Raw genomic sequence first — 72,089 nt, 5'->3', positions numbered from 1 at the left:
TGTGCTCTAACTTGAGCAACCCAAACTTATAAAACCTGATTATGAACTCCTATTTAAATCTAGGAGAAAATATTAGAACAATCGTATTTACAAAAATTATATATTTACCTTCTTCTGGTACAATATCTTCGACAATATTTTCAGAATCGTTATCTGCAAAAAAATTAAATAAAAATATATAAGTTTTCAAAATATTTTCTGAGATGTTTGTTTGTCTTATTAATATTAAATATAAATATTAATATTAAAAAAACTCTATTGAAACGTACCTTCAGCATTTTCCTTTGTGGCATCTACCGTTTCCTCATCTCTTACTGTTTCTTTTAAGGTCTCGCTAGTTGAAGCCTCCATCTGCTCTTTACTGGATGCCTCTGAATCCACCCGGCTGGCAATATTATTATTTTCATTTGATTGATTAATTGTTTGTTCAACTAAACTATCTGGTTCAGATATTTCTTTGTCCTTGGTGGATATTGGTAAAGAAGAATCTTCCACAGTAATCTCAGGAGGCTCAATTGCTGATTCAGATTTTTCTGCAGCAATTTCTTCTGATACAGTCGCTGGAATGTCTTTGATTTTATCGAATTCATTTTTCGTGGATTTATTGACACTTTGTTCGTCTTCTCCTTCCTCTTCCTCTTCAATTATGGCACCCATATCTTCATGTATTGTCTTTTCGGCAATTGGTGGTTCTGTTGTCTTCTCCGAAGAAGTTGTTGATGTAGGCTGCTGCTGTTCTTCTTCTGGCACCACCACAGATATTACTTCTTCGGTATCCAATGATATGGAAGATCTGCGACGTGTTATACGTTTTGGTGTTAACGGAGTTTCACTAACCGCGGATAATGAAGCTCTTCTTGTCTTCTTTGCAGTTGGTGTTTGTGTCGTGGTGGTGCTTTCCGCTGACATAGATGCACGTCTGGCACTACGCCGTGGTGTAAAGGTGGGTAAAGGTTTTACTTCATTGTTACTTTCACCATCCAAAGATGTGGTGGACTTTCGACGTGAACTACGTCTTGGTGTTAGGGGACCTAGCGACGTTTCTTTTTGTCCTTCAGCCAATTTTTTGGCAACATTTTGTAGTGTAACCTCTTGATTTTCTTTACCATCATTTTCGGCAATTGTTTCAATCAGCATTGAGCCACGACGACTACGTCGTTTGGGTGTACGTGTACCAATGCCTTGATTTTCAATTAATTTATTACTAATAATATCTTTAGAGGATGATTTATCAACTTCATCGGCTTTGGCGGTTACATCGTTTGATGTGGAATCAAGTTTTTGATCTTCTTTGTTATCGGATTTTTCAGTCTTTTGTTCGTTTATCTCCACTTCTCCATCGTTCGTTGAATCCATCTTTTGGTTATTATCCTTTTCAGGAACATCTGTTTTTAGTTGTTCGGTAGTATCTTCGTTTAATAATTCAGACTTTTGATTTTCATCTTCTTTGTTAGGAACATCAGTGTTGGATTCTTCGATTTCATTTTGCTCGCACGAGTTAGAAACATCATTGGAAGCACTTCCGTCATTTTCCTCCACGTTTTCTGCCAAAGCTTTAGCTTCCGAAACTTCTTCTGCTTGGGGAGTAACTACTGTTTCTGATAAAGAAGGCATCTCATCTTTGGCTGGTATAGATTTTTCTACTAAATCATCATTCGTTGATGTTTCAATGCCCTGTACATCCTCTTGAGTTTTGGAATTATCCTTCTTATCATCACACGTGACATTTCCGCTGTCTTTGGGTACAGAATTCGAAGTTGTTTCACCGTCAATATCATGCTCATCTGCCGTAACATTATCTGCATCACTTTCCTGATAATCCGATGATGAAACAATATCCTGTGTTAGCTTGACGCTTTCATTTTCCTCTGTCAGCGTCTTTATGCTCTCCAAATCATCTTGGTGTTCTAAATGTTTTAATTTTATTTCATCGGATTTGTTGAGAACATCTTCTATTTCTTCTAACAGCCTGTCGGTACTGTGTAAATCTATAGTTTCAGCTTCCTCGGCTACATCCTCGGGAACATGTTCAGTTGCCTCTGCAACATTCTCAGAATGTTTATATGGTTCAACAACATTTTCTGTCGCCTCGGGAATTTGTTTAGTTGTCTCAGCAACATTCTCGGCATTTTCGGATACGTCGGTGACATTTTCTGTGGCTTGACCAACATTCTCCGAATTTTTAGATGATGCGCAGGCATTTTCAGCGAGTTCGGCCACATCTTCAGTTTCTTCAGCATCTTTTTCGATTGTCTCAGCAACATTTTGAACATGTTCGGGCGTCTCAGCATCTTTCTCCGATTTTTTAGATGATGCGGAGACATCTTCATCGAGTTCGGAAACACCTTCAGTTTCTTCAGATTCATTTTCGACTGTCTGAGCAACATTCTGAACTTTCTCAGGAACATGTTCGGGTGTCTCAGCATCATTCTCCGAATTTTCAGGGATGTGACCTGTGGCTTCAGTAACATTCTCAGCATTTTCTGATGTGTCAGCAGCAGCTTTTGCAGCTAACTCCACAACATTTTCAATTTTCTCGGTAACATTTCCAGGATCTACACTTTCAATCTCTTCCTTTTCGGAAGCATTTTGTTGCACCTTTGACACATCCAAGGAAACCTCTATCGAATCGGCATTTTCATTAGTAACTTCAGCAGGGTTTTCGGCAACATCCTGAGTGCTTGAAACTTGCAAAGAATTATCTTCGATTTCTTGAGTTGCATCACCGACGAATGCTGATACTTCTTCAGTTCCTTCCAACACTTCTTCATCAGCCAAATTTTCAATATCTTCTTGCATGGTTTCTTCTTTTGTTTCCTTAGGTAAAACTTGATTCCCTTGAGACAGGTCTTCAGATTCCTTAGACACATCTTCAATATCATCGGAAACTTCATATCCAGTTTCCTTAGGTGCCTCTTGTTCCTCCTTTGAAATATCTTCAGGTTCATTGGGAACGATTTCATTGTCCTTAGAAATATCTTCAGCTTCTGTAGACGAAACATTTTCAGTTTCTTTAATGGCATCTTCAGTTTCTTTGGAGCGATCCTCAGTTTTAGGTTCCTTGGTTAGATCTACAGTTTCTTCAGAAACTTCCTCACCCTCCTTGGAAAATACTGCAGTTTCCACCAGGGAAACTTCATCTTCATTTTCCTCGAAAATATTCACAGATTCCCTAGGCAAGTCTACTACTTCAGTTTCCTTAGGAACTTCTTCGGGTTCTTTAAAAATATCCGCATTTTCATTGGAAAAATCTTGTTTAGGGTCTTTTAAAAGTTCTTCAGATTCCTTTCCAGTTTCCTCGGAAACAACTTCGACTACCTTCGACAGATTTTTAGATTCATTCTCGGAACCGACATTTCCATTTTGATTATCTTTATCAGTCTTTGAGATATGTTTTTCTTCGTTTTCCATGATGATGGTGACAGCAGCGGCGGTCTTATCTACTACAGAATCATTTGTTTGATTCTGTTCGATTAATGAACCTTCAAGGGTAATATCTTCACAAATTGGTTTATAAATTGTCTTGGTTTGCGAAGATGGTGACGATGATGATGATTCGGCAACAGTATCAGGCATTTGTGTAGCTTTAACTTCCTCCTCGCCAACATTATTGATTGATTCATTTAGGGAATCAGCCGTGGAATCAAGTTCAATAACATCACTGCATATTCTACGAACTGCTTGAGGTTGTAGCTCTTCCTCCTCCTCCTCCGCCTCCTCCTTATCCTGCTCCTCTTGCACTACTACCTCAATGACATCACTGGACTTTCGGCGCACAGGTGTAGTTGTTGTGGAAGTTGGTTCTACAATTTCCACAACATCACTGGATATTCTCCGAACCTTTACAGCTTGAGGTTCGCACTCCTCATCATCAGCGGCATCCTTATTTGGGTTTGATTCCATCAAAGACTCTTCACCGAAACCCGTTTCAATTTCTTCTGCGATCTTTGAGGAATCGTTTTCGACAGTTTTCAAAATTTTCGTTGAGTTTTCAATATTTGGCGATATGTTTTCTTCTTGGGAATCACCACCAACAATTTCCGCAAAACTTTCTTCAGAGGCACATACAGTTGCAGCTGCTGTTGTTGGCCTTGTCGCTTCCTCCCCCTCCTTCACCTCAGTTATGATTTCCTCCTGGGAATTGAATTTATCAACAGCCGCTACTTCCTGGACATCAATTGGTGTCTCGAGAGCTTTAATTTCGGTTTCCTTTTCAGGTGAAAATGTGACATTCAGAGTTGTTTCCTTTCTGCCGATTCTTTCCGATTCTTTCGATTTCTGCCGATTCTTTTCCTTATCGCCACTATCATCTTCATCCGAATCGACAATAAATGTCAGACTTCGATCGGGCATTTCATTTAGCGCTGACTTTTGCTTATCTGCAAATAGTACAGAACGTGAGGGTATGGCTGCAGCCATGGATTTCCGCCCGGCCATTGGTGTTTTCTTCAGAATGCTGCTCGGTGTTCGATTTCCTGCCATATTAATGGCCCTCGACATACTGGGCGTAACACACAATGACTTACGCGCCCTTGTTACTAACCGGTCACTCAGCATCTGCTGTGGTGATTTCTCTTTAATCGACGTATATTTAGCAGCTGGAGATGAGGCAATTATGGATCTTCTTGCTTTGGAGATATGTGATGATAGGGGAACCCCTCCCACAGATTTACGCACCTTGTTGAGGGGTGATGTTTTGCAGGTGGACCTTCTATTTGAATAACTGAGTGGGGTTGATGTTTGAGCACGACTTGCCGATACGGGTATCAGCGATGAACGTCTGGTGGAACGGGTGGATGGTGTTGTTGCAGTCGAAGAAACCCCGCCACCAGCCGTCGTCTTTGCACTCGATTCCGGTGTACTCTCAAATCTCTTGGCCGGCATACTCTTCCGGGAAGGTGTCGACATACTTACCCTCCGTGAGTGCGGCAGTTGTGCTGTTTCTGTGGCAGGTGTTTTTGGTGTAACAGGTGACCTTAAGGCTCCTATGCTTGAACGCAAAGGTATTCGATTAATGGGTTCTCTGCGAGGCGTTGTTGGCTCCGCCCTTTGTGGTGTATTCATATGTTTTTTTGTACTTGTTAGTATCGCTCTTTTCATAAGCGATTGCGGTGTTCTCATCGGTGTGGTGGCTTGAGCCTTTCCAGCACCGTCCGTTTTGCTTGGTGTTTTCAATACAATATTTGCATTAATACCGGGAGTAGAATCATCACTTAATACTTCTATGACACTTGATGTATCTGTGGAATCTACACTAATGACAGATTGTACCGAACTAGGAGTTTCTAACCTGTTTTGATCTGCATCACTCACAACCGGAGTGGTGAGTAGTGTACCCAAATTCTCTTCCATTGCGGTTTTGTTTTTGCCTGCCCTAGTAGTTGGTGTTGTAGGAAGTTTTTTAGCCGAGGCCTTCAAGGCTGATTTCAAATACGGACTTGATACCGTTGGTGCCAATTTTGTCGGTGTGGTAAAGTCGACCAAATGCATGGAGGTATTCTTCCCCATTGCCGTGGTGGTCGCTGCTGTTGTGCCGACGGCTTTACGTGATGTTGAGGGTGTATGGAAATTAAGTACTTCTTTACTTTTATTCATGTCATCATCATCATCGTCGTCGATTAGTACACTTTTTGGTGTACTATAGACACTTTTCGGTGTATTGGGAGCCTTAGTGACCAGCACCTTTGGCTTTAGTATAGCCGTAAAGGATTTCTCAATTTTAACTCCCGCTTCGCGTGGTGAAAAGGATGTTATGACCACATCCGATTGATGGCACAATGATAAATGTAAATTCTTCTTTTTCTGTGTACTCGAAGCGTTCTCTTTGTTGTTGGTGCAGTTGATTAAATTCATTTTGGGAGTTTCGTGAACTGCTGCTTCAGCAGCAGTGGTTGTTGATCTAATTTCAGGTTCTGGTGTTACCTCACGACCTGTTTCTTCGGTTGTTGGCAGCAGTACAACAGTTTCGGCGGCGGTGGAGGTTGCGGAAGTAGTTTCCAATTCTCCTCCTTCTGTTTCTCGATTTTCTGCGGCAGTTGGTTTTGTGGATTCTCCATCGTCCTTAGCATCATGTTTTGAATCCAATTCTTTTTCTGGTGATTCGACAGTGGATTTATCATTAGATTCAATGGATGTGTTACCCTCCTCATCTGATTGTATACAATAAGCAAAACTTGATTTTTTTGTGAGAGAGAAACAAAACCAAAAACAAAGAAAATATTAAAATGTTAGGACATGTTGAAATAGGTATTTTGAGAGAGGACAATTTTATGTGTTTTACTTACTTGTGAACGGTAAACCTTGGGGCAGGTTTTTGGGTATTCTAGAAGAAAAATAAATAAACATTAAATAATTTCTGAAAGGGAACATTTTAAGGGCGACATAAAGGAGATGGAGGAATTCTTTATAGACGAGGTAAAGGGAGTTTTATAGACGAACTGAAGGTCGAAATCTTTAGAGACGAATTGAAGGTCGGAGACTTTGGAGACGAAGGTCTAGGTCTTTATAGACGTGTGAAAGGGAGTTCTTATAGACCAGCGAAAATTACCCTTTGTAGATGACGTAAAGGAGTCTTTATGGACAAGCAGAAGGGAGTATTTGTAGACGAGCTGATCTCAGAAGCCTTTATAGACGAACTCAAATTCTTTCTTTTAGACGAGCTGGAGGGAATCTGACAACCGTTTGTTTTTTGACAAAAGACCTTGAAATACCCAAGAGCCATTCAAGGAAATTCGCATGCCGATCACTCACAAACTGTTGAATATTGCCCTCAATAATGAGGACTGGTTGTTGCTCGGGATTGTTTACTCCCCATTAATCTGTATTTTGACCGAATTAGGTCTATTTCAATATAATGAGATCTAATTGGGTGACAATTCTTCCTACCAAAAAATATCGATATCGGTCCCAATTTTGCTATAGCCTCCATATAAGGGTATGCCGATTTTGTGGTATTTTTGAGAATTTCAGACACGTTTTTCATGATGCTCCAAAATTCCAAAAATATTCCCACTTTTTGACTTTGACTTTTTACTGCAGATAGTTCTTTTGGTGCTAATTACAATGACATTTTTTTAGGTGAACTTCATACTTTTGGAAATTGTTTAATATTGGTTTAAGTTTACTCCCCATTAATCTGTAATTTGACCGAATTAGCTCTATTTCAATATAATGAGATCTAATTGGGTGACAATTCTTCCTACCAAAAAATATTTTTTGCTATAGCCTCCATATAAGGGTATGCCGATTTTGTGGTATTTTTGAGAATTTCAGACACGTTTTTCATGATGCTCCAAAATTCTAAAAATATTCCCACTTTTTGACTTTGACTTGACTTTTTACTGCAGATAGTTCTTTTGGTGCTAATTACAATGACATTTTTTTAGGTGAACTTCATACTTTCGGAAATACGAGGAAACCAAATTTAAATTGTTACCGGTGGTTTAAGACTTTCTCTTATGGATAGATTACGCGAGCAGAATTTTCTTTTAATTTGAAATTTTTTCTGATAAGCCGATCTCTGTCCGCCGATTTAACACTTTATCCTATGGACAGATGGAAAATTAGGCTACGCGACAGCAGGATTTCCTTTTGTCATTAATCTTTCGTTGATATTTTCCATAACTTTAAGCCCCTTTTCAGAAACCTTTTCTCTAATAAATGCCTATTGTTGATATAATTTATACGTTTGTAATACTCAGGATTGTGCCTAACGTACTGTAGCAGAATTATCAAAACATAACACTGGAGTGGAATTTAGTTCTAGCAAATTCAGAATATAAACGTTTTAGCCAAATTACTTCTTTGTTGATTCAGAAGCTGCAAAAATGTCTTTATCTTTTGGAGATGTTACTGTATGGGAATTGAGAATTATTCACATTGTCTTTCCCCGATTCATCTAGGCAATGAATCTGCCCTACAATCAGTAACTCTGATTCTTCTCAACCCTTCCAAAAATAGTTCGATTTCTTTTCAAACCCCTTTTATCAAGAAGTATGGACTTCTTATAATGGTAAAATCTTTATGTAATCAAAGATATGATATTTAACTATAATTGTATTTTTTTTTTTTTTTTGACACACTTAAACTCTTTGTTACGCTATTTATTTAAAATTGGATGAAAATATAAATAGATTTAAACCGATTTCAATAAAACTTGACACATGTTCGGCTGTACCAACGTTAGTACGTTGTGTAAAATTTTGTGCCAATAGGGGTAGATTTAACACTTTGATGCACAATTTACTAAAAATTCGACGAAAATATATATTCGAGCTATATTTAAATCCGAACCGATTTTAATAAAACTTAGCACACGTTAGTTTATCCTAATTTCGCTACGTTGTGCAAAATTTCGTGCAAATCCGCTTAAATTTGACACCTTGAGGCACCATTAGGTTAAAATCGGACGAAAATATATAAGTGGGAGCTATATCTAAATCAGGGCCGATTTCAATAAAAATTGGCACACCTTAGTCTATCCTGACTTTAGTATGTTGTGCAAATCCGCTTAAATTTGACTCTTTGGTGCACCATTTACCTTAAATCGGACGAAAATATATATGTTAGCTATATCTAAATCTGAACCGATTTCAATAAGACTTGATACACGTTATATATATGTTAGCTATATCTAAATCTGAACCCATATTTTTCCAGTTTCAATAGGGTTCGTCCCTGGGCCAAATTTCATCTCATTCGGATAATAAACACGACCTGCATTTTGTTTACAATTTAACATAGACAGACAGCCGGACAGGCATAAATACATAAATAATAATAATTCTCAAAAGTAACCATGGGTCTATCTCGTTTCCTTTTGCCTGTTACAAACATATGCACAAAGACATAATACCCTGTACCACAGTGTGGTGAATGGTATAACAAAAAAAACATCTGGACTGCCTTGAAACAAATCATGCTCAGACACATTTTCGCGCGCTTTCTTATCATTTGAAGATATAACTATGTTTACGGCGGCAAATTTCCTTCCCTCAAATCGTAGGCAGGAACACCGAACAAGAAGCCTACAATGGCTTGGCTTGTTTCAAAACACATGTGTTGCAATGATCTTTTTACATGAATTGAAAATAAAAAATCCGCACAAGTAGAGTTTGGTATGGCATAGAGGTAGGTAGGCAAATATAGAAACTTAACAACAATGTGCGATAAGGACAACAATAACAACAACATAACAGCAAATAAATACTACACAACAACCATTGCTTGCTTACCTTTGCTGCAGGACTGGAAAATGCCGATGGTTTTGGTATGCCGATTTGTTTTTGTGGTGTGGACACATCCTCGCCGACATCTTCATCTTTTTCCAATTCTTTGGAATTTTTTTGATCAAATTCCCATAAATAGCAGTTATCGAGAATTTGAATTTTTGTGTTATTAAACAGATTCTGTTTGTTTTGTACCACTTCACCATTAATGGTAACGGGATATTCAGCACTGAAATTCCTTATGGTTATCTGGAAAAAAGAAACAGAACAATTTTTTTTTTTGATTTTCATTTGTCGTTCAGAAAATCTCTTTTTTTAACTTACCCTGCCAAATGCGTCGGATTCAATAGTGCAATGTACATTCTCTACCCGTACATCATCAAGTATTAGATCACAATTTGCATAGCGTCCAACTGAAAATTTACGGCCCTTGGCCATAATAATTTCGCAATGATTGCCGGTCTCATTGAGACATATAAATTTAGCGCCTTCAAGCGTCATTTTTTTGCTGGTTGCTTTTTACCGTAAGCAGGCGGCTGCTGGTTGCCTTCTTTATACACTTCTTTACTTCTAGACACAAAGGATAAACAATTTTACAAATATCCTTGTTGTTGTTGTATTATTATTTAGTTGTTTTTGTAATACTTTTATGTTTTATTAATAATTGCACAGGATTTTTATTTTTCCACAGTTACTTTTTTGCTGTGATAAATCTTGTTATTACAAAATTTCCTGTTTTTTCCTCTCTTCATTTATAGCTCTTTCGGATATTTTGTAATTGTGTATGTGTGTACAGCATTCGCCGCATTTGCAAAAAAAAACGTTATTCGCAGCAACACCAAAGCGCAGCAGTCTTATATGTTGAACAACAAGGAGGCAGGCAGCCGACGAAGCCGTCGAAGTAAATGGAAAAACGAGTATAGAAAGTTTTTTTCTGTTCATGTAAATTTTTCTTCAATGGTCGTCAGAGGCAGTGGCTTTCAATTCGTTTTTTGCATAAAATTGACAGCTTTTTTGACTAAAATTCCATTTAATTATTAAACAATTGATATTGATTTTCACTTATCACTGCACTTTACTTCTTTTTGTTATTGAATTTTCTTGTTTAGCAAAATTTTTTTTCAGTATTGGAATTTCTTCTTTTTTTCATCACTGTCTTTACATACTTTCTGCACTGAAATGACGCCGCTTTGCCGACCGAATGCCGAATGTTTGTGTTTTTTTTTTCTTCTGTTGTATTGCCCACAATTTTGTTCGTTTGAAAATTTTTCAAATGCAGGGTTGTATTTGTGGCCAAACATTGTATACAACTATGTAATGAGATTATTTTGTATACATAAATAAGGAATAGATTATATAAGGAATGTAAAATTATGTCACATTTTATATTGGATAATTCAATCTATTATTAAACAATTGAATAAATTTATGTAAATATTGCAAAAATGCAACACTATTGGCAGTCAATGTGAGATGATAACATCATAAAAGTGTTGCCAGATAACACAGTAACGCAGTGCTGCAGAACCAACCATAGACAAAAACGTTCCCTTTGTGGTTAAAGAGTATTAGGGGAGTTCACATATTACATTACGATGTATTTTTTTATTCCATTCAATAATGTTAAAATCTCCTAGGTATAAAAGTAGTACAAACATAAAATTATTTTATGCTATCTTCTTTAAGATGCTTCTCTTAAAATGCCAAATTATAAAAGAATATCAAAGCCATATAGAGTTTAGTTTTGTTTGACAACTTGCCATCTGACAAGAACAGTGTTGCAGAGAAAACTTTAGAAAAAGCATTCCTGTTGTTTTTAAGCAATATTATAGTACGTTTACATTTAACCGGATTTGGTTACTCCAGTGGCTTTCAATTGTCAATTCATTTGCATATATGTTAAATAAATCCTCATAAAGTAGGTTAACCCGGTAAAAAGTTCTAATGCATATGCCGTTTTAGTTGAGTTCACATAATGAACAACCATAATGTATAATAAGTTCAAGTAGCAGTATATAAAAAATATTTTGCCATAAATAATTGAATATTATGCTCGCAGATGATCAATTTTTTTTATTTTGACAACCCATCACTGTCAAAACGATTTTGACATACCTTATAAATATGTCAGTATATGTAACAAATACACACATACATTTGTCAGTTACAATTCCGAAATAACATTTGTTTAAAAATTGAAAACAATGTTTTTACAAAAAATTCAATTACGACGTGTGAAAGCCTGAAAATGTAATTTTGTAACTAGGATAGAACAGCCGCCTAAAGTTAAGTTATTAAATAATTATAAATTAGTTAATAATAACCTTAAATATTTTCAGGAAATATAGCATTTTAAAGAAGTGACGTCTGTGTGTGTGTTCCGCATAAAAAATGCTTATGGTAGTAAAATAAAATTAACTTTGTTGCTTAAATACTGTCTTTTATTGTAGGAAGAGAGCTGAAAGTGTTTGAACGGGATTTCGTATACAATTTTTTGTTATAAACATAGTTGGGTATCAGCGTTTAAGTTTTTTCTGAACTGGTTTTCAACCATGAATTAGCCCGTTAACAATTTTAAATCAAAAAAATTACAACAGAAGTTCGTTGCCCTTTGGTTTACAATTTACTTCAATTTCCTAATGGGAAAATTTGAAGCAGCAAATTCCGTTGCAATGAAAAATTCCTACTTTCAACTCCATTTTTAGCGTTTTTGTATGAGTTACCTCTACATATTGTAATGACTCAATTGGAGGAAAGATCTGGAAGCTATAAAATTATAAATTTGCATGATCTTCGTTAATGTATTTCAATTTTATTCTGTAAGTTCAAAAAAAAGAAAAATACATTTTGAAAATAAGTAAGTATTTTTGTTTACATTTTTTGACATATCAAACTGACACTAGTGTTACATACAATAACAATTTTCTATGTGGTTGTTGATTTGTAATTGTTGTAGTTTTGCAGTTACCTTGTATAATTATACCGTGCTATTTAATTAAAAATGAAATGAAATATTCGAAATCGCTTGATTTAACTAAATCCAGTGCAATGTAAACGATAAATTCTAGATCTATAGATGCATTCAATTAACTGCACCAAGCCGCTGAAAACTTATTTAACGGCGGCACAGAAAAATAACAACAGCAAGAACAGAACAGCTGTTAATTCATCCTCTGCTCGTTTTTTTCACCTCATTCGTAAACACGAAATTCGTCATCGCCTCGTTTGCTTTCACCTCACTTTACAGGGTTGTAATTTAAAAACTACTCACTGTTCCCTTAAACCTCATTCGTAAACAACGTAAACAATGCAACTCCTTTTTAGTCTCCATCCCACCTCATTCGTAACTTTCCGTCTTCTTTTTTGACTTCTTCTTTACCGGGCATTTTGACTTTCCCATCCCATTCGTAACAGGTGGAACGTTTTTCAACATTTCTGCAGTCGGAGGAAGGTGACGCGTGAAAAATTGTTTTGCATTTTCATTTCTTTTCCGGAAAAGAAAAAATACTTGAAGAAATAATTAAGAAAAATTTGAAAAAAATTTGCAAAAATGGACGCTGATGCCGCACGTAGGTCCTGGGAACTGGAAAATAATATCAAAACACTGCCAGCATGTGATGAAATCTTTCGTTATGATGCCGACCAGCAAAGACAAATTCTGGATGCCAAGCCATGGGAAAAAGATCCCCATTATTTTAAGGATATTAAAATTTCCGCTTTGTCTCTATTGAAAATGGTAATGCATGCTCGTTCGGGTGGGACTTTGGAAATTATGGGATTACTGTTGGGCAAGGTGGAGGATAACACAATGGTAAGAGATGATTAAATATAATTTGTGTATTCATAGTTTATGTGTGTGTTGTTATTTTTAGATTGTCATGGATGCATTTGCTTTGCCGGTAGAAGGCACTGAGACTCGAGTCAATGCCCAATCGCAAGCCTATGAGTATATGTCGGCCTATATTGATTCCGCCAAAGAAGTTGGTCGTTTGGAAAATGCCATTGGTTGGTATCACAGCCATCCCGGTTATGGTTGTTGGCTGTCGGGTATTGATGTCTCCACCCAGATGCTCAATCAAAACTATCAAGAACCATTTGTTGCTATTGTGGTGGATCCCGTACGCACGGTATCGGCTGGTAAGGTATGCCTCGGTGCATTCCGTACCTATCCCAAAGGATATAAACCACCAAATGAAGAACCATCAGAATATCAAACAATTCCATTGAATAAAATTGAAGATTTTGGTGTCCATTGTAAACAATATTATCCGCTGGAAGTGAGCTATTTCAAATCGGCATTGGATCGCAAACTATTGGATTCATTGTGGAATAAATATTGGGTAAACACATTGGGCAGTTCTGGCCTATTGACCAATACGGAATATACAACAGGGCAAATATTTGATTTGTCCGAGAAGTTGGAACAAAGTGAATCGAGTTTGGGAAGGGGTACATTTTTGTTGTCTGGTAAGTTGTTGTTGCTGTTTAATTCAAATGTAGAACTATTTTAACAGTCGATTTGTTTTTTTAATTTTTAGGTGGCGATGTAAATGAAAAACGCACTGAAGATAAACTAACTAAGGCCACCAGAGATTGCAGCCGTGCCTCAATTGAATTGATCCACGGTTTAATGGCTCAAATTGCCAAGGATAAATTATTCAACAAAGTTGGTTTGGATAACAAATAAATTGATTATTATGTGATTTTTTAATTTATGTATAATTTTGAAATACGTCTTGAACAGAATAAAATGTTCTTATATAAATATTAAAAAATCCTAGAGTTTTATTGAAATGACCCCTCAGTAAGAAGACCGAAAGTCTTTTTATAGAAGTCTGATGGGTTTCCCTGTACACCGAGGGGTCTCCTTATAGAACATCGAGGTTTCACCTTATAGAACAACGAGGGGTCTCCTTATATAAGACGCAGGGACTTCTTATAGACGAACGAGGGGTAATCTAATAGAAAACGAGTTATCTTCAACATGATCTTATAGTATCCAGTATCCGCTTCGACAGCCGACTGTCTCAGTAGTGTCGCGACATCACTACAGACTATGGAGATTGAGTTCGGATCGTCAACATCGCCAGGGTTTACATCCCTACTCATAATTTGGGAGGACACACCTTGCTTCGAGGGAGACACCAGGATCGCTACCGTGTTTGTCACCGTAGTGATAATCACTGCAGTTTCTATGAGGGTGAGTCTAACAAGGGTGAGTCATCCCTGAGCTGATTCGGGATGCTCTCCTGACTAAGGCGGAAGGAGCCGGTTTCCTCTATTCAGTTGAGGAGAAGATCCGACTGTCACTCCAGGTTTTCGTTCACGTCATCGAGAGTAAGACATGAGGCAAAAGAGAGGTCCAGGGGAGTAGCTTAGGTCGTCAGAGAATTTCCGCAACCTGCAGACGCGTCCGTTAGCATTTAGCTCTGCTCCCCGAAGGCGGAAAGAAGAGTACTAAATGTGATACCATTTGTATTTGGCGAACCGGTAGAGCTAGAACTCTTAAATTGTAAATGAGGTTCACTGATGGAGAGTAGAATAGGTATAGAAAAGAGGGGTTTCTGGACATTCGAACTATAAGTATGCGAAAAGTACTAAATTTTGTACAATTTCGTAGTATGTGAATGTATAGAGCTAAAAACTTGAATTTTGGAATGCGAATAAGGGTTGAGATGTAGGGTCTATTTAATGAGATGATTTTGAAAGGGTGTACTCATGTGTACGAAATGTACTATATGGTACTATATTTGGTGCAAATTTAATTTAGAGGTACAAATCGAGCTGGAATCCTGAAGTTTGAAATTAACATTATCGTGTAGGATTGGGATATGAACGTAGTTTTGGTAATTTATTGCTTATATGTACGAACTGTACTATAGTTGGTACAATTTACAATTTGGGTGAACCGATAGAGCTGGAACAATGAAATTTGGAGTCAGGATCACTGTTGGGTGTAGGATTGGGGTCAGGATTCAGTTTAAGAAATTAATACTTATGGTTACTAAATGGTACTAAATTTGGTACAATTTAAATTTTTAGTGGATCGATATGGAGCTGTAATCCAGAAATTTGAAGTTAGGATCTCTGTTGGGGTGTAAGATTGATATGTAGGAAGTTTGTACGAATGTGTACTAAATTTGGTACATTTTAAATTGTAGGTGAAGCAATAGAGTTGGAATCCTGATACATGGATTTAGGATCACTGTGAGGGTGTATATTTGGGTTAAGTAGGAAGTTTTGGAAATTCGTGCTATTGTGTACTAAATTTGGTACATTTTAAATTGTGGGTGTACCGACAAAGTTGGAATCTCGAAACTTGGATTTTTGGATGACTGTTTGGGGTGTGAGATTCAGATATGTAGGAAGTATTCGAAATTTTTTACTAATGTGTACTAAGGATAGAGATATGTAGGAAGTTTTAAGAAATTCATACTACTGTGTACTAAACTTGATACAATTTGAATTGTGAGTGACATAGGCCGTTTTCTATGGAAATAAAATAATATGTTAATATATGTTTAAATATTTCCACATTCGCTAATGAAGTAGCGGGCTAGTATGCTAGTAAGAAGATAAATTGGTATTCTATAAGAAAACGAATGGGTCATTTAGAAGACGACCACTCTGGCTTTTGAAAATTTTCCAAATCATCACCGCAACTAGAAGCTGGATTTTTTTTTTAGCACAGCTCATTTATTTGGACCAAGGATGAACCTTATTGAAATTGGTTAGAATTGGTTAGTATCGGTTCAGATTTAGATATAGCTACCATATATATTTTCGTTCGATTTTATGGTGCATCAAATGACCACGGTCAATCCTATTGAGACAAAATTTGGCACACCGCATGGAAATAAGTTTAGGATAGAGAGAGTGTTAAGTTACATTAACATTTGATTAGATTTAGATATAGCTCCCATATACAGTTTCGTCGGATTGTACGTAAATGGACCATCAAACTCCATTTTTCCGATTGAGACGAAAGTTGACATACCCTATTGAATTGAATTGAGTGTAGAATAATTTGTGTTACGTTTTGTAGAAATCGGTTCAGATTTCGATATAGTTCCCATACTTATTTTCATCCGATTTTATGTAAATGGGTCACCAAATTTCGAAAGGTTTGTCCGATTAAGACGAATGTTTTCATACCCTATTGAATTGCATCTGTAATAATTTGTATTACGTTTTGTAGAAATCGGTTTATATTTAGATATATCTCCCTTATATACTTTCATGTAAATGGGTCACCAAACACCGAAAGGTATGTCCGATTGAGACGAAAGTTGGCATACCTTATTGAATTGAGTCTACAATGGCATGTGTTAAGTTTTGTAGATATCAGTTCATATTTAAATATAGCTCCAATATACAGTTTCATCCGATTTTATGTAAATGGGTCACCAAACTCTGAAGGTTAGTCCGATTGAGACGAAATTTTGAATAACGCATTGAATTAAGTCTACAATGGCGCGTGTTGATTTCTGTAGAAATCTGCTCTTATACATACTTTCGTCCGATTGAGTAGAAATTTTGAATAACTTGTTAAATCATAAAATATTATTAATCATAATAATAGGAATTCCCACCCAAAATCATTTCTTTGTAACGTAATAAGATATGGTCTCCAAGTGCTACGTTACTGATAAGTTCGACTGCATTTAATTATAAAGGCATTACACAATTTTTCTGCCCCAGTTTACAGATTCCCAATTAATATTTAGAAAATATTAAAAATATACACAAGCTTCCATTTATCGTAATAGCATTAACTATTAGTTTGCTCTCGGTATGGGGCTCTGGTAGATTATTGAAATTGCATTAAATTAATTGCTGTTGCCTACTGCCGCTGCTGCTGTTGACAAAGGATAAGAATAAAATATGGATGTAACATGGCTATGGCGTGTCTACGGCTCTTAACATCCAAAACGCCAATGTTTAGATAAGAAAAAATGCTATAAACTCTACTAGTATCCTTTGTAGGTCTGCCTGTGGGTGGTAGTGGTGCACAACCGTTGTATTTAGTTGCTTATAATAATATAAAAAAATATATATGTACATAAGTATGGGTCGTAACAATGACAATTATTCAAACATTTAGTATCTATAAAAAGTGGACTTAAGAAACATACTTACTTAGCTGGCTTGTTACAGAACGGTTGTTCCATAAGCCGAGCTTAAAAAAGATTTCCAAGCGCGCCGGTCTTGTGCGCAAGTCCACCAATTTGGAAGACCACGTTCCAAGATGTTGTTTTCTACTTGGTCTTTCCATCTAATTCGTGGCCTTCCCCTTCTACGGGAACCATCCGTAGGCTCATTTTTATATGCCTTTTGAGCTGGGGCTTCTTCATTCATCCGCACAACATGGCCTAGCCACCGTAGTCGCTGCAGCTCAATACGACTGACTATGTCGATGTCTGCGTATAAATTGTAGAGCTCGTGGTTCATTCGACGCCGATATTCACCGTCGACGCAGATCGGCCCGTAGATCTTTCGGAGAATTTTTCTCTCAAACACCCCAAGCGCTGCCTCATCTGCTTGCGCAAGTACCCATGCTTCTGATCCATATAATAGCACGGGTAGTATCAGCGTCTTGTAAAGTGTGAGTTTGGTCTGGCGAGAGGTGGCCTTGTTTCTAAACTGCTTACTTAGACCATAGTAGCATCTGTTGGCCATCACAATCCTTCTCCGAATTTCAAAACTGATATCATTCGTTTTATTTATGGCGGTACCAAGGTATATAAAGTCTTTAACTACCTCGAAGCTGTAGTTCTCAAGTTCCACAGTTGGTCCGAGTCTACAGGACGTCTTGCGCGTTGATACCATCAGCTTGGTCTTCTCGCCGTTTACTGCCAGACCCACTTTGGCAGACTCCTTTTCAATTTGTTCAAAGGTGGCTGTTACCGCTCGCGACTTAAGAAAACAACAAATATTTTACAACATATTTATGCGGGATACAATTTTATATTTTAATAAACAAATCATAACCTAAAATTTCAAAATACATATTAAATTTTTATAAAACAATTTTGCATAAAAATTTTATAGCACACCGCTTGTTGCTGCCAATGATCCTTGACGGAATTTTTATTGTTATAAATATATGATTTTTTTTTGTTTGTTTGCCGCCCCATTCTAATACTACTGTATATATTAACCATAGACATATCGCCGTACACACACATACTTCAGAATTCTTGTAACGGAAGGATATAAACCCGCTGGGATGCTTGTAGTTGTTGTTCATTTTGCGTGACTATGTCCTTATTCTGTTGTCTTTTTTGTTTTGTTTTTGTGACATTACTAGCCCATCACATTCAGTCGGTCGCCTTAAATGTGATAAATGTGACAAATCTTTAATTGACACCAACTAACAGAGACTGATAGCTGAGGATAAACAGTAGCAGTAGTAGTTCACAAACAGTTAATAGTTTCTATAGACTTAGTAAATGTTTAAGACATGAGATATTAAAGTGTGTTTAAGGCTTTGTTGTAAGTTAAACTAGAAAAAATTATAATAATAGAAATTAGCAAATCCAAGGGGAGTCTTTAAGAGGAGTTTAAGGGAGTTTTTCATAGATGAGCTAAAGGGAGTATTTATTGACGAGCTGAACAGGGAGTCTTTCATAGACGAGCTGAACAGGGAGTCTTTCATAGACGAGCTGAAGCAGGGAGTCTTTCATAGACGAGCTGAACAGGGAGTCTTTCATAGACGAGCTGAACAGGGAGTATTTCATAGACGAGCTGAACAGGGAGTCTTTCATAGACGAGCTGAACAGGGACTCTTTATAGACGAGCTGAACAGGGACTCTTTATAGACGAGCTGAACAGGGAGTCTTTCAAAGACGAGCTGAACAGGGAGTCTTTCAAAGACGAGCTGAACAGGGAGTCTTTCAAAGACGAGCTGAACAGGGAGTCTTTCAAAGACGAGCTGAACAGGGAGTCTTTCAAAGACGAGCTGAACAGGGAGTCTTTCAAAGACGAGCTGAACAGGGAGTCTTTCAAAGACGAGCTGAACAGGGAGTCTTTCATAGACGAGCTGAACAGGGAGTCTTTCATAGACGAGCTGTACAGGGAGTCTTTATGGACGAGCTGAACAAAGAGTCTTTCATAGACGAGCTGAAAAGGGAGTCTTTCATAGACGAGCTGAACAGGGAGTCTTTCATAGACGAGCTGAACAGGGAGTCTTTCATAGACGAGCTGAAAAGGGAGTCTTTCATAGACGAGCTGAAAAGGGAGTCTTTCATAGACGAGCTGAACGGGGAGTTTTTCATAGACGAGCTGAACATGGAGTCTTTCATAGACGATCTGAACAGGGAGTCTTTCATAGACGAGCTGAACAGGGAGCCTTTATAGACCAGTTGAACAGGGAGTCTGAAGGGAGTCTTTATAGACCAGACGAGTAGTGAAGGTAGTTGTTACATTTGAAGGGAATCTTTATTGGTAAGCTGAATGGTTTATTTATAAATTGTTTAGGGTAGGATGTTTAGTATTGAAAATCGGTAAGTCTTCCGAAGTTAAGTTTTTGATTAGACCAATTTAATTTAAGTTCACATCTCGATTAGATCGATTTAATTTTAATAACGCCATGTATGTTGGAAATGAGAATATCGGGCGTACTGAGAAGTATTCTTATAGAAGAATGTCTTTCTATAGAGTTTTCGGTCAAAGAGAAAATTTGTTTGTCGGTCTTGTGCGCATCTCCTCCAATTTGAAAGACCACGTTCCAAGAGGTTGTTTTCTACTTGGTCTTTCTATCTGATTCGTGGTCTCGCTTTCATATGCCTTTTGAGCTGGGGCATTCTCATTCATTCGCAGAACATGGCCTAGCCATCGTAATCGCTGCAGCTCAATACGACTGACTATGTCGATGTCCGCGTATAAATTGTAAAGCTCATGGTTCATTCGACGCCGATATTCACGTCGGAGAATTATTCTTTCAAACACCCCAAGTACCCACGCTTCAGATCCATATAACAGCACGGGTAGTACCAGCGTCTTGTAGAGTGTGAGTTTGGTCTGGCGGGAGGTGGCCTTGCTTTTGAGTTGTTTGCTCAGACCATAGATGCTACTATGGTTGGCCATCACAATCCTTCTTCGAATTTCAAAACTGATGTCATTCGTTTTATTTATGGCGGTACCAAGGTATATAAAATCTTTAACTACCTCGAAGCTGTAGTTCTCAAGTTCCACAGTTGGTCCGAGTCTACTGGACGTCTTGTGCGTTGATACCATCAGCCTGGTCTTCTCGCCATTTACTGCCAGACTCACTTTGGCAGACTCCTTCTCAATTTGTTCAAAGGTGGTGTTACCGCACGCAATGTTCGACCCATTATATCGATGTCATCGGCGTAGGCGAGTAACATGTGTTGTTTGGTGTACAGAGTGCCATTTCTGTTCACCTTTGCGTCTCGTATGACCTTTTCCAGCAGGATGTTAAACAGATCACACGACAAACTGTCACCTTGTCTGAATCCTCGTTCGGTATTGAAGGGCTCCGATAGGTCCTTTCCGACTTTAACTGCAGACCTTGTGCCACTTAAAGTTATCCTGCATAGCCGTATTAATTTTGCAGGAATGCCGAACGATCCATATCCTCAACGCGCTGTCTGTATCTGTCACCAGGTTTCCTTCTTTATCTCTATGGGAGGATGTGCCTGCACCAAAGCCTTCGGTTTGGTGGTTTAGTCGTTGGTAAAATTTTCGGACTTCATTCTGACTCCTGTACATCTCAATTTGCTCATGCTCACGTTTTTCTTGTTCTTTCTTCTTTTTTTCTTAAAACACGTTTCTCCTCTCTCCTTTTCTCCCGATAATTCTACATCACATTACGTGTTGCTACTGTGTGCAGGATTGTCTTGTGTATATCGAGTTGGCCTTGTGTATATCGAGATGTTTGGATCTGGTGCTGCTAACTACCATGTTTTTTGCTGCCGCGAAGTCAATCAACCTCATGTCGTTTTCGGATGTTTCTTCATGAAGGCTGAATTTTCCGACGGTGGGGCCAAAGATATTTTGCCTTCCGATTTTTGCATTAAAATCTCCTAGCAGAATTTTAATATCATGACCAGGGCAGCGATATGCTGTTTCTATGCGCTCATAAAATATGTATTTGGTCTGCTCATATTTGTCTTCGGTCGGAGCATGGGCGCAAATAAGACTGATGTAGAAAAACTTCGCTTTTATGCGGATTATAGCTCAATTCGCTCATCTACTGGAGTGAATCTAGAGACGAGGTCTTTTATTCTCCTGTTAACCATAAATCCGCAGCAAAATTCATGTCTCGTTTCATGGCAGCTATAATACTGTGCGTTATCTTCTGATTTACTTACGCCTGTCCCTTTCCATCGCATTTCCTGTAAGGCAATAATACCGGCTTTGTACTTCTTGGGTGCATCCGCCAAAGCGAAAACTGCGCCTGTTCTGTACAAGGTGAGCACATTCCAAGTGCAGATTCGCAGATCGTGGTCCCTTATACGTTTGCGGGGGTCATCAACATTAGTGGGGTTTGGTTTTCTTTTTCTTTGTTTTTTCAAAGTAGGAGGGGTTTTCCGAGTGGGCAACTAACCCGACGTCTCAATCCTTTTTTTATTGTTCTTATGGGTGAACTCGCGGCACATATTAGCTCGCTATTTCAACGGGTGATGAAAATAGCTACCGCAGGTGACACCGCGGGGAGGTCAGTGCCCACAATTGAGATGAAAGAGGGAGGAAGATAAGCTTGGACTTCGCCATGTTAAAGCCAATCAGAGCCGATGCTTGATATCTATCATCGCCTACGCCACCCACACGTCTTCTGTAGATGCAGAAAAAAATTATTGAAAAAATCCACGCCTCCTGTAGATGCCGAAAAATTTATTTAAAACAACCACGCCTTGTGTAGATGCCGAAAAAAATATTTAAAACAACCACGCCTTCTGTAGATGCCGAAAAAATATTTAAAAAAACCACGCCTCCTGTAGATGCCAAAGACTTCGAGAGCTTTAGCACGACTATAAATAATCTCTGAGTATCAGTTTGCTTATAAAAATCAGTGAGCTTCCGCTATCTATAAAGATTAACTGTCCTTCTTCTCACCTGTCCTTCCTCTCTGAGCTTTAGCTTGTCTATAAGGACTCTCTGCTTTAAATTTTCTTGTCAAATAATTTAAATTAATTATCCTTTTCTATTATTTTTATGGGTCAACTAAAAAAATTAGTATATAATTAGGACCTTAAAGACATTGTTCTTTTGTCCTTAATATTATTGTTTTTGTCTACTTCTTGGCCTAATTCCTGGAATTGTCAAACATGTTTGGCATTTACCAATACAATTACCAAAAAACGAAACGAAACAAAAGAGCGTAGTACGAAAAAGGATAATAATCCCTCTTAAAGCAATTAAATTTGTAGACAAGATAAAGACACTTTCACAGCTACATCCATACCCTGTCACAATGTCATACTTACGGGATTAACCCTTCAAATGCCAACAAGTAATTGAAAAAGTTTTTGTTTTACAACAAACTTATAGACATGGTATGGATGTCTGTCTATGACCGGTAGTCATTCAATAAGTTTTACTTTGAATTGTTTTTTATATGCAGTTTTTTTACTTCCGGTATCCGGAGTGTGGAATGTTGAATTGTAAGTGAAGTAAGAAGATTTGAATGACAAACTTTGTGAGTACACACATTATTGCCGCCATTAAGGGTTAATTTGTTGTGTACTCATCCAATAATTTCCATTCAGTTTTCCTTTGTCTTGACCCTTAATCGATTGTTGTTGTTATTTTTTATCTTTAAGTGGTTATGATAAGGAAGTCCAATAAAAACCCAACGAACCAAAACAAGATGTTATGTAGTTAATGCACGCAATGTAGGGCTGTCGTGGCAGGATGTGTAAAAAATAATTTTTTGACTCCTTGAGTTATGGGCTAGACTATGGGCTTCAGTTTGTTTATAAAAACTCCCTGAGCCTTAGATCACCTCTAAAGAATCCTTGAGTTTCGGCTTGCCAAAAAATACTTCTTGTGCTTCTGGTCGCATACAAAGACTACCTCAGCTTTAGTTCTCCTATAAAAATTCACGCAATGTAGGGTTGTCGTGGCAGGATGTGTAGAAAATACTTTTTGATGGGGAAATGCTATAAAATCTTCATTCTGCCTTTCGGTAAAGGCACTCTGAGCTTTGACTTGCCTATAAAGACTGTCTGTGCTTTTACTAAGGTATAAAGACTCATTGAGTTTCGACTAAACTATAAAGTCTCTCCTATAGGGTAAGTTCGCCTATAAAAACTCACCAATAAAGAATCCTTGAGCTTCGGCTCACCTATAAATACTTCTTGAGATTCTGGTTGCCTACAAAGACTACTTCAACATTAGTTCACATATAAAAACTACCTAAGCTTCAGTTCTCCTATAAAATCTCCCCAAGCTTCATCATGCTTATAAATACTTCCTGAACTTCAGCAAATAAATATATTCCTAAACTTCTACACGCCTATTAAGGTTAAATGAGGTTCATATGGCATATACAATTCCCTGAGCTTCAGCTCGCCTATAACAACGCCCTGAATTTCAGTTCGTTAATATGGACTCCCTGAACTAATAATGACTCAGTGTGCCTATAAAGACCAGCCGAGCTGCAGCTCACCTATAAGGACTCCTTGAATTTCAGTTCTTCTAGGTTAAGCTCGCCTACTTGACCTTCGGCTTACAGAAACTACGCCTGACCTTCAACTCGCCTATTAAAATTTCCTGATTTTCAGATTTTTAGCTTCAGTTCGCCTATAAAATCTCTCTAGGCTTCAGCTTGTTTATAAAGGCTGCCTGAACTTCAGCTCACATATACTATTCAAAAATGACTTCTAGAGCTTCAGTGTGCCTATAAAGACGCCCTGAACTTTGGCTAATCTATAAAGACCAACCGAGCTGCAGCTCACCTATAAGGACTCCTTGAACTTCAGTTCAGTTCTATTAAGTATACTTGAGTTATAGCTCTCCTACAAAGGCCTGTGATGTTAAGCTAGCCTACTTGACCTTCAGCTCACAGAAACTACGCCTGAGCTTCAACTCGCCTATAAAAACTTCCTGAACTTCAGATCTCCTTATAGGACTCCCTGAGCTTCAGTTCGCATTTAAAAATTCCCCGAGGTTCAAATTATAAACAGACCGCCAAAAAAGAATCCCTGAATTTCAGCTCACGTGCAAAAACTCCCTCGCCTATAACGATTATCTGGGCTTAAGGCTCCTTGAGCTTCGTTTCACCTATAAAAACTGTCAGAGCTTTAGCTCGCCTATGAAGGCTCCCTGTATTTTGCTCGCATTTCTAGATTTCCTGACATGTAGCTCCCCTAGAAAGACAGCCTAATCGGGAAAGTCACCTAAAAAGGCAACCTGAGCTAAAGCTTGTTTATAAAGACCCTAGAGCTGCAGGTCATCAATAATTATTCCATAAACTCCAACACATCTTTAATGACACCCTGAGTAGGAACTCTTCTATAAAGATTATCTGTGATGCATTTCGTATTGGAAGATCCTCTCAACTCCATGATCTGTGTCTCATATAAAAAACTCCTTGAGCTATAGCTCTTCTATGAAGAATCCACTCAGCTCGTCTATTAGGACTCCTTATTCTTTAAAAATTCCCGCCTATATTCCACAGCAATATTGATCCGCAAAAAATATCATTTTAAAAATCCAAGCCGATATTGATCCTTGAAAACATCGATGCCCATATTTATCCTTGAAAAAATTCAAGCCTATTTAAATCCTGGAAAAATACGAATTAAAAAATAAACACTTATTTTAGTCCTTAATAATATTATTTAAAAAATCCACGCCTTTGTTGGTCCTTGAAAAAAATGTTATTTAAAAAATCCAAAATATTATTTAAAAAATCCACGCCTTTGTTGGTCCTTGAAAAAATATTATTTAAAAAATCCAAAATATTATTTAAAAAATCCACGCCTTTGTTGGTCCTTGAAAAAATATTATTTAAAAAATCCACGCCTTTGTTGGTCCTTGAAAAAATATTATTTAAAAAATCCACGCCTTTGTTGGTCCTTGAAAAAATATTATTTAAAAAATCCACGCCTTTGTTGGTCCTTGAAAAAATATTAATTAAAAAATCCACGCCTTTGTTCATCCTTGAAAAAATATTATTTACAAAATCCACGCCTTTGTTGGTCCTTGAAAAAATATTATTTAAAAAATCCACGCCTTTGTTGGTCCTTGAAAAAATATTATTTAAAAAATCCACGCCTTTGTTGGCCCTTGAAAAAATATTATTTAAAAAATCCACGCCTTTGTTGGTCCTTGAAAAAATATTTTTTAAAAAATCATTTCTTCTCTCTGGTCTCTTATTTTTTCTGTATCGTCATTCCTATCTCATCGACAATATCATATTTTCGCGAAACGACTGAAAGGACATCTCTCTCATCATTCAATAGTCATTAATATACAAGTATGGCTTTTACCAACCAACAAACATATTTACTTTGAACTAAAAGTTAAGGGGGTACGAAATTCAACCCCTCTCACTTCCACAAAGAAAGTGTTTGGCCAAGTGTGTCTGTGTGTGTGTGTAATGGCATGTTGCAAAGTTGACAAATGGCAAGTGAATTCTGACACCACACCACACACACACAAGTAGAACAAACGAAAGGAACCAACAAAAGCTATAAAAGGCCATTGCCAAAGCATTTCAAATTTCATTCGTCGAACACAGCTAACAAAGCAAAGAACGCGCTATTTTCGTTACATTTACAAAGAAAAAATAAAGAGAGCGACAAATATCTCGTAGCATCACAAGAAACAGAAAAAAACGCGCGGGAAAAACATCATTGAAACATAACAATCGGTAAAAGAACAAAAATTCTTGCGCAGCAACTCCATTTCTTAATCGTCTCCCCATCAACACATCGTTGTTGTTTTACTTTCAACACAAACGACCAACATAGCGCTTCGTCGTGTTACACAAACTCGGAAATCATATTTCTTGTACATCATACGCACATATGTACGTACCAGCACAATTAATGGCGGCAGCCGGAGCAACAGTGTAGATGAGCAGCATACATTTCAACATATGACAAAGTAAGCAAAACCGGGAGAGAGATTGTGTGTGTGTGTGAGAGCGAGTGAAAAAGTAATTGTGTTTACCGTAATTCAATTGATGACATTGTGCATGCAAGACTTTAAGTGCAAATCGAAGTGACATTTGGTAAAAAACGATGCCACTGAAGAAGACAGGCAGACAGTCAGATGATGACTTGATGTATTTTCTCAGTTGCTGTGTATGTCAAGTGTAACCAATAAACAATTTAACATACACTCCACACGCATTGACATGATAGCCTTTGTCAAGGCAGAACTGACACACAGCACGCATTTGTTTGTCATTTGTCATCTGTAGGAGAATACATTGTGTCAGTTTTCTTTTGTGTGTTCTCCTTACAGAAAATGGTGTGAGTATATGTGTGTGATGCTGTGAGTGTTCTCTTGTCATATAATTTCTTCCTGTTGGCTGTTGTTGTTGTTTGTATTATTAGCCTCAAACGATATGCTGGAGTTTCACATAAAGCATATTTAGTTGTTGCTTTTCGTTTATTTTTTGAAGACGGTCACAGTAGTTCCATTTGGTCCTTTGGAGTGTTAGCACGAGTGTGTTCGTGCCTGCCTGTGCGTGTTCACATAAAATAATATTTAGATAAGAGCTAACTCGGCATGTGTGTTTTCTTGATGTTAAGAGAACTTTAAAAAATAGAAGAAGAAAAAACAACAACAAAAACAAATCAAGTGTAAAGTGTGATTGTGATTCTTGCTGATCAAGGAATTGATAGTAAATAAATAAAGGAAAGAAGGAACCAAAAGCTAACAAAAATTAAAGTAAATATTTGGTTTACATGAATGAACGTGATAAACGGGATTGAAGGTCACACAAAGTGTATTTGATTTGGTTTCACATGGGTAGGAAACAATGAATGTGGAATGTTAATAAGCAGATTTTTTGTTGTTGATTTTGACATGGGTAAACGTTGTTTGGAGCTTATGAAAATTGATATTTAAAAAAGAGATTTGATTAAGAAAAAAAGGCGATATTATTTAATACAAATATGTTCAATGGAATTCAATCCCCTATCCAAGGAATTTACCATTTTTTTTGTGTTTTAAAAATAAAATAATCAAGGTTTACTCGAATGGTCCTTTAAATAAAAACTCTGTGAAACATTAGTTGGCAATTTAACTAAAAATTTAATTAGAATTATGAACAAAAAAATTAAATAGAAATGTTTGTTTAAAGAGAAAAAATAACAAAAAAACGTTAATCCTCTTTAATATTTAATATTGAATTACTACACTCCATGTCTTCGAACACCTGTAGCGCTTTATACGACGCTTCACTTCACAATTTCAACCACAATTTGTATGTGTCGTTGAATTGTATACTTGCGGGATGTTCGTATGTATGTTTGCCTGTGTCCTTTGTATGCGGCTGTGTATATGTTTGCCATAATAACCACCATCAAACATTCCCAAACCTATACATACCTACACAACTCGTATGCGTGTATGAAAAAAATACACATCACAGTGAAATATGTATTTACTATGATGTAAATAAGTTATTGACTTGTTCTATGTTTTCCATTGGGTTAATATTAACTTTTGAAACCACAAATATTTCATGCTAATACTCTGGAGGATATTCTCCCAGTCTCTGAACAGAATGTTTCAGCGGTATATTAAATGGTTCAATGGAATTGAGGACAGTGAAGCAGAATAAAAACCACTACAAATAATCGTAATTTTCAAGGATTATGCTTTTGAAAAAATATGATTCGATTGTCATAGACAATCATAATATGGTTGGTAATTTATGTGGTTTTATCTAGAGACCTTGTTTTTTTACAGTCCAAGTTATCTGTCTTAAACCGATGTGTATATTACAGTACGTTTACATTTAACCCAGTGGGTTTCAATTGTCATTTCCTTTGCATATATGTCAAATAAATCCTCATAAAGTAGGTTAACCCCGATAAAAAGTTCTAATGTACAAGGAGTTTTACCTTTATAGTACATTTACATTGCACCGGATTTAGTTAACCTAGTGGGCTTCAATTGTCTATTACATTGCCTATTTTTCAAAATCCTCATAAAATGGATTAACCCTGCAAAAATATAATGCCGTTTACCTATTCTTTCCTTCAGATCCAGTGTTGCCATCTCACTATGATGGAGGTTTACTTGGATAACTTCCGTCAATTGTCCTCCGGTAAACGGTCCTCTTGGAAGTCAGTTATCTTCTCCTCGGCTCTCTCACTCTTGTTGGTGGTTTTTCCTCGCTACACTTTTTGGCATCCTCTTCTCCAATCCATACCTTTTCAATCTTGAAGAAAACTGCTTTGGACACATAGTGCGCCTTGCATCTAGTCTTGATCAAACTTGCCATTGAATATCTGTCTAAGCCCACAACAATTAGAGTTCAATCTCCTTTATCCTCCCTGCGGAAAATTTTTCATTTTGTGCCTCCTGGCAATATTTGTACAGGATTGCGGTCACACTCCGATGGAGGTTTATCTGGATGATTTCTGTCAATTGTCCTCTGGTAAACGGAACTCTTGGGAGTCGATTATCTTCTCTTCGGCTCCCTCACTCTTGTTGCAAGGTGTTTTTTCCTCGCGGTTCATTATGGCATCCTCCTCTCCAATCATTGCCTTTTCAATCTTTAAGAATACTGCTTTGAACACCTAGTGTGGCTTGCACTTAGTCTTGATCAGACTTGTCATCGAAAATCTGTCTAGGCCCATCACAAGTAGAGTTCCATATTCTATATCCTACCTGTGAAAGACTTCCCATTTATTCACCAGAAGCGTTGTGTTTTGAAACAAAATACTTCGAGCATGCGTTCTGTTCTGAACACGCTGATCTAACCTCTGACGAAGACGGTTGCCATTTTTAATTGAGGAAGACTCCTTTTCCTCAACAATATCTGGCACTAGTTGTACCAGGGCTTCTATTGTCTTTGTTGACACAAAATTATTCTTGGTCAGACTTGCCATTGGGGATCTATCTAGGCCCACCACAAGTAGAGTTCTATATTCTTCATCCTACCTGTGGAAAAATTCCCATTTCTGCACCAGCAGCGTTCTGTTTTGTAGACTAAATACTTCGATAATGCTTTCTGTTCTGAACTCGCTGCCCCAACCTCTGACGAAGACCGTTGCCTTTTGTAATTGACGAAGATGCTTTTTCATCAACACCTAATTTGATTGTCTCATTTATTGGGACAATATTTGCCACAAGTTTTCTCAGGGCTTCTATGATCTTTGATGACTTAAACTGTAGCAGGATGGCGGCTGCTTAACACTACTAGCCGCTGTCTTCCTCTTTCGTAATTTCTGGTTAGGAGTCACTGGAAGATTCGGATGTAGCGCTTGCCTTTATCATATTAGAGCGGGCATCGTCACCCTCTGTCAAAGTTTGAGAGTTTCTTTGATTTCCTCCTTGAAACGGCAGAGATCAATGCTTCCCCTTGCAGCAGGTTCTCCATTATCTTATTGATGACATCATGCTTTTTAGGGTCTCCTTTTTAGTTTTCCAGGTGCACTGTTTTCGTCGATCACTGAATATCAGAGCTCGTCTCTGTTGTGCCTCGTGGCAATCTTTGCTCCGAGGCACGAAAGAGGAAGACAGCATAATTTCTGGTTAGTCATTTCACTGAAGATTCGGATGCAGTGCTCATCTTCATGCCACAATGACTGTTTTCTTTAGCATATCCTATTAGACAGTTACAGCTTTTGATTCGATGATGCATGCATCTGACGTCGACAATGCACTACAGAAGTGGTTTCATTGTACACCAGATTTGTATATTAATTTAAAATTTGGGTTCCCAGTAGAAGATGTTCAATATATCTCCATGTTATCTTATTTCCCCTTTAAGGAGTTTTTGATTTTTTTTAACTTTGTTACTGTGGTTTGGCTTTCAGTCTTTCAATTTATAAAAAAAACATCTGGACAGAAAAAATTGGTGAGCCAGTCATTCTCAAAGGAAAAAGTAAGTGCAGAGCCTGTGGAGAAAGCAACGAAACATTGGAATAATTCTTTATCGACTGTCTAACTTTTAACATTAGAATTCAATTCTTGGAAATTATATTATTAACGGTCATAATGACAGAGGATATGAATGGAAACGGCAAAGGATACCATTTATGTATAGCCGTCATTAATACTGCAGGCATTAAGTATAGTACATAAATTGACTTAATTTAAAATTTTAATTAATTAAATTTTTAATTTTAATAAATGAAAATTAAAAAAATAAATTGGTCGTTCTATTTTGGCGCCCAACTATTATTTTCTTAGGCACGAGACTCGATTGGATTGGTTGTCGTGTATCGGTGAATTTTTGCTTCCAGTAAATTAATACAATACAGTAAAGACATTTCCAATTATTAATGATTTACGTCAACATATTTTAACTCAAAAAAACAATGAAATGCTGTATATTTGTGAAGACCTCTGAACCTGAAAACATTTTCCTCAAATGAAGACATTGTTATCATTGAAATTTCTGTCCAACGCTAAGAATACAAATGACAGCTTAATATGATTTAAAAATTATCTGATTCTCTGAATGCGAAATAATAGATCTGACACAAAATCCTATTACCAAAAGCCTTTGAGTCAAAAAAAAATTGTAAGTGACTTTAAATTACAGTTCAAAGTTATCTTAAAAATTTCATAGAAATTCCCTCAACATTGTTCGCCCACCCAATCATTGTGTGTATGTGTGCGTATCGCGTATTCCTCCCATTAAATACAATCAAATATTAACATTTCTATACGCAATGAACGACATTGAATAGCGAGCAGCAGCATCAGTAAGCAATCAAGTAATAAATCAAATTTAAATCGAGATGACTTCTTCGGTTGGTCTTTGTGTGTTTGCGTGTTTTCTTTGCTTTTACTTTTGTGTTTATCACGTTTCACATCTTTTAAAAGCTTTTACCAAAGGCCTTAAGGCAATAGGTTCACAAACACATATACGCGAACACACACACAGATGTTTCCCATGAGCAAACCCAGTTACTGTATGTAACACCCACAAACACCAATACTTTGCAATCGTAACCACAGCTACACATACAATCAACATGAAACATTAGAGGATATCTGAGAAAATTCCGTACTTTGTGTTGTGGTTATTACACTACAGTTCGAAGGAAATGTTAAGGGGTCGTATTAAAGGCTTAAGCAGCATACAAGGAGATACTAATCTTATAAATATTCCTTAACTGTACAGCATTAAACTGGTGACATGTGAGTTTTCCTGCACTGCTTTAATCAAAATTGAAAAAAAAAAACTTCATACAATAAGCTTAAAAAAGTTGTTAATCCTTCTTATTGCACTCTTATGACTTTGATAATCCTTTCTAAACTACACTTTTAAAGTTCACTCCTATAACTAAAACTATGCTCTTAAGGTCCGTTTTTATAAGTTTTATTATCCGTTTAAAATTATCCTTTTAAGGTTCGCTCTTACAACTTCGATAAATTTTGCAAACATGTTCTTAATATGCTCACTTTTTACTTTTTACCAGGTTAACCTACTTTATGAGGATTTATTTGACATGTATATAATGGAATTGACAACCCACTGGGTTAACGAAATCCGGTACAATGTAAACGCACTATAACATTGATAATCCTTCTAAAAGTATCCTTTTCCAAATTGACAATTTCCCAATTTATCTTCGTGGGATATCTGTATGACTACTGTTTAACCCAGATATTTCGAGCATACTACGTACAGTACAGCTTTTATTTCTTACTTAGCTGGCTTGTAACAGAACTTTCGTTCCATAAGCCGAGCTTAGAAAAGATTTCCAGGCGCGTCGGTCTTTTGCGCAGTTTTTTGCATTTTGAAAGACCATTTTCGGCAATGTTGTCTTCGACTTGATTTTCCATCGTATTCGTGGCCCTCCCCTTCTGCGTGAACCATTAGCTGGTTCGCTTTTATATGTCTTCTGGGCTGGGGCATCTTCATCCATTCTTACAACATGACCTAGCCAACGTAGTCGCTGCGGCTCAATAGTCTAACAATGTCGATGTCCGAAAATAGCTGGTTCAACTCATGGTTCATTCGACGGCGATATTCACCGTCAACGCAGATCGGCCCGTAGATCTTTCGGAGAATTTTTCTTTCAAACACTCTAAGAGCTATCTCATCTGCTTGCACAAGTACCCATGCTTCAGATCCATATAACAGCACGGATAGTATCAGCGTCTTGTAAAGTGTGAGTTTGGTCTGGTGGGAGGTGGCATTGTTTCTAAACTGCTCACTTAGACCATAGTAGCATCTGTTGGCCATCACAATCCTTCTCCGAATTTCAAAACTGAGGCCATTCGTTTTATTTATGGCGGCACCAAGGTATAAAAAATCTTTAACTACCTCGAAGCTGTAGTTCTCAAATTCCACAGTTGGTCCGAGTCTACTGGACGTCTTGCGCGTTGATACCATCAGCTTGGCCTTCTCACCGTTTACTACCAGACCCACTTTGGCAGACTTCTTCTCAATTTGTTCAAAGGTGGCTGCTACCGCTCGCAATGTTCGATCCATTATATCGATGACATCGGCGTAGGCGAGTAACATATGTTGTTTGGTGTACAGAGTGCCATTTCTGTTCACCTTTACGTCTCGTATGACCTTTTCCAGCAGGATGTTAAAAAAGATCACACGACAAACTGTCACCTTGTCTGAATCCTCGTTCGGTATTGAAGGGCTCCGATAGGTCCTTTCCGACTTTAACTGCTGATCTTGTGCCTGTTAAAGTTATCCTGCATAGCCGAATTAATTTTGCAGGAATGCCTAACGCAGTCATGGCTTTATACACCTCTGAACGGATAGGGCTGTCGAATGCGGCTTAATAGTCGACGAATAGGTGGAATGTGTCGATGTGTTTTTCGTGGTTTTTTCCAGGATTTGGCGCAGAGTGAAAATCTGGTCAGTGGTGGATTTGCCAGGTCTGAAGCCACATTGGTATTGTCCAATAATGTCATTGACCATTGGCTTCAGTCGTTCACACAGTACGCTGGATAGCACTTTATATGCGATGGGAAGGAGTCTTATTCCTCTATAGTTGGATTCTGAGGTTCCAATCATTGGGCATACATTCTTCTAGCCAAATTGTACTAATCAGCTGGTGCATGCTCCTTACCAGCATCTGACCACCAGTCTTGAATAAATTGTTCGGCTGGTAATCCATCGGCACCTGCTGCTTTATTATTCTTCATCCGACTGATTGCTATTCTGACTTCATCTTGGCTAGGTCATCTATTATTGGTTTTGGGATACCCACATCACTGCTACTATTTGATATCAGAAGTTTTTCAAAACGCTCCTTCCGACTGATTGCTATTCTGACTTCATCTTGGCTAGGTCATCTATTATTGGTTTTGGGGTATCCACTTCACTGCCACTATTTGATACCAGAAGTTTTTCAAAATGCTCCTTCACGCTCCTCAGCACGCTGTCTGTATCTGTCACCAGGTTTCCTTCTTTATCTCTACAGGAGGATGTGCCTGCACTAAAGCCGTCGGTTTGGTGTTTTACCCGTTGGTAGAATTTTCGGACTTCATTCTGACTCCTGTACATCTCGATTTGCCCACGACCACGCTTTTCTTGCTCTTTCTTCTTTTTTCAGAAAATACGTTTCTCCTCTCTCCTTTTCTCCCGATAGTTCTCCGTCGCATTACGTATTGCTACTGACCGCAGGGTTTTTTGCATTCATTCAATAAAATTTAAAAAAAAAATGTAAAAATTATGGCGTTTGACTTCGTTGTATAGCGGTCACTCGGAAGTACTTTACTCATTACATAAGACCCATCATATTTTGGCAGCGATTTATAATTAATGCCAATCGGGGTGTACACATTCCGTATTACTACAAAATCGCTTATCCGTTTTCTGTATTCTTGCGACTTCTTCTCAATTTGTTCAAAGGTGGCTGCTACCGCTCGCAATGTTCGATCCATTATATCGATGACATCGGCGTAGGCGAGTAACATATGTTGTTTGGTGTACAGAGTGCCATTTCTGTTCACCTTTACGTCTCGTATGACCTTTTCCTGCAGGATGTTAAAATAGATCACACGACAAACTGTCACCTTGTCTGAATCCTCGTTCGGTATTGAAGGGCTCCGATAGGTCCTTTCCGACTTTAACTGCTGATCTTGTGCCTGTTAAAGTTATCCTGCATAGCCGAATTAATTTTGAAGGAATGCCAGACATGGCATGGTCAGAGATGGCTTTATACACCTCTGAACGGATAGGGCTGTCGAATGCGGCTTAATAGTCGACGAATAGGTGGAATGTGTCGATGTGTTTTTCGTGGTTTTTTCCAGGATTTGGCGCAGAGTGAAAATCTGGTCAGTGGTGGATTTGCCAGGTCTGAAGCCACATTGGTATTGTCCAATAATGTCATTGACCATTGGCTTCAGTCGTTCACACAGTACGCTGGATAGCACTTTATATGCGATGGGAAGGAGTCTTATTCCTCTATAGTTGGATTCTGAGGTTCCAATCATTGGGCATACATTCTTCTAGCCAAATTGTACTAATCAGCTGGTGCATGCTCCTTACCAGCATCTGACCACCAGTCTTGAATAATTCGGCTTGTAATCCATCGGCACCTGCTGCTTTATTATTCTTCATCCGACTGATTGCTATTCTGACTTCATCTTGGCTAGGTCATCTATTATTGGTTTTGGGATACCCACATCACTGCTACTATTTGATATCAGAAGTTTTTCAAAACGCTCCTTCCGACTGATTGCTATTCTGACTTCATCTTGGCTAGGTCATCTATTATTGGTTTTGGGGTATCCACTTCACTGCCACTATTTGATACCAGAAGTTTTTCAAAACGCTCCTTCCAGATCCTCAGCACGCTGTTTGTATCTGTCACCAGATTTCCTTCTTCATCTCTACAGGAGGATTTGCCTACACTAAAGCCTTCGGTTTGGTGTTTTACCCGTTGGTAGAATTTTCGGACTTCATTCTGACTCCTGTACATCTCGATTTGCTCACGACCACGTTTTTCTTGCTCTTTCTTCTTTTTTCTGAAAATACCTTGCTCCTCTCTCCTTTTCACACGATAGTTCTCCATCGCATTACGTGCTGCTACTGTCCGCATGGTTTTTTGCTTTCATTCAATAAAATTAAAAAAAAAATGTTAAAATTATGGCGTTTGACTTCGTTGTATAGCGGCCACTCGGAAGTACTTTACTCATTACATAAGACCCAACCATCCTATTTTGGCAGCGATTTATAATTAATGCCAATCGGGGTGTCCACATTCCGTATTACTAGAAAATCGCTTATCCGTTTTCTGTATTCTTGCGACTTCGAAAATGAAGCCTCTGATTTGTCTATTGTTCCTTTAAAAACCTACCCATCTACCGTATATATTTGTACATAGCGTCCTTTAAAATTTTGTATCTAACCTTTTCCCCTTCACTGTCTTTTACAGATTGCCTGCTGCTTCATAATCACATTATTCCCATCCTGACAGACGAAGAGAAACTCATAACCACACACCCACCCACCATCTTCTCCCATTAAGGAAGTACAAAGCAAATAACCCGACAAGACTCCGCAAGCAAAATGTATGGCATGTTATATGAGAGCGTGGCCTTCTATGTACAGAAGGAATATGGCCAGGATGTGTGGAAGCAAGTTTGCCAAATTGTCGATTGTAAGCATAACTCATTTAAGACCCATCAAATTTATCCGGATAAATTGATGCCAGACTTCGCCGCCGCCCTGGCTGCTTGCACCGGCCAGACATTTGATTTTTTTATGAATTTTTTTGGTAAATGTTTTGTGCGCTTCTTCAGTAACTTCGGTTACGATAAGATGATACGTTCGACGGGACGGTATTATTGTGATTTCCTGCAATCCATTGATAATATCCATTTGCAAATGCGTTTTACATATCCGAAAATGAAGTCGCCCTCGATGCAGCTGACCCACATGGATAATGACGGGGCAGTGATTGTATATCGCAGTGGACGTACCGGTATGTCGAAATATTTAATGGGTCAAATGGCAGAGGTGGCCAAGGAATTTTATGGCCTCGATATAAAGGCCTATGTTTTGGAATCACAAAATGATATTGCGGGAGGTACAGCGGGGCCCATTAAATTATCCGACACACCATTGACAGTTATTGTTAAATATCGTTTGGATTTTGATAATCGGGATTATATGGCCAAGCGTATCAATGTCACGGCGCATCCGTCACATTTAAGTTTACCGCCTATAAATATGAGTGTATTTTTGGATTTGTTCCCCTTTACCATTGTGCTGGACCACGATATGTGCATCACCCATGCTGGAGAGAAAATTGTTGAAACCTGGATTCTACACAACCCGGGAAAGAATCCCAAGAGTTTCATTGGTTCGCATGTTATGGATTTATTTGAATGTCGCCGTCCCAAGGGCACAAAAATCGAATGGGATACCTTGGTGAATATGCGTACAGTCCTGTTTGAATTTGAGCTGCTGCGCACGGGACGGAACAAGGCGGCCTATGATGCTGCTATGAATATGGATTTTGAAAATTTCGATGAAATGGAATTTTCCGAGGCCAGTGCCACACTGCGTAAATCGGAGCAGGAAAATGAAGATAGTGATGATGAGGTGGATTTGGCCACGGGGGAACGGAAGTCATCGCATTTCTTTAAATCGATTTTGATTAAGGGGCAAATGTTCTATATGAAAGATTTGGATTCATTGATATTTCTGTGCAGTCCACTCATAGAGAATTTGGATGAGTTACATGGCATTGGTTTGTTTATAAATGATCTGAATCCCCATGGCCTGAGTCGTGAATTGGTAATGGCCGGTTGGCAACACTGTTCCAAATTGGAAATGATGTTTGAAAAGGAGGAAATGCGTTCGGATGAATTGGAAAAGTCATTGGATTTGGCAGATTCATGGAAGAAACAAGGAGATGAGTTACTCTACTCCATGATACCTCGGCCAATTGCAGAACGTATGCGTAATGGTGAGGAGGCCACGTGTCAATCATTTGATGAAGTATCCGTAATTTTTATTGAGGTTATGAATGTCTATAATGGCGATTCGAATAAGATACAGGATGCCATGTTGGCGGTGACTACCCTAAATACCGTTTTCACCGCCATCGATGAAGAAATCATATCTCCGTTTGTTTACAAAGTTGAAACGGTGGGCATGGTTTATATGGCTGTCTCGGGGGCGCCCGATGTTAATCCTCTACATGCCGAACATGCTTGCGATTTGGCTCTGCGGCTTATTAAAAAAGTGAAGTCGCTACAAATCCCCGATCTCTCAATACGTATTGGTATCAACTCGGGTCCTGTGGTTGCTGGTGTGGTGGGTTTGAAGGTACCCAGGTATTGCCTGTTCGGCGACACTGTCAATACCGCTTCACGCATGGAAAGCACCAGTGAACCATTTAAAATCCATCTGTCATTTAATACGGCGAAAAAAGTCGAAGAAGTTGGCTATAAAGTTGTTTCACGAGGTCATGTCAAGGTTAAGGGTAAAGGTGAAATGGAAACTTTTTGGTTAGTGGACACACCAAAAGAGTAAAGAGCAAAAAAAGGAAAGTAAACATGAAAATGGAAGGAGAATGAGGAAATAGGATTAAGGGTGGCAAAAAATAAATTTGCTAGTTTGTTTTATTATTTGGCTTAAGTAAGACACACACTCTCATACACAAAAAGTTTGTTAAGTAATTTGTAATTGTTAAACAATAAGTATTGAAGAATGAAAGAAATAAAGAAAATGTCTAGAATAATATATACACACACATTTATTATTAATAAAAATATAAAAGAAAACTATTGGCAAACATATCATAAAAGTAAATGATTAATTTGTTTCATTGTGGGAGGCCACAACTATTGGGTAGTAGGAGGAGGAGGAGAAGCTCACTTTCACATTTAATTTCTAAATTGTAATAGCTACCATAAAAGAGCATATTGTAGTAATTTTATTTTGTGACAGTAGTGTAAGAAAACTTGATTAGAATGTGTCCATAGGCGGATTTTATGATGGTCATAAATTCCATTACTCAATTTGCATTTTTATAACATATTTTGATATTCTCCATAACGTTTAGTTGGAGAGGTTATATTTGATAGGATCAAAGGACTGCATACCCATTAGTCTATTGTCTTTTGTAGTGCATGCAATGAAATAGTAATTGGACCATGAAATTAGAAATTTACACAATCTGTCCTCTTTCCAAATACAGGAAGGATGAAACCTATATTGGCTGCATTTAAGTGAGGAGGAGGAGAACCGGTTCGTGTGTCCAGTAGGAATTAAGGAATTGTTCTTATAAGTAGACCCTCTAAGAAAAAAGACACGAAAACGAACCGCTAGCGAAGTCAATTTTTCGTTTTTGTATCGCCAAAACGTGCAGTTTCCGTTTCTTTTTTTACTGAATAATTATTGTTACATTTTTTGTCAATGAATTCTTTGGCTATTACAATATATATATATATATATAGATATATGTATTATAAATATATGTTGTAAAATTAAAACCAGTAAGGAAAGCAGTAAAGTCGGACGGGGCCGACTATATGATACCCTTCAACACTTTGGGTATATCCAACAGATGGAATCCTAACAGACGTCGCATTTTTGAAGGACCATTAACATGAAATTAAACATGTCATTCTGCAACCTATACCAACTTTTTGTCAGATATAGAGTTGCTTCTTACAATGGGACAAAATTATGTAAATAAATTTAAAGCAAAATATCGAAATCTAAACCGATTTCATCGAAACTTGTCACATGTTAGGTTACACTTATTTCAGTATTTTTTTTTTGCATTCGGCCACATTTTGAGTTCTTCATTTACTTATAAATCCAAATTTCTTGCAAATGGAAGGGTATATAGGGCATATTTACATAAAATCAGACGAAAATATATATGGGAGCTATATTTAAATCTGAACCGATTTTAAAGAAATTTAAAACACATCTTTCTAGACTTAATTCAGTACGCAATGCCAAATTTCGAGCAAATCGAAGGATATATAGGGACTTTGATGCACTATTTGCCTAAAATCGGACTAAAATATATATGGAAGCTATATCTAAATCTGAACCGATTTTCACGAAATTTAACACACATCGTTCTAGACTTAATTCAGTACGCTATGCCAAATTTCGAACAAATCGAAGGATATATAGGGACTTTGATGCACTATTTGCCTAAAATCGGACTAAAATATATATGGAAACTATATCTAAATCAGACCGATTTTCATGAAACTCAGCACACATCATTCTAGGCCTAATTCATTACGCTGTGCCAAATTTCGTCCAAATCGAAAGATATATAGGGACTTTGGTGCACCATTTATATTAAATCGGACGAAAATATATATGGGAGGTGTATCAAAATCTGAACCGATTTTTCCCAATTTCAATAGGGTTCGTCCTTGGGCCAAATAAGCGACCTATGCCAAATTTCATCCAAATCGGATCATAAATGCCACCTGCACTTTGTTCACAAAAATACATGGACGGACATGCGTAAATCGACTCAGAAAGTGGTTCTATGCATATTCTTAAAGATTTGTGTGAATTCCCCTTTTGCCTGTTACATAAATAAGGTCACCAACATGGCCTATAAATAAGGTCACCAGCATGGCCTATAAATAAGGTCACCAACATGGCCTATAAATAAGGTCACACAGGGAGACCAGCTGATAATCGATACCTCACAAGTTTGCTGTCAAAATGCATTATTGTGAATTGACTTCCATTATGAAAACGTAAACAAAGTCGAAATTTTTGACATTAGACTTGAAAAAAAACAGCTGTTTTCCGATTTCGATTTTTATCTTGGTGACCTTATTTATAGGCCATGGTCATCGAGATAGAAATCGGAAAACAGCTGTTTTTTCTCAAGTCTAATGTCCCCTTATTTAGGGGAATTACCTTTTTTACACGGTTTTTTGCACGGCTTCTTCTGGAACCAATCTACCGTGTAAAAACAGACTTAGGTGTATACGTCCTGATTTAGATTAGGCGAGTTTACTTGCGGCCATTCTTATCGTTCTCTTTTGAATTTGAATCAGCGTCTATACTAGGCAATTCGGTTTCAAAAATTTGTTTTTACATTTTGTGACAATGTTCTGGATTGGTAAATTAAATTACTGACACTACAAACAAAATACACAAAACAAATTGCCAGAAAATTGTCGGTACGAGCAATTTTTTTCAATTTCTATTCCCCTTGCCCTTCTCTCCTACAAACAAAGACTTGCCGCAAGTAAACTCGCCTAATCTAAATTGGGACTATTTTGAAGTTCTCTGCCTCTAAAAAAAGGGGTTGCCATTTTAAATTTCTCAAGTGAGACTATACAAAAATTCTACAAACCGATTTATGTAAACCATAATTTTTAATAGAGATTTTTCCTAAAAACTCCAAAAAGTGGACCGATATTGACGACGCATGGTAGGATGGAGCATGTGTATGAAATATTCTTACTTATGAGCATGGCACAATGAATAGGTAGTCCATTTAGCGCAGCTGATGTCTTGATTAACTGTCAAAGTGGGTAATTTCTACTTGAATTGGATGTACAGTGTTGCCAACCATTTAAAATATTATATGAAAATTTTTGACAGATAATCGAGACAATAACACAGGTTTTTGTTTTGATACATCACTTTATTATTGCATCATGCATATAAGCTACCATGGCATAACTATACAAGGTAGTCCCATGCAGTCATATGTTTCCAATTTTTTCATAAATTTGCTTTTGACAACATTCAGCTTTCAAAATTTAAACGAAAATATCTTCCTTCGAAATGCACGCAAATCTTGTGTCCAGTACCAACATTTTTGAGTCATGTATATTTATTAATATTTGTGTCCAGTACCAACATTTTTGAATCATGTATATTTATTAATATTTTTAAGTTTCCTGCCTATAAAACCTTAAATCTTGAGAACAATGTGGAGCTCTAGAAAAAATATTTTTTTAATTTGTTAAAAATTTGCCAATCGCCATGCGTAACATTTTATGGAATTTATTTTTCATTTTACAGCCTTACCAAGGTGTATTTAATAAGGTGTATGCATCAGATACAACAACAAATATGTTACAAAAACAACATTGTTGTTATAGAAATTAAATTGTCATGCTGACAATAAGTTTTTGACAAAAATAACCAAAAACAATTATTAATTTATTTTTGTCAAGAACTATTCTTTCAGGAATAATTGATGAATTTGAGTATTCTTAGGTAATTGGCGGTTTTAGGTCAGAGAAAAATAAAGTTTAAGACATGGTCGCGATTAATTTTAAGTTACCCACAATTAGTCCATGGCTCCTTGTGATGTTGTTTGTATTGTGGATTACAATATATTTTTTATGGAGTGGCTTCTTGCCTTCTTAAAGAAAATTGAAGGACATAAATCCCCGGCCAAAGACTAAATCATCAATCAAGGTGCCGATTCCAATATAGGCTAACATAATCTCCTCGATTTTATGAGTAGCTGGAGTTTCTGGACAGATTTCCACACATAACATAAAATATGTGGACCAATCGGAGAACGGGGTTATAACTGAGCCTAAGTTTCCTTTTCGTCCCCCTCTATGAATGTAGTTTTCATGAATTTTTATTATTAAAAAAACCTAAAAAAACATTTTTGAAATCGAAATGTAATATTGAAAATGTTTTTGACAATTTACTTTACAAACAATAAAGAAAAAAGTTTGAAACCATATGATTGTCACTTACACCTTATTAAATACACCTTGAGCCTTACCTAAAATTCAACTAGCTCGTTCGACGTTTTTCACCACAAAAGTAGAACACATGTATTTATATGAATGTTGCCGAAATACGTCGAACGTACAAAATTTCAAGTTGAAAAAATTCAACTTTGACAGAACGTATTTTTCATTTTTTTCTTTTGTTGAAAATAAAAACAAAACATTCAGGAAATTTGAAATTTCGAATGGAAACTAAAAATATGTGGATTAATTTAATAAATTTTCAATTTTATTTTGCGGTTTGTATTATTCGTTGGAAGATATGTATTCGACGTATTTGGGTAATACGGCCGTACACAACATTTTGCCATAGTGGGGAAGTTGAATATTTTTGTACGCCCCGTCGGATTTTAGGTAACGTTGTGAGATTTTATTCACCTCAAAAGTTAAATACATGTATTTCAATGAATGTTACCCAAAAACGAATTGCGTATAAAAATATAAAGTTGAAAATTTTCAACATTGACAATTGAAAAAAGAATTTCAGTTATTGAAAAATTTGTTTTTCTATACATGTAAACATTTTTCGGTCAATTAAAAAATATATTTTTTTTTACCAATTTTCGCCGTTTTCAATTAGCACAGATGCAAATAAAGCCCTTGCGTATTTGGGTAATACGAATGTCTAACTAACCCTATAAAGGTGAGAAGGTGAGTATTTTTGTACGAAACGCAATAAATTAGGTACGATTTCTCAAATGAGACTACCTTGTATAGTTATGCCATGTAATATTACGTTTACATTTAGCCGGATTTCGTTGCGTTTCAATTGTCAATTCCTTTGCTAATATGTCAAAAAAAAACCTCATAAAGTTGGTTACCCGGTAAAAAGTTCTAATGTACATATATGCCGTTTAACTGGGCATATATTCGAGGGAATCCCACGCATTCTCTGTTTCAAAAAATCAATTTTGTTTTTTGATTTGATTAGAACCTACATTAATTCAAGAATGTCCCTATATAATTTCAAGTGAAAATCTGAACAACTCTTGAAGATATGTCAATTTATGGCCTGTTCTTCTCTTAATGCAAGAATATACAAAAAAAAATGTATATTCTTGCATCTTATACGGCGAAAATGTGTCCCTTATGTTTCTTTGGATCAAATCCGTTTCAGAAAATTTGGAGTCGATCTACACATGTGCGTCTGTCTGGCCGACTGGTGGGCACTATAACTATCGAAGGGAATAATCAATTTCATCCAAACTTTGCACATCTTAATATTTCTTCCAAACTTAGTTTATGTTCGAAGATGGGGAATATCGGTCCACTGTTTCTGGTACCTTCCGTACAAAATTTTCAAAATTGTGCTAAAAATTAATTTTATAATAACATACAAACGAACTATCCAATTTTAACGAAACATTGTACAACCTATTATCTTTACCAAGCCTAGATAAAGTTTAAAGATGGGACCCATTGGTATACTCTTTTCGGGGACCTCCCCCACAAAGGGCCAACAGTTTCAATATTTATAAATCCAATATCAGGCGATTGGAATGCCCAATTTGAACCAAACTTTGCACAACATATTAGCTTTACCAAGCTTAGATCATGTTTGAAGATGGGATCATGTTTGGAATTGGGCCTAGGTAGCAAGTTTTGGAAATTCGTAATATTGTGTACTAAATGGTACCAAATTTGGATTTGAGTAAAATGATAGAGCTGGAACACTGAAATTCGGAAATAAGGTTACTTTTGGAGTGTAGGGTTGTTGAGGTGTAGAGTTGGGGTATGGATGTATTTTTGAAAATTCATATTTATGTGTACTAAATGGTACCAACGTAGATTTGGGTGAACCGATAGAGCTGGAATCCTAAAATTGTGAATTAGAATCATTGTTGGGGTGTAGGATTGCGGAAGGATTCTGAAAATGCAAACTAATGTATTTTAAATGGTACTAAATTTAGTACAAATATATCGGACTGAAATCCTTAAATTGGGAAATATGATAGCTATTGGATTTATGTTAATGCGTACTAAATGGTACTAAATTTGGTAAAATTAAGATTAGGGATAACCCATAGAGCTCGAATCATGCAATTTGGAATTAGTTTTGGAAATAAGTACTTCAAGAGTGTGAAAGGTAATGAAAAGAATGTTGCAAATAAAAAAACTTATATCCATGGCATAATTACAGAAGGTAGTCTCATTTGAGAAATTAATAATGCCAACCCTTTTTAATTTGCAACTCAATATCTATACATTCTAAAGATTTCAAGTAATAAATATCTTAAATTTTTTGAGCAACATTGTTTTTAAAATATAACTGTAGATGGTTACAACTTATATTTATAGATAATAGGGGTTGGGAACTTCAGGATATTAAACATTTTGTAATTATTGCCACTGAACACGTGTTGTGCGTGCATTTCGAATTTAAATTTTGAAAACTGATTGTTGTCAAAAGTAAAATTGTGAAAGAATTGGAATCATATGTCTGCATGAGACTACCTTATGTAATTATGCCATGCTTTGATACACAAATAAAAACTTTACAAATTAGCATTCTTGAAGAAAGAACGAATTATTTATTAAATGTATTTTTAAGTTAAACTTTTTGTTCCTTTCATAAGTTTTACGCATGTGTACCTTGTTACCTATATTCATATGTTTCTTTTATTTGGCAAATACTGAGTTTGTAGGCGAGAGGGGTGCGAGGAAGAAAAACAAAAATTTGCCTGTTCAGAATTTGCCGTACACGCAAATTCTGCTTTGCTCTATTCGTTGAAAACAATTTTGTTGACATTTCCTTTTGAACCTATTCGCTTTACTGACACACAGCCGGCTTTTGTTTACTTGTTTAATTTTTAATTTTTGCAATTTATATAATAAAGTATATAAAAAAATAAATAAAATATAAATAAAAATTTTTAAAATGCAAACACTTTTGACTTTTATTTTCTTTCTTTTGTATTTTGATTCGCAAATTTGGCAAAGAAAAATTTGCTAATGGAAAAGCAAGCGAAAATTTCAAAAGAGAAAACAAAAAATTTGCCAAATAAAAATCTGCCTGTGGAAAAGCAGACTTAGTTCCATGAATTTACCATTTGGTATGCTCCCGTACTGCAATAATCTATTAGTTTTTAATATTTTTCGAAAGTAGTAGATTCCTGAAATAAACATAGTCCTGATTTATATTAGGCGAGTTTAATTGCGGCAATTCTTGTCATTCTCTTTTGAACTTGCTTCATGCGTCTATACAAAGCAATTCGGTTTCAAAAGTAAATCCACTGCTCTATTTATGATCAAAAAATGACATATTTGGCCCATAATGAACTGATTCAAAATAGTTATGAAAGCCACATTTAACCACTTCATTATCCATTCACAATAGTCTTCATCTCACAGTATCCCAGTGGGAAAAAGTAATCAATGGTAAACGAACGGGTAATGCACAGCCACTATGATTTATTGATTACAGTATGCATTATCCGTAACACGCTGCATAATATATTCCCCTATACTATCCATATAATGCATAATGTAATCGATGAGCCATTGTGTATTTTTTTATAGGTCCTTAGTAATATATTCTAATTTAATTTATTCTCCGAGTTTCATTAAATAATTTGTTGGTTTAAATGAGAAACATTTGTTTTTATTCATATATTTTATAATTACAAATATAACGATTTTACATATAGTTTTAAAAGGAAAATAAAACGTATTCACAGAATATTTTTGGGCACAGGCAATACAAATATTTCCATTATTGTTATCTGAAAAAAATGTTGCAATAATAAAAATATAGAAAAAGGAATATTTTATTATGATTTCATTACTTACACTTTTTTAAGATCAGATTCTAATTGAAGGGATTGCTGTCCAAGGAGGGTATCCAGTTTTTTGGAATTATGTTAAGTATAATTTCATAATTTGTATTTTTTTTTTTCTTTTTTCACTTCATTTTTTATTCTTTTTTGCTAATAATTTTCCACTGGCTTTAACAAAATACGTCTTTATTGGTACACGACAAAGACAAAACTGAAAAATTGTTACTCCGACATGAGAGAGTCGACAGATAACGGGACTTCAAAAATAAAAATCAAGAAAAAAGTGAAACATTTCATTACCTTATCGTATCATTTAGGAAACGAGTAGGTAATTAGTACGAATTTTTTGTCAATTGAAATTACCCTCTCGTTACCTTTGGGATATATTATATAATTTATCATCTATAATGTCTTTAATAATTTAACTTTTTGTTCAATTATATTATTTACTCGATTCTTCCGGATACATTATATAATGTAATTATTATAATCCATTACTAAATCGATTCTCAATGTAATACGTTCTCACTTTTCCCACTGGGATGTATTCGATCTTGGGGTCTCTCTTTAGTGAGCTTTTTGTTTTGATTCCTGATTATCAGTCTGTTCCTTATCTCCTCATTCTATTTAGTGATGCAAGCTTAAATTGCAATTGTGTGTGTGCCGGCTGTGTTAATATTTCGAGGAGACATACAATAAAATACAGTTCGAGATAAGATCGAAATCAGAAGGTTGTTTTTAATTGTAAAGGTGCAAATTTATTGACAAGATTTATTTTAAATTGGCTTCACCATGCTCAAATTCAGTTTAATCGTTGCCGTTTGTGAAAATTTTGGTATTGGTCTTAAGGGAGATCTGCCATGGCGCCTAAAGTAAGTAAAACGTAAAGAAGCTTAAGTATATAAATTTCACACACAAATTCTATTCAAAAACAGGTCCGAATTGAAATACTTCAGCAACACCACAAAACGTGTTCGCGATCCAAGTAAACGAAATGTTGTGATTATGGGTAGAAGAACCTATTTTGGTGTTCCAGAATCGAAACGTCCATTAGCAGAACGTTTAAATATTGTTTTGAGTACAACTTTGAAGCCAGCAGATTTACCATCAAGTGTGCTGCTCTATCCCAACTTGGAAGCTGCAATGAAATTCCTCGAAACAGATGATGAAATGAAGAAACAAATTGAAACCGTTTGGATTGTTGGCGGCAGTGGTGTCTATGCCGAGGCTATGGCTTCAGAACGTTGCCATCGCTTATATCTGACAAAGATACATGCCACTTTTGAATGTGATACATTTTTCCCAAGCATTCCAGATGACTTCAAAGAAGTCGACGTAGACGAAGAAACACCCAAGGGCATACAAGAAGAAAATAACATCAAATATGAATATAAAATATTGGAAAAACAACAACAAAGTTAATATTCAATAACAAATTGCTTCTTTTTATTTATTGGTAATATCTTCTTTTGTTATGACATCGCCTTCAATGCCCTTGGCTGCCAACATTAACTCATACAACTGCACAACCTGATCGTCTTTTAACATTTCCACCGTTTCCTGGTCTAAATCGTCTCCAAGCGTCCCCAAGGGTTTGCCGCGTATACCCAATTGTTTACTTATTGTCACTGCATATTTCTAAATTGAAATAATAAAAAAATAAATCCGTTTTTATAAAAATTACTCCTCTTTACTTACTGCCCATTCTGTCATGAATAATTGTGCCTCCATGGGATTACATTTTAAATGCCTTCGAAACTCGTCCTTAACATATTTATCGCCCAAATCTTTTAATTCATCCGGTAAACCTGAAAACAAATTCTAAATTTTAGTTTGGAATTTTCGTTCGATTGGCTGTCCTTACCTCTGTGTAAACGTAATATTGTTTTATACAAAATACGTACTCTTTGTGGGTGTGACAATTGATCTACCAGTATTTTAGACATTATTTTATTTATATTTAATTAAAACAAATGCTTAGAATTAAATTTCACGTAATTTTCATTCGTTTATTTACAAAATTATTTGAAGGTTATGTAAAAACAAAATAGAAAACATATGTTTGCCGTTAGTGTTGTAGCAAGGGTAGTTCACATTCAGAGTTTGATAATTACGAGGCGAGGACCAGCTGTTTAGTAAAAACGAAATCGAAAACATATGTTTGTGCGGTAGTGTTGTAAAGTGAGGCGAGTTGCCAATCTTTATCACATTGTTCTACCCTCTAAGATAAATAAACGTAGCGCATTTTACAAAGCTAAAACAAACAGCAAACAGACCGCCATTTCACTAACACATGGAAATTTTTCCATATAAAAATAAGACCAAATTAATTAATTCTGTGTGAAAAGCTTCGCAAATGTGCCGTTTTTTACGGTATGAAACCGAAGTTATTTTGCGTAATGGAAACGAACTGATTTTAACCTAAAAGTAACGAAAACAGTTTTGCGTTACGCAAAACGAACTGATTTTTCATAATGGGTATGGACTGCAAAACTGGTTTTGCTTATTGGGGCGCTCATGGTATAATAATAAAAGGTAACAGCAAGTGCCATATGATTTGATTCCAAAGTAATACTAGTGTAAAAATCGATTTTGGCATTCTGTCATCGTATTGTGTTTTTTTTCAAATCGTTCACATATATTTTTCAAAAAAGTCAAAATACATGTACATAGATAAAATAAAAATTTGAATCAATATTTGAAACGGAATCTGTAAGTATGTTCAAATTTTTAATAACGATTTGATACTCAGTATTTACAGATATCTATTTTCGATATTTTAATGGGTTTTAGCGTATTTCCGCAAATATATGGCTGCAATTTGAAATGCTGTGATATGATGAAGGATATATCAGTTAAAGACTTGGATTATGTAAGAAATTCATTAAATGTACTTCCCTAAATTTAAGAAGAATCTTATTCACAGGTTCTGCACTTCATAGTTTGAAGAAAGCTGCGACATTCAATACCTCACCACACTCCAAAGCAAAAGCTTTGCCAAAAATGAAGTCCAGTTTAAGTCGACGAGATATTTCCGTCCCCAAACGTTTGGGTAATGCATTGAATGTGAATTCCTCAAATCCCACAGCTGCTGTGTCGTCATTCTCATAACGTTTGCGGAAATAAATAAAAAACACACAAAGATTTAAGAACATCTTGTTTTCACATTTCCAATTTTTTGTTTGTCCTATTTTGTAGAAGACAAAAATGATTTCATTCCTTTATGTTTTATGTAAGAAAAATCATATGAATGTTTAATAATAAATATATGATGCATTTTATTATATATGATTTGTTTGAAATTGCAATTGTATAATCTGTATGGCATTATTTTTAATCAGTACCGCAAGTTGCGTTTTAATGATTATGTTTGTTATCCTCTTCTCGAAATGCCTTATATGTAAAGATGTAGACCACTTATCGGACACTCCGTGTAGACACGTCCTATACACTGGATGTTCTTGAAAGGAAAACATTAAATGTGGCTGTCTTTAGCATTATGACCCTTTTTGGACATCGGAAGAAGCTTCACCAACTGCGCCTACTACATCTGCAGCTGCCTATGCATTTTTCCAATAGCACCTTCCTCAATGGATTATCAGCATCATATTCATCTTCCTGACCATCGTCTTCTCCCGTGTCTTCCAATTTCGCGTTTTTCCTACGCTCAGTACCCAGTGTAATTTATGTATTTTTATTTTACAATTAAAAGTCTATAAAACTTCAAAATATATTTCAATTTCAAATATTTGTTTACATTTTTTTCCATATGTCGATGACACTAGTATTACTCACAACAACAAAATTTCTTTGTGTTTGTTGTTTCGATTGTTGTACAACAACACTTGCTGTTACCTTTAATAATTATACCATGTGGGGCGCTATGGCATAATTACAGAAGGTTAAATATTGAGAGCAATGTTCAGTTCTAGAAAATATATTTTGTTTTATTTATTGAAAATATACCAATCGAATACATACAATTTTATGGACGTTATTTTTCATATTAAACGGCATATACATTAGAACTTTTTACCGGGTTAACCTACTTTATGAGGATTTATTTGACACATATTCAAAGGAATGGACAATTGAAACCCACTGGGTTAACGAAATCCCGATAAATGTAAACGTACTTTTATTTAAAATTGATAGATAAGTTCCAAATTAAAAAGGGTTGCCATGATCAAATTCTCAAATCAAACCACATATAGAAGTTACAACTTATATTTATAGATTTATAGGCTGGGAACTTCAAGATATTAAACATTTTCCAACTTTTTGTCACTGATCATTTAAATTTTGAAAGCTGAATGTTGTCAAAAGTAAAATTGTGAAAAATTGGAATTATATGTCCGCATGAGACTGCCTTGTGTAATGTTAAGTTAAAGATGCACCTCGTCGAAGATATCGATAAAATCAGAGAAATAATCGAAGTTGACCGGTATGTTAGCAGTCGTAAGATCGCCCAGGAGCTAAAAATCAACCATAACTGTTTTAAACCATTTGCAAAAAATAATAATGGATTTCTTTTTCCTGGTAGCTGTGTCCAAGCTTTTAATAATTATAGCATGATTGTAATTAAAAATCGACAGTACAGCACTCAGAGAGAAATCTTTCCGGGTATTGGAAATAATTCTTATTATAAAAACTTTAACAATTCATTTTCAATTCAATTTTTGCGAAAATAAACAAAACAACCTGTTGAATATGTTAATATAAATATGACACTATAAGACATTACACTAGACTTCAGTTTTTTATTTATTTCTTGTTTTGTACCAAGGTTGTACTTTTTAAACTCTAACTAAACTCTAAAATGTACTTGGATTAACTCAAATTGGTTCATATATCGTCCGATTCCATGTCAATGGTCATCCAAAGATGATATATCTGTTAAGTAAGCTGATAAAATTGTTACTACCGAATATTGTACATGGTGAAGAGTTTCATATAGTCCATCCGTCCGGCTTTTGAACTTTCTTTACTTCTTTCTTTATGCCACCTATTTTCATTTCCAAAATCTGGTCGCCTAAGAACTAGTTTAGAATAGTACATCCCCTCGATGTCAAATATCAATTCCATAGCTTATATTATATGTCACCTTAATTATATTCACAAATCCAATGGATTATATTTGACGTATACACTATAGAATTGACATTTGAGATCGAGTGGATTTTGTAAATCTAAACCCACTTATAGTTAAGGTAATCTATGCGAATTTATTCGATATAACTCGACTAACCTCAGAGCGAAAAGTTCTAGTGTACATACCGTTTAACACTCATATATTTTTAACGTTGCGCAGTGTTGCTTCTATTATTAAATCTCATAACAGTACATCTACATCGTACCGGATTTAGTTGAAACAGTGGATTTTAGTTGTCAATTTCATTGCATATTTGTCAAATAAATTTTCAAAAAGTATGTTAATAATGCAAAAAGTTCTAATTTACATGTCGCTTTATATTTTGTATAATATAAAAAATATTCTTCTGGCTTTGTTAATCAATAACCCATCAAATCAAGTCTATAAATGTCGGTTTACTTGTGGAAAAGTTTGCTCATTAATCTAAAACCTATTTAATATTATCAATAAATAGTTAACATTTTCTAAAACTCATTGAAACACACGCAATTCCCTTAAAATAATATCATGTGAATCTCCCTCTATACATTTGCAAACATATCTAATATTGTGAACCACCCTTTAGCTACCACAATACCAACTACTCAACACATACAACTGTGACCGCAAAAGAAAGTACGAGAATGGCATTTTGTGTACAATTTTTGCAAGCGTGCGCGCCATACTGGTTTATAAAGCAATGTTTTGAGCATGAAAAAATCATTCCTAAAATAAGCGTGAATTTGACCGAACGTGTGATTGCCGATTACAAGAACACACGAAAAGAAGAACAAAAGAGAAAAGTGCAACCAAAAAAAGGTTTTGGAGTATTAAGTTTAGATTTTATATAAACAACTAACAAACAGAAAAACACAAGGTAAGTGTTGTGAAATACAAATAAATTATAAGAATTAAAGTAATAAGTAGTGAATAGAATTTGTTAGTGTGAAAAAATATTAAGAATTTAAAGAATGAAAAAAGCACGTGGGCGTTGCATTTTTTGCGGGGAAGGTTAATGAAAATGCAGAAATTTTTATTTTTTGTTAACAATATTAGGTTTAAAGTTCGTTTAATTCATACAAAATTTAATACAAATTGGATAGGAACTACCTGGAGGAAATATCTGGAAAACAGTTTCGTTTTTCTTCTATTCTATGAAAAAGTATGACTCACATTTTTTTCTCATTGTTAAGATACATGTATGGATATATACTATAGTAGTGGTGCATATAAAAATTCATTTTTGAAGTATTGTTCTTCATCTTACTTTATATGGGAAAAATAGTGGAAATTTTTCATATACGAAAAATTAGGTTATATTTGGTTTTCCCCTCACATTGCTGCTGCAGCTGGGTGTAATTAACCGCATGTTTCAGGTTTATTTCTTCCATTTTTTTTATCAAGATTAAAAATTATTTCACACATGTCAAAGCGTGTGTGTTGTATTAGCTTAACCTCCATTTTCTTTATCGGGTTTAATTTTTTTTAGCTTGAACAACACACACTACACCAAAATCGTATGACACGACCAATATTAGCACATTTCTTTACCTTAGGTTTTTTCGTGTTTTACTTTTTTTATCTCTTGTTTGTGTGTTTGTGCATTTTATGAATTCAGTTTTTATTTTCTGCGGATGTGTATGTGTATTTTTCCATAGCTTTTTTCTGCATTTTATTTAAAGCGGCGGGATGTGCCGCCGCAATTTCATCGTGTATGTACAACAGTTTTTAGGGCCTTGGTAACAGAATGGAACACTACACTTAACTATGGAATATAGCAAAAAAAGTTAGTTATGATGACGCCACTATCGGATGGAGGGAAGCTTCGGTTGTTTTATTCCATGTTTTTACCCTTCTCCTTTGTGTTTTTTTTCTGAAAACTTTTAACTGCGTCATTGTTATCGATTTTTGTATTTCACCCCACATGTTTCTGGAAATTTGTATACATTTCTAGGACACACTGTATTCTCCACATGCAATATATAGAATATTTATTGCAACTACTGCCCCTGGTAATAGATTGCATCAGAAAATTGTTCATTAAAACGTGTTTTCATTCAGAAATGTCTAACAGTTCAAGTTTCAATTGAAATTTATTTTTTCTCCTCTCCCTTGTGTTCTCACTCTTATTTGCTTGCCCACATGCAAAGCATCATGTTTTTTTTTGTTTTCATATCTTCCCACTGTTTTGCATTCTTGGCGGTGTATTTTCTTTATTAAAATTTCCTTGGAAATACAAACATTTTTTATATAGGAATTTTCCAGAAAATTCTCTGCAAAAATTTTATATATTTTGCAACCTTGAACCATAGGAGAAATGTGCGTGTGCTTGTATATAAAGCACGCCGCCTAAATTGCAAAACTACTTTGGCTGGCTTGTCTACACAAAAACAGCTGATTCATATTTAACCCCTAACAGCAAATGGCGGAAATTGATAAACATCTGCCGTGTGTTTGATTGTCGTGTGAGAGGGAGTGCGAAAGAGAAAGAGAGATAGTAAATGAGAACAATGTAGAAATTTCACGGCTGTCATATGAGTGGCTTGCCGGACAAAATGCTTAAGGGGTATTTACACGATGTGAAATACATTAAATTATAATAAAATTAAATAAAAATAGTAAATATATTAAAATAATAGAAAATAGATAAGAAAAATAAAAAATAGGAAAAATATAAAAATAACAAATAGGAAAAATATAAAAAATATAAAAATAAAAAATAGGAAAAAATATAAAAATAAAAAATAGGAAAAATATAAAAATAAAAAATTAGAAAAATATTAAAATAAATTAGAAAAATATTAAAATATAGAAATAAAAAATAACAAATATAAAAATAACAAATAGGAAAAATAAAAAATATGAAAAATTAAAAAATAAAAAAAATAAGTAAAAATATAATATATATAAATAAAAAATATAGAAAAAAAAAATAGAACACAATATAAAAAAGGAAAATTACAAAAAAGAATGAAAATAAAAAAATATTAAAAATGAAATATAAAATATAATATATTATATTTTATAATATATAATATATTTATATAAAAATATAAATAAACAAATTATTTTAAAGAAATATAAAAAAATTAGATTAGTATTTTAGAAATTATATACAAAAAAAAATGTCTTGTTAACAATTTTACTTACATTTTCTCTTCTCTACCTTTACTTACAGATGTCTAAAGCTCCCGCTGTTGGTATTGATTTGGGTACAACCTACTCCTGTGTAGGTGTATTCCAACATGGCAAAGTTGAAATTATTGCCAACGATCAAGGTAATCGTACCACACCATCCTATGTTGCCTTTACCGATACTGAACGTCTTATTGGAGACGCTGCCAAAAATCAAGTCGCTATGAATCCCACAAATACCATCTTTGATGCTAAGCGTTTGATTGGTCGCAAATTTGATGATGCCGCCGTTCAATCCGATATGAAACATTGGCCCTTCGATGTCGTCAATGTAGACAGTAAACCAAAAATCCAAGTTGTCTACAAGGACGAAAAGAAGACCTTCTTCCCCGAAGAAATCTCTTCGATGGTTTTGTCCAAAATGAAGGAAACCGCCGAAGCCTATTTGGGTAAGGCCGTTACCAATGCTGTCATCACTGTACCAGCCTACTTCAACGATTCCCAGCGTCAAGCTACCAAGGATGCTGGTACCATTGCTGGTTTGAACGTTTTGCGTATCATCAATGAACCCACAGCTGCCGCCATTGCCTACGGTTTGGACAAGAAGGCCGTTGGCGAACGTAATGTGTTGATTTTCGATTTGGGCGGTGGTACTTTTGATGTATCCATTCTCTCCATTGATGACGGCATCTTCGAGGTCAAGTCCACTGCTGGTGACACCCATTTGGGTGGTGAAGATTTCGACAATCGCCTAGTCACCCACTTTGTTCAGGAATTCAAGCGCAAGCACAAGAAGGATCTGTCCACCAACAAGCGTGCCCTGCGTCGTCTCCGCACCGCTTGCGAACGTGCAAAGCGTACTCTGTCCTCCTCCACCCAGGCCAGTATTGAAATCGACTCCTTGTTCGAAGGTACCGATTTCTATACCTCCATCACCCGTGCCCGTTTTGAGGAATTGAACGCTGATTTGTTCCGCAGCACCATGGATCCCGTTGAGAAGGCTTTGCGCGATGCCAAGCTCGACAAGTCACAAATCCACGATATTGTGTTGGTTGGTGGTTCCACCCGTATCCCCAAGGTACAAAAGTTGTTGCAAGATTTCTTCAACGGCAAGGAATTGAACAAGTCTATCAATCCCGATGAAGCCGTCGCCTACGGTGCTGCCGTCCAGGCCGCTATCTTGCACGGCGACAAGTCCCAAGAAGTCCAAGACTTGTTGTTGCTCGACGTTACCCCCTTGTCCTTGGGTATCGAAACCGCTGGCGGTGTCATGAGCGTTCTCATCAAGCGTAACACCACCATCCCCACCAAGCAGACCCAGACCTTCACCACCTACTCCGACAACCAACCCGGTGTATTGATCCAGGTCTATGAAGGTGAACGTGCCATGACCAAGGACAACAACTTGTTGGGCAAATTCGAATTGTCCGGCATTCCCCCAGCACCCCGCGGTGTACCCCAAATCGAAGTCACCTTCGATATTGATGCCAACGGTATCTTGAATGTCACCGCCTTGGAACGTTCCACCAACAAGGAAAACAAGATCACCATCACCAACGACAAGGGTCGCTTGTCCAAGGAAGATATCGAGCGTATGGTCAACGAGGCTGAGAAATACCGTAATGAAGATGAGAAGCAAAAGGAAACCATTGCTGCTAAGAACTCCTTGGAATCCTACTGCTTCAACATGAAGGCTACTTTGGATGAAGAAAACTTGAAATCCAAGATCAGCGAAGCCGACCGCACCACCATTATGGATAAGTGCAACGAGACCATTAAATGGTTGGATGCCAATCAATTGGCCGACAAGGAAGAATACGAACACCGTCAAAAGGAATTGGAAGGTGTTTGCAATCCAATCATCACCAAGTTGTACCAAGGTGCTGGTGGTGCTCCCGGTGGCATGCCCGGCGGTATGCCCGGTGGCTTCCCTGGCGCTGGTGGTGCTGCTCCTGGTGCTGGTTCCGGTGCCGGTCCCACCATCGAAGAAGTCGATTAAGCAATTCGCTAATGAGATTTCTGCTAGTATAACGACAACAACAACAACATCTCTACCAAAAAACTATTCCCAAAATAAAATGCTGCTTGGATTTTAAAAGAAAAAACATCAAACCTTATAACAACAACTGCGGTCTTCGTTCGTATTTCCTTAATTCCATCTACAACACATTCTCTACTACAAATTGTTGACTTTAGAATTTTTCAATAAGTAAAATATATTCACGTTTTACTTAGGCATTTCATGAAAAATTTGAAAAAAAAAATAAATTATGAATGAAGCTACAGAAAAGAAAGAATATTTTTGTGTTTTTTGTTGTTAATAACAAAGATTTTGGGGGGTGGGAAGAACATTGATTAAACGTGAGGTGGTTTTTAGTCACCAAAATTCGTTATTTTTTGTTCGTTTGAAGGACAAGGTTCACAGAATGTTAATGAACTTTCGCAATAAACCACGCTCTGCTTTTGCTGTCTCATTCGTAAGCGTCTGTTTAATTACGTATCGCTTAATATACGTAACCACTTTAAAATTATTTGATTATTCATTAATTTTTCGAGAAAGACCATTTACCATTTCTGATTTTGTTTCGATATTGAAAGTCTTTGCAAAAAACTAAACAATGAAAAGCAAAAGCTATTTTAAAGAAACATGGAGAAATTCAATAGTTTATAATGAGTCAGTAATCGGAGAGCATGCTTATGCGTGGTGGTTTGTTTTATTATTAAATTTTATGTTTGTTTTCTAGAAAATATAACAAATGACGTCATTCCAAATGCCGAAACAGTTGGTTGGTTTCTTTCACTGTTATTTTTTTTTTGTTTATTTCTTCGATGCTATTCTTGTAGAATTGTTGTGGTGGTTGTGGCGGCGTTAGTTCTCGAATTTCGTCATTCGATTATTTCACGTGGTTGCAAAAAATGTTTGTTTTTGGAGATTCAATGGCGCTTTTATTAAGGGGCTTAAATTAGCATATCAACCATGCTGTGATGAATATTAAAATCGGAATACAAGACTTGACATGACGAGGAGGAAACTTATTAAGCTACCATAAGGTGGTTCGACAATCGGCTAGTCAACCACGTTGTTCATACCAACATTTCTTCCTATACCGACATTTCTACAAAAAGATTGGTTCTAGAGCCCATGTTTCTTTGGACCAATTCGTTTCAGAAAATTTTGATTTCTTCCAAATTTTGCCTTATTATTTGTTCCAAACTAAGTTCAAGTTCGAAGATGGGGAATATCGGTCCACTCCTTCTGGGACCTCCCACACAAGGGCTAGGCCAAATGCGGACTATAGTTAATATATGTATAGTTCATTATCGAGTCTTACGTTCTTATCTCGATATCCTCCGCAGGTGAAATGATTACAACAGAGTTTTACAAAACGCGGAACAAATCAGATAACTATTTTAATATAAAAAGGTGGTTATATGGGGACTACCGCAAAAAGGTTTCGAATGTTAATATTTTTGGTAGGGAGATTTATTACCATATACGACTACAAAACACCAAATTGTAGCGAATTCGGATGGAAAACGCGCTCAAGAACCCCAAAATTGGGGGTACCCTTATATGGGGGCTATCCGAAAAAATGAACCTATATTCATCATTTTTTGTGAAGAGATTTGGTACCCAATAAGAACCCATTGCACCAAATTTCAGCGAATTTTGTTTAAAAACGCGCTTAAAAAACCCCAAAATACTGAAAATCAGGATGTACCGTTATGTAAGGGCTACCAGAAATAGTGGACCTATATTTATAATTTTTTGTGGAGACATTTAGTACCCAATAAGAACCCAATGTACCAAATTTCCGCGAATTCGGTTGAAAAACGCGCTCAAGAACCCCAAAATACTGAAAATTGGGGGTACCCTTATATGAGGGCTACCCCAAAAAATTGACCTATATTTATAATTTTTTGTGCAGACTTTTAGTACCCAATAAGACCCCATTGTATCAAATTTCAGCGAATTCGGTTTAAAAACGCGCTTAAAACCACTAAAATTTCGTAAATTGGGGGGGGGGGGGTGTATCTGTCAACCAATAACCAATAAACAGATGGTATTCTAATCGAAGACCAGAAAGGCTTCGGATAGAAGACCAGAATGTCTACTGATGATAGGCCAGAAGGTATTTTAATACACACAGAATAACTTCTTTCTAGAAGACCAGAATTTCTTCTGAAGGTCTTTTGATAGATGCCATGCGTCTTGCGATAGAAGAAGTGAAGGTCACCCGTTTGAAGGTCGGTTTCTTGGTCTTCTGATGAAGATTCTTCTGATAGTAGACTATTCTCGGCTCCATCCCTTGCCCTTGGTCTTAGCCAAGAAGACCTGTCCAAGCCTAGCACAAAGAGAGTCCCTTCCTCGTTCTCCGTCTGGGGAAGATTTCCTATTTCTTCACACGCAGTGTCTTGTTTTGTAGGCTGAAGACCTTGAGCGAAATCGCTGCCCCAGCTTCTGAAGAAGACTGTAGCCTTTTGTAGTTGATGAATGTATTTTTTTCCTCATCAGCTTGAGTTTCATTGTTCCATCTATGGGTCCAATGCTTACCACTAGCTTCCTCAGGGCTTCGATGCTTTTTGGAGTTTCAAATTCCAGCATTAGATAGTCCCCTTTGAAAGCGCCACTATCCAGGTCAATAGAGTCCCCCTCCTTGTCTTAGGTACTCCATAATTTTGCTGTTGACCACATTTAACACTTCCTTATAGGTCTCCTTATTTATTCTCCATTTATTTCTTGATCACTGCATAGCAGAGCTCGCCTCGATAGCTTTTCTTGGCAACCTTGGCATAAGACGGCAGCTCCTTACCATCTGTTGCTGTCATCTTCCTCCTTCACAAATACCGGTTAGTCCGTTTGGGATTCCCGGTATTTGCGGAAGATTCCGACTCAGCACTCGTCTTCTTGATATAAGAGCCAGCATCGTCTGCCTTCGTCAGAGGATTCTCGTGGCAGTCTCCTTTGACGTTGGTTTGCCTCAGCTTTTCTCTTATTATCGGTCAACGGGAACCTCTTTTTCTTTTTGGCAGATTTGACAGTCGCCAGCACATCCGGAGAACTTATTCTCTTCGCCGCTTCCGAAGAAGTGAAGGCCAGGCTTATACTTTTGAGCCTCTGTCTGCATATCGCCATTTTTATTCATCCGGTTAATTCTGGCCAATTTCCGCCTTTGTGCCCCAGACAACTGCTTATTCCTCGTTGTGAGTTTGGCGATATCTTTACTCACCTCCTCTATCATCTTGTCAGCCTCTTGTCTCTTCCGGCTCTCCAAGACGGTTATATTTGTCTAATTATCATGTTCAGACTCAGAATTCGAAGTTGAGTTCCCTCCTGTTTCTGAAGGCTGGCTCGAGATTGGTCTTCCCCTTGTGGTTCGTCAACTCCGAATTGGTGTTGCCCGAAGGCTGAGTGCTTGTAGCTATACCTGCGACTACAGATGCCGACGTTTGTAATATATTAGTATGATCATTTTTCTTTAACGGAATCGGAATTTCAAACCATATGAAAGATTTACTACAGAAAATAATACAACTTTATTTTTATACAACAACAAATTCTCATCACATTCGCATCTCATCGAAATATACCCGCTGCATCTGCCCTTAATCCAACCATGCAAAATTTGTATCCTTATTATTCATTGTATCCTTATTTGCGATTATTGGCAATTCCTTATTATTCGGCTTGTAATAGCCACCACCATCATCGTTAATATTCGCCGTGGGCTGAGTGGGCTGAGTGGTAATATGGACCGTCTTCGATTTGCGGCTAAAAACATTTCCCACACTGCTACGACGCTTTGTCGGCGATTTATATTCACTTCGTATGGTAAAGAGATCATCATTATTATTATTATTACTGTGAGGATTATGATGGTGGCCTCCCTTTGGAACACTTGGTCCCATTTGATCTAAATACGATTGCCATTGTTGTAATTTATCATCTGCAGCTTTCAACTGAGCCAATGACTTCTCATGACCCGGATTCAAGCCTATCGGTTGAACCCCAGCCACTTCATTCAGATCCACTTTGAGAGGTGCCAAGGCAGATATGGCCCGCGATAACCCAATTTGTGAATGACGTATACGATGTTCCATTAAATCGGCACCCAGCAGCTCTTCATTTGGATCCATCCGGATGGGTATTATTTTATTCACAATATAGAGTAGTAAAAATGTCGAACAAATACCCCAACAGGTTAGACACAAAGCAGAGAGGGTTTGTATGCCAAGCAGATACCAACCGCCACCTTTGAAGAGTCCGGAACGTCCTTTGGTTGTGTCCAGGGGTATGGGGTTGTCGGCAAAGAGTCCCACCGCAATGACACCCTGAAAGAAATTTTTTAAATGGAAATAATTTCTAATCTGAATTAAGATTCTCCCAACCCTTACCCATATCCCGCAAACCCCATGTACAGCACTAGCACCCACTGGATCATCAACACCCATGCGATCGAAAACCGGCATTGCCAAGACACACAGTAGGGCACCAATCAAACCAATAATTAAGGCCTCCCAGGCTCGATACAGAAAACATCCAGCTGTAATGGACACCAGGGATCCCAGGACGCCATTTATTAAGTCGATAATATCCAAACGACCATCATGGCGCCAAAGGGAATAACTGGAAACCAACAAACTAGGGTCACAATTCAATTCTTCCATGGTGCGTCAAAATACTTACATGGTACTTATAATACCACCTCCGAATGATCCCATCATTGTCATTACAGCAGCCCGGGCGGCATATTGCCACTTGGCCCCACTAACACCATAGGTACTACCCGAATTGAAGGCCAGCCATCCCCACCAGAGAACAAATAAACCCATACAGGCATTAACTGGATTACCCAAAGGCAGCGGATCATAGCCATCAGCATAACGTCCCAGTCGGGGTCCCAGCATGGCGGCGGAGGCAAATGCCGCAGTGCCACCTAAAATGAAACTCAAATTCTAATTGGAAAAGAAAATATTGGAACGCTTTTTGAAAATGAGCTTACCTATTAAGTGAACCGGCCCGCTTCCGGCAATATCCACCGCACCCAAATTATTAAGAAATCCATGTTCGCCCCATACCCAACCACTTGGTATACAATAGATTATGGTATTCAGCAAGGAAAAGAGACAATAGGCCTTGAAGTTACAGCTGGAAAATAAAGAAGTAGAAACTCGTTGTTAAGTTCGGTCGGGGTCTCCATCATGAGTTGGGCTTTCAAATTAACCAAAAATCAGTCGGAACCTTTATTTGTGGACTATGGCACCGTAAATAGGTGCCTTAAGGTTATTTATCGGATGAGAAATCGGAATATTAAATTGCTGCCTAGTCGTCATCCTGCGATTGTGAGCAAATACCTCCTACATATGTGGGAGCCTTGGCATCTGTAGTCGACAGTACCGCTACAAGCACGCAGCTAATGATTAAAAATAGATCTGAGTTTAAGGACCACAACGGAAGAGCAACCACTGCCCAACCTTCTGAGACAGAAGTGAACTCAAATTCTGAATATGAAGACACGGCAAATACAACCGTCCTAGAAATTCGAAGGAGCGTAGAGGAGCTTACTCCAAGAAAGAAGCAGTTATCTGCGAAAACAGTGCGTCTGGAAAACTAAAAACGGAGACCCATAAGGGTTGACCAATCAACAATAAGATCATGAAGAACCTACTGCAGGGTGGGGGACTCCATTGATCTGGACAGCTACAGTTTCAAGTGGGTCTAGACAGATCTTCAATGGCAAGTTTGATCAATTACAAAATGCATGGGTCTTCGTCAGAGGTTGGGACAGCGAGATAGCGACAAAACGCATGCTCGAAGTTGTTGATCCACAAAACATGACACTGCTGCTGAAGAAATGAGAAGTCTTCCACAGGGAGGATAAAGGTATTTAATGGCAAGTCTAATCAAGAAGAGGATGCAATAGAGAGTAGCGAGAAAAAAACACCCATCAACAAGAGTGAGGACGCCGAGGAGAAGATAACCGACTCCCGTTTACTGGAGGACAATTGGCAGCGGTCCTCAGGTAAACCTCTATCAAAGTGAGACGACCACACTACTTCTGATGGAAAGAATAATTAAAGGTCATATACACATCGGGTTTACACATGAACATTGGAATTTTAAAAACAATGAACGGATACAGAAGTGAATCCGCCCCAAAACGCGGGTTCAACCCATAGTTTACTACCATCTCTAAGGGGTTTAAGGCCATTACCTTAATAAGGGTGTCAGTAGACTAAATATTCCCACAGTTGATGGCCCCTGTATACAGGACAAACCCATTAAATTGCAGAGGTTTATGATCAATTACGCGCGTTAAGATTATGATCTTCAGATGACGGTCGAACAGCAACCAATCCATCTCACTGATATTTTTATCAGGTTCAGCCTTTTCAATGATGGCTACTCTTCGATACTGTGAAGACTTACTAAGAGGTCCGAATTTAGGTTTTCCATTGTCCTTCTTGACCAATTTCGAACCAGACTTGAAAGCAGACCCTAAAGGTTCTTGTGAGGGCAGAGATTTTTTGTCGAAGCTAGTTGATCTCATCCTCGATAGATCTCCATGGAACTTATATATCGATCTACACATTCAATTGGGTTCCCGTCTCCACATTCACTATGGTGAGAAAGTGGGATACGGTTTCCTGGCAGATAAAGCAGCAGAAGTATTTAAACTTTCACATGTAAAGATGTATGGAATATCGGAATGTTACTGTCTTCCGCATATATAATTATTTATCGTTTCATACTTGGCCGGGGGTAAGGATTCTCGACATCTTCAAACTGTTTTGCGTAATTGACGACTCTTTATAGATCAAGCGCTACCTTATAACCGTTCTATGACAAGACCTCTTGTGGTGCTATTATTGATGCTAGGTAGGGATATGCTTTGAAATTCTTTCTTTCTCGTGCGGAAACATAGATCGGTCTGTATATTTCACCCTGCCTGGTTTCAGTCCATTTTCAGGCTTCGAGAATGATATATGTGGCTATTGGCATTTAGATGACATTGGCAAGGCACTCGGCTATCCAAATAGGACCACGAAGACATCGGTCAGAACCTTTAAGGAGGTAAGAGTCTTGGGGCATAATCAACCAGGGTAAAGGAAACTAAATGCTGGATTAGATACTCCAGTCAGAGGGACTGTAATGGCGACCCAATGTTACGAGTTACTTCCTGATCGAGTTACTTCCTAAAAATCACGATCTCACACTGGAAAAATGGAACAAATATCCATTCGAAACCTTCAAGGGTCGTTGAATGGTAAGAGATCATTGGCATATCATCAACCATTGCGAAGTTAGGAAGGACGTAACAAGATCGTCCAGTTAAATAACTCGTAACACGGGGGATAAACCAAGGAAGGAGGTTACATCTAGGTGGCCATTCCAGTAGTCCATGCAGTGCCTTATTCGAAGGCTGTGAAAAGAATGAGACCTAAGGATGAGTAGCTAACCCATATTTAATGAGAATTGAATACAAGGGTAGGAGGAAAAAATCTTTTCGAATATTTGTAGCTTTGGACCAGTTATGTCACTCTCTCGATGTAATGCATCCAAAGTTCCCTGAAAATACTATGGTTCCGCAAGGTGGCGCCTAACATAAGTGAATATATTTTCTATAGAAAAAATCCCATATCCTCAGACTGTTAGGCTTTAACATGGACTGAACTGGCCATTGGCTGGCCTATCAAATCAACAGAAATCGCGAGAAGAATATAGTTTCACAAAGTGGCGCCCAATATAACATACACGTAAAAACGTAAAGGTCTAAGCAACACTGCTTTGGACATCGACATCCAGATGAAATGCATCCAAAGTTCCCTGAAAATACTATGGTTCCGCAAGGTGGCGCCCAACATAAATGAATATATTTTGTATAGAAAAAATCCCATATCCTCAGATTGTTAGGCTTTAACATGGACTGAACTGGCCATCGACTGGCCTATAAAGTCAACAGAAATCGCGAGAAGAATATAGTTTCACAAAGTGGCGCCCAATATAGCATACACTTTTTTATATAGAAACAAAAATATATAGGAAAAAATGAAGGGTCCTTGGATAATACGAGATTCTTCACATTGTGGCAATTATTGATCAATGGATGTGTGTTCGTAATGATTAATGGTTGCTGTCGGCAGGTATCAGAATAACATCTTCCTGACGAACGAAGTTGATCGTAAGACAGAACATCGGTTTTCAGATGAGTTAATGAGGAATCCTCAACACTTTCGAAGATCGACAGATGTGATTGAGTCGAAATAATTTATCATTGTATTGGTTTTCGCGTATTCGATACGGGGATTTAGTTGGCCCCATAAAGGATGTTTGGTTTTGGCAGACACTTTCCAACTGCACTAATTTTTAGTTCCATCATAGCCGTTTGGAGACTAAAGGATTTCCATATAGGCTTTGTGGCGCCCAATTATTTTAACCCCACCTTTTGTTTCTGGTTCGACGATATACAGTGAGGATAGTGACTTCGGTATAGGTTTAACCACTCGTTTTTTTGATTCGCCAAAACACATTGGAGTTTGGTTGAGAAGCAGAAAATCGGACTTCAAATAAGTATCTGAAGAATCCTCAACATTTTCGAAGATTAATGGATGCAGATGAGTCGCGCTAATATGTCATTGTCTTGGTTTCAATACCTAGGAAGATTTAGTTGGTCCCAAGGATGAGGACATTTGATTTTGCCAGAGTTGTTCCAACCGCAGTCACTTTTAGTTCTAACATGGATAATTTGTATATGGAGACTACAGAATTTCCAGAGCCTACATAAGTTTCGTGGCGCCCAATTATGTTATGGCCTGTCTCACGTTCGACGAGATACCGCGCGGATAGTGTCTTCCGTATAGATTTCACAACTTCTTTTGGGTCTGTATTATATTGAAGTTGGCTGAGATCAGTCAATCGGTTCGCCGATGAACGACGGTTGTTCACTTGGAATTTAAAGCAATCGCAATAATTTACCATTGTACTTGCATTCTCGAATGTAAGGACGGGGTTGATTTCGGTTGGCTTGTTCCAACCACATTCACTTTTAGTGTCAGCAACTATATCGGATTTTTGTAGACTACAGGGTCTCTTGAGTCGACATTAGTTTTGTGGCGCCCAATTATTTTATGGTCGGCAGTTAATTATTTTAATTTTTTAAATTTTAGGTTATCAAGACTCACAAATTCCGAAAACAAATAATCACTCTTACTCTCTATTACGTTATCGAACTAAACCACAATTTGGAGGTTAATACCGAACTAAAAAAATTTTCAACAAAATTTGTTGTTGTCTTCCAATGTAAAGTGTCTAACTTAGCAACGAAATATCCGTTATCCAATGTTTGAGGTTAAAACGATATCGGGCTTTTGGAGACTACAGAGTCTCCGGAGTCGACATTAGCTTCGTGGCGCCCAATTGTTTTATGGTCGGCAGTTAATTATTTTCCTTTTTTAATTTTAGGCTATCAAGACTCTCAAATCCCCAATGAAATTAATCACTCACTTTTCCAAACCACAATTTTGAGGTTAATACCGAACTAAAACAAAATTCGGCAATATTTGTTTTTGATTTTCGATGTAAAGGGTTTACGTTAGCAACAAAATATTTGTTATCCATTGGTTGAGGTTAAAACGTATGTAGATTATATTTTGAGTATTTCCCACATTGTGCGATTAAAACTTACCGCTCCGCCATTGCACCACTAACAATTGTCGTAGCGGTGGTGGCAAATGATAATTGAAATAGAAATGCGGCAAATATCTGTCCCATTAGTGGATCATCAACTGGCGGATCCAAGAGAAAATCTCCCAAAGCTATAAAGGGATTGGATAAGGCACCACGGCCATAGCTCATGCCATAACCGAACAGCCAATATGTAAAACCGCCCAAAACAATGTCAATGACATTTTTCATCATGATGTTGACTTCATTTTTAATGGAAACACAACCCGATTCAAGCATGCCAAAACCTTTGTAAAGAAGAAGAAAGAAAATAAAATATTTTGAAATTTGAAAACTTCGAGAGTGGAATTTTCCCCTCTCTGTTTACCTGTTTGCATGGTAAAGATAATAAACGATGAAGTCAATACCCAATTCGTATCCTCGGTACTGAGGTCATAGAGGCCCGGTATAACATAGCTGCTATTACGTACAATACCCTTGAGAGCTGTCTGCTGAGAAGCGGTAACATTTGTCACCTTCGAGGACATCGTTGCCCCGAAACACTTGCTAGCGATTTCCTATCTTTTAAGTTGGAAATTTTAGACTTGTCTGATGAAAGATTCCCTGTGAAGTGTGCCAGTTATAAAAGTCATGCCTACCGAGAATCTCAGCAATGGAATGTTTTCACCTATGACTAAATCACGTAAACATCGACTGCATCATATGTAAATAATGCATGCAGAAAATGTTTTGCCTTCATTGTTGTTGTTGGTACTGGTCAGTTTATTTTTCGAAATTAATTTGAAATTAACTGCCCATTGAAGACAATTATCCGGGTTCGGTTAAACGGAACAAATTATTTGAGTTAAGTACAAGGAAACACGCCAATAGACGACAACCTGTGTGTGGGTGGGTTAAGCTCAGAAGAAAATGTTCGTAAATTCATGTTGGCAGGATAAATTTATCGAAACATTATAAATGGGTGATGTTAGTCAAGATAGATACAAAGGAATGGCTGCCACATTAACCACAATTGTGGACTCTGGCCGGATATATGTGGCTGGTATCAGAAGAATCTCTTCCTGATGAACGAAGTTGGGCGCCGCGAAGCTAATATCGACTCAGGAGACCCTGTAGTCTCCAAAAGCCTGGTTTTAACTTCAAACAATGGATAACGAATATTTTTTGCCATGACATCGGAAGCCAACAACAAATATTGTTGAAATTTGTTGTAGTTCAGAATTAACCTCAAAATTGTGGTTTAGGTCGATAACAAAAAATAAGTGATAAGAGTAAATAATTATTTTGGGGGTTTTGTGAAAGTTTATAGGGGAATTCAATAACTGCTGTTCATAAAATAATAATAAGCTAATGTCGACTCAAGAGACCTTTAGTTCCCAAACCCCAATAAATTATTTCGATTGCTTTAAATTGAGAGTGAATAACCGTCGTTCTTCGACGAACCGTTGAACAGTTCAGTACCCAAAAAGGGAGGTGAAATCTACACCGAAGAATCTTTCAGATGGACGAAGTTGATCATAAGAACCTGCAGTTTGGCCAAGTTACCTTATATAAACGGGTGAAGGCAAAACAAACAATTCCTTGACCTGCCTGTCACTCCTTCGACGGGATAACGTGAGGATTCCGTCGAACGAGTGACAGGCAGGTCAATGTCATTTACTGCCTTCGGTATCTCGTCAAAAGAGAGATCATAAAATAATTGGGCGCCACGAAACACATGCACACTCTGGAAATTATGTAGTCTCTAAACGCCATATATTCTTGCTGACACTAAAAACGACTGCCAAAATCAAACGTCCTCGATGGGGACCAACTAAATCTTCCTCCGTATTGGAGCCGCGAAAACCAAGACAATGATAAATCTCGAAAAAATAAATCTCGACTCCCCAACATCCGTCGATCTTCGAAAGTGTTGAGGATTCTTCATTTACTCATATGAATACCGATATTCTGCTTCTCAACCAAACTCCAATATATTATACCGTTCCAAAAAGATGTGGTAAAACTTACACCAAAGCCCAAATCATGCCTTAGATAGTGGCATTAAGCCGTCTGTCATATGTTCGGATAGTGTTTTCGGTGTAGATCGCATGCCCCTTTTGTGACAATTATTGACTGTGCTGATTCCGATGGGTATATGTGAGAAGTTTATTGGTTGTCCGCCGACTAATATCTGAAATTAATGACATTGAACCGCCTGTCATTTGGCTCAATTTGTTGAGAATCAGATCATCAGTCCTCAAATGTTCTACACTCTCTCGAAGTACAGACGAAGATTTAGGTTGTCCCATTAGGGACGGTGGTTTTTGGTTGACCCGTTCCAAACACAGTCACTTTTAGATACAGAAAGGACACTCTAGGGTATCCTGGGTCTACACAAGCTTCGTGGCATCCAATTATTGCGAAACAGATCATCGGTCCCCAGATGCTCAACATTTTAATGCAGACGAAGATTTAGCCTGTAATGTCCCATTAGGGACGGTGGGTTTTGGTTGACTCGTTGTAACCGCAATCACTTTTAAATCTAGAAAGGCCACTATGGGGTATCCTGAGTCTACATAAGCTTCGTGGCGCCCAATTATTGAAAAAAAAAACAAACCATCGGTCCCCAGATGCTCAACACTTTTTCAAAGAACGACTGATGTCCACTCTATGTTAATGCAGACGAAGATTGAGACTGTAATGTCCCATTAGAGACGGTGGAGTTTGGTTGACTCGTTCCAACTGCAGTCCCTTTTAGATTCAGAAAGGACCTGTAGGTTATCCTGAGTCTGCATATGCTTCGTGGCGCCCAATTATTGTTGCCCAGATGTTCAACACTTTCTCGAAGAACGGCGGATGTCCACTTTATGTTAATACAGACGATGATTTAGACTGTAATGTCCCATTAGGGACGGTGGAGTTTGGTTGACTCGTCCCAACCGGAGTCACTTTTAGTGAAAGAAAGGAGTCTATAGAGTTTCCGGAGTCTACAAAAGCATAGTGAAGCCTAATTATTGAGAAACTGAAAGCTCCATTAGGGACGCTTAGTTTTGCTTGGACTCGTTCCACTCGCAGTCACTTTTAATACCAGGATTTCCTGAGTTTACATAAGCTTAGTGGCGCCCAATTGCACATTTCAGACTATCAAAATTTATGAATCCCAAAAATATTTTGTTTGAAAAATTCTCATTTTGACAACCACTGAAAAAGTTTAAAGGATCACCATCTGCGAATTTGCTTTTGGCATGTGCGCACGTTGGACAGAAACGCTTTAGTTTTTGCTTGGCGGATGCTATTGCCAGTTTAAAAGAAGATTTCTCCTCATCAGTCTCATTTGCGCCAGTCTCATTTACGACGGAAGATAAAGATGATCAGATCAAATGCATATTCTATCAACGTCCAGAAATAACATATGATTCCTGTCCTGGCCATGACATGTTAGACCTTCGATGCGTAAAGAGAATTCCCATTTGGACCAATAATCTCATTTGCGACCCTGCATCGACCAAAGGCAAAGATGAACAGATTAAAGACATGTTCTACTAGCGCATAGAAATATCATACGACCGTTTCCCTGGTCATTTACTGGAAAATAGGAAATATGAATATCCGTTGCCCTTACGGTTGAGTCTGCTTGAGGCTTATTGACTTCGCGGCAGCAAAAAAATTAATATGGCTATGCAGTATAACTTTAACTAACAAAAGGTAACTAACAAAATCGGAAAGGACCTCTCGAAGCCCTTCAATACCGAACGAGGATTCAGACAAAGTGACGAGGATTCAGTCAGAATGATACTCTATTCACCAAACAGCATATATTACTCGCCGACGACATCGACATAATAGGTCGATCCACCTTTGAACAAATTGAGCAGAAGTCTGCCAAAGTGGGCTTGACAGTAAATGGCGAGAATATCAAGCTTGCCAACTGTGGAACTTGAGAACTACAGCTTCGAGGTAGTAAAAGATTTTATATACCTTGGTACCGCCATAAATAAAACTAATGGCATCAGTTTTGAAATCCGGAGTAGTGTTGGCCAACAGATGCTACTATGGTCTAAGTAAGCAGTTTATAAACAAGGCCATCTCCCGTCCGACCAGACTCACACTCTACAAGACGCTAATGCTACTCGTGCTGTTATGTGGGTCTGAAGCATGGATACTCGCGCAAGCAGATGAGGCAGCTCTTGGAGTGTTTGAGAGAAAAATTCTCCGAAAGATCTATGGGCCGATCTGAACCATAAGTTGTCCCATCTATTCTCGGACATCGACATAGTAAGACGGATCGACTATGCGACTATGTTGGCTAGGTCATGTTGTGAGGATGGCTGAGCCATTTTATGGCTCACCTAGAAGGGGACGGCCACGAATTAGATGGAAAATCAAGTAGAAGAGAACATTTCCTGGAACATGGTCGTTCAAATTGGAAGAGCTGCGCACAAAACTGACGCGCCTGTAACAAAATGTATGGAACAAATGTTCTGTCACAAGCCAGCTAACTACCAGACGTTCGCACTACCAAAAACCCTTAATACTAAAAACACATTGCCATATCCCATCTATTCGTCGACTATGAAACCGTATTCGACAGCTTAATCCACTTAAATGTCTGAGTTCGAAATACTTGCAAAACTATGCAGAAAAAAAATTCTCTGAAAAATCTATGCGTCGATCTACGTATATGAGAATATAAAAGCGAGCCTACTGATGGTTCATGCAGAGTTCAGGGAGCCAAGAATACGATGGAAAGATCTAGCGGAAGAGAATATTTCGAACAGAACCTTTCAAATTAAATGGAAAGTTCTAAAAGGTTCAGTTTATGGAACAAATGTGCTGTCTCGGTCCATTAAATTGTATAAATTTCCTATACACACTTCGAAAATACATATATTTTTTCCTCAACATTTTTCCCCGAGTGTAACCCTGAAGTTATTTTTGGTGTTGCTGTGTGTTAATAAAGCCAATGTTTATTTGTTCGTTTGCATGTTCGCTCTCCCACTCTCTCATATTAATGTAATTTAAATTTTAACATTTGTTGTTGCAATTACCATGGTTCGTGATGTTGTTGTTATTGTTGTTGACTTGACCAATTAACCATTTATCTTGGCACAAAGGGGGTAGTTCCTAACGTGGCTATTTATTCATTGAACTTGAGTCAAATTGTTTTCGTTCTGGCTGTGATCTGAAATCAGAAACGAAAACAATGTCAAGTTCAAAATTCAAAATAACGAAAAAAATGTTACGGATAATTCCTCAACGTGTAATAAATTAGCAATGACCTATTTCGGTTGTTATTATGAGTGGGTCAATTTAATATTCCCAAAGGATATGTGGGCCTCATTTGACATAAATTATGCGGAATAATTGTGGTTTCTTATTTAATGCCAATTACATCTTTAAAGTGAGTTGAGAATTCAATTCAAATTAAATTCAAGTGTTCTTAAAATGCAATTTCATAACCTTCAAGGGTTTAAAAATAATCGCTTTCATTTTTCTATGTTTTGGGTATTGAGTTCTACAACAAGTGTTCAAACCAAAAGAGGATTTCAATTGCTGATTGGAATATAAATAAAAAATATTAGTTATGACAATCGGAAGATTGATTTATTATTTGGCGAATTTCTTTGCTTTGCTGTTAAATACGGTGATTCAAAGGGCTAAAAGTCAAATGAATGTTGCCAGACATTAAAATTAAGAAATATCGGAAGGGAGCATATTTTTGGCTCCTACCGTCGGAAAATGCAATCTCTATTAGGTTGACTGACTTCGTTCGATGTGAGATTTGGACCATTAGTGCCATCCGACCGAAGACAAATATGAACAAACCAAAGACATATTCTACAAGTGAACCGAAAGGCCATATGTCCGGTGCCCTGGTCATTTATTGGAAAAATAGGACAACGGAATATCTGTGGCCTCACGGTCAGAAAATTGAGTCTCTATGTGGTTGGTTGTCTTCGCAGCAGCAGATTGAAGCATATCGATATACACAAGGGCACATAGTTTTCTTCTGATCTAACAAGAGGAAAACTAATGGATAATGGTGTAATAGAACAGGACAGTAGCAATAGATTATGGTAGAGAGCATCGGGAGACACGGAGAGAGGATAAACCGGTGAGTTATGCTTTTTAAAAGTTTTGCAAAATTAAATGTCCGTTCATCCTCTTCAAAATGAATTGAAATCATATTTTAATCCGGAGTCAATAGAACTTGTGAGTATTTTTATTATTTTTTTTTTTTATTTTATATTCCTCCATTTCTTTTACCCAATATTAAATATACCCCATATTTTATACATGAA

At 37.1% G+C, this 72,089-nt stretch overlaps 6 protein-coding genes across 6 annotated transcripts; 4 read left to right on the top strand and 2 right to left on the bottom strand.

Moving 5' to 3' along the window:
* Positions 1–12,755: 12,755 nt before the first annotated feature.
* On the top strand, positions 12,756–13,922 carry LOC133321168 (COP9 signalosome complex subunit 5). The gene is made up of 3 exons (XM_061530264.1): positions 12,756–13,038; positions 13,100–13,694; positions 13,766–13,922. Exons 1-3 carry the CDS (start codon positions 12,778–12,780, stop codon positions 13,912–13,914), a joined length of 1,005 nt encoding a protein of 334 aa, XP_061386248.1. The 5' UTR covers positions 12,756–12,777; the 3' UTR covers positions 13,915–13,922.
* A 21,958-nt stretch (positions 13,923–35,880) lies between these two features.
* On the top strand, positions 35,881–37,855 carry LOC133321191 (soluble guanylate cyclase 89Db-like). The gene has a single exon (XM_061530282.1). The coding sequence runs from the start codon at positions 35,881–35,883 to the stop codon at positions 37,852–37,854; it is 1,974 nt and encodes a 657-aa protein (XP_061386266.1). The 3' UTR covers position 37,855.
* An 8,778-nt stretch (positions 37,856–46,633) lies between these two features.
* LOC133321202 (dihydrofolate reductase) lies at positions 46,634–47,263 on the top strand (the record flags this gene model as incomplete). The annotated part of the gene is made up of 2 exons (XM_061530293.1): positions 46,634–46,725; positions 46,789–47,263. Coding segments are annotated over exons 1-2 (555 nt in total), but the record flags the coding sequence as incomplete, so codon positions are not given.
* Positions 47,264–47,299: 36 nt separating this feature from the next.
* LOC133321140 (succinate dehydrogenase assembly factor 3, mitochondrial) lies at positions 47,300–47,817 on the bottom strand. The gene is made up of 3 exons (XM_061530236.1): positions 47,718–47,817; positions 47,552–47,661; positions 47,300–47,491 (listed from the first exon to the last, which is right to left on the bottom strand). Exons 1-3 carry the CDS (start codon positions 47,797–47,799, stop codon positions 47,300–47,302), a joined length of 384 nt encoding a protein of 127 aa, XP_061386220.1. The 5' UTR covers positions 47,800–47,817.
* Positions 47,818–54,141: 6,324 nt separating this feature from the next.
* Positions 54,142–56,136, top strand: LOC133321129 (heat shock 70 kDa protein cognate 4). Its single transcript, XM_061530226.1, has one exon. It carries the CDS (start codon positions 54,163–54,165, stop codon positions 56,116–56,118), a length of 1,956 nt encoding a protein of 651 aa, XP_061386210.1. The 5' UTR covers positions 54,142–54,162; the 3' UTR covers positions 56,119–56,136.
* A 3,590-nt stretch (positions 56,137–59,726) lies between these two features.
* LOC133321182 (putative ammonium transporter 2) lies at positions 59,727–66,332 on the bottom strand. The gene is made up of 6 exons (XM_061530271.1): positions 66,173–66,332; positions 65,807–66,092; positions 61,124–61,269; positions 60,808–61,057; positions 60,516–60,747; positions 59,727–60,452 (listed from the first exon to the last, which is right to left on the bottom strand). The coding sequence occupies exons 1-6, from the start codon at positions 66,330–66,332 to the stop codon at positions 59,727–59,729; spliced, it is 1,800 nt and encodes a 599-aa protein (XP_061386255.1).
* Between the last annotated feature and the right edge of the window lie 5,757 nt (positions 66,333–72,089).

Source organism: Musca vetustissima, unplaced genomic scaffold (genome assembly GCF_032173495.1).
Source record: "Musca vetustissima isolate MV318-11 ecotype Yass unplaced genomic scaffold, APGP_CSIRO_Mvet_v1 utg35050, whole genome shotgun sequence".
NCBI lineage: Eukaryota > Metazoa > Arthropoda > Insecta > Diptera > Muscidae > Musca > Musca vetustissima.
This window is presented reverse-complemented; position numbering and strand designations above follow the sequence as displayed.

Bases quoted from the DNA above. Each gene is read 5' to 3' on its own strand.
- LOC133321168 (XM_061530264.1), top strand. From the start codon at position 12,778: ATGGACGCTGATGCCGCACGTAGGTCCTGGGAACTGGAAAATAATATC. The intron at 13,039-13,099 runs GTAAGAGATGAT...TGTTATTTTTAG, and splicing joins AGGTGGAGGATAACACAATG to ATTGTCATGGATGCATTTGC. The intron at 13,695-13,765 runs GTAAGTTGTTGT...TTTAATTTTTAG, and splicing joins GGGTACATTTTTGTTGTCTG to GTGGCGATGTAAATGAAAAA.
- LOC133321129 (XM_061530226.1), top strand. From the start codon at position 54,163: ATGTCTAAAGCTCCCGCTGTTGGTATTGATTTGGGTACAACCTACTCC.
- LOC133321182 (XM_061530271.1), bottom strand. From the start codon at position 66,332: ATGTCCTCGAAGGTGACAAATGTTACCGCTTCTCAGCAGACAGCTCTC. The intron at 60,748-60,807 runs GTAAGTATTTTG...GTTGGTTTCCAG, and splicing joins GGTGGTATTATAAGTACCAT to TTATTCCCTTTGGCGCCATG. The intron at 60,453-60,515 runs GTAAGGGTTGGG...AATTTCTTTCAG, and splicing joins ATGGGGTTTGCGGGATATGG to GGTGTCATTGCGGTGGGACT.
- LOC133321140 (XM_061530236.1), bottom strand. From the start codon at position 47,799: ATGTCTAAAATACTGGTAGATCAATTGTCACACCCACAAAGAGTACGT. The intron at 47,662-47,717 runs GTAAGGACAGCC...ATTTGTTTTCAG, and splicing joins AATATTACGTTTACACAGAG to GTTTACCGGATGAATTAAAA. The intron at 47,492-47,551 runs GTAAGTAAAGAG...ATTTCAATTTAG, and splicing joins TATTCATGACAGAATGGGCA to AAATATGCAGTGACAATAAG.
- LOC133321191 (XM_061530282.1), top strand. From the start codon at position 35,881: ATGTATGGCATGTTATATGAGAGCGTGGCCTTCTATGTACAGAAGGAA.